This window comes from Alnus glutinosa, chromosome 11 (assembly GCF_958979055.1).
Source record: "Alnus glutinosa chromosome 11, dhAlnGlut1.1, whole genome shotgun sequence".
Taxonomy (NCBI): Eukaryota; Viridiplantae; Streptophyta; class Magnoliopsida; order Fagales; family Betulaceae; genus Alnus; species Alnus glutinosa.
Window position 1 is genome coordinate 25,863,370 of NC_084896.1, and position 70,611 is coordinate 25,933,980.

At 37.0% G+C, this 70,611-nt stretch overlaps 6 protein-coding genes across 9 annotated transcripts; 3 read left to right on the forward strand and 3 right to left on the reverse strand.

Annotated features, from left to right (window-relative positions):
- Positions 1–4,282: 4,282 nt before the first annotated feature.
- LOC133881450 (polyadenylate-binding protein 8-like) lies at positions 4,283–11,950 on the forward strand. 2 transcript variants are annotated; one of them, XM_062320381.1, is made up of 9 exons: positions 4,283–4,906; positions 8,681–8,799; positions 8,912–9,568; positions 9,666–9,743; positions 9,831–9,920; positions 10,274–10,411; positions 10,597–10,770; positions 10,853–11,056; positions 11,479–11,950. In XM_062320381.1, exons 1-9 carry the CDS (start codon positions 4,666–4,668, stop codon positions 11,719–11,721), a joined length of 1,944 nt encoding a protein of 647 aa, XP_062176365.1. In that variant the 5' UTR covers positions 4,283–4,665; the 3' UTR covers positions 11,722–11,950. The 2 variants fall into 2 exon arrangements, with proteins under 2 accessions (XP_062176365.1, XP_062176366.1); XM_062320382.1 differs by lacking the exon at positions 4,283–4,906 and adding an exon at positions 6,175–6,257.
- A 1,070-nt stretch (positions 11,951–13,020) lies between these two features.
- Positions 13,021–19,607, reverse strand: LOC133881449 (probable E3 ubiquitin ligase SUD1). Of its 2 annotated transcripts, none has more exons than XM_062320380.1 (9): positions 19,201–19,607; positions 17,553–18,245; positions 16,023–16,790; positions 15,708–15,919; positions 15,227–15,592; positions 14,680–14,837; positions 14,421–14,584; positions 14,149–14,295; positions 13,021–13,740 (listed from the first exon to the last, which is right to left on the reverse strand). In XM_062320380.1, exons 1-9 carry the CDS (start codon positions 19,492–19,494, stop codon positions 13,222–13,224), a joined length of 3,321 nt encoding a protein of 1,106 aa, XP_062176364.1. In that variant the 5' UTR covers positions 19,495–19,607; the 3' UTR covers positions 13,021–13,221. The 2 variants fall into 2 exon arrangements, with proteins under 2 accessions (XP_062176364.1, XP_062176363.1); XM_062320379.1 differs by having other exon boundaries at positions 14,680–14,840.
- Positions 19,608–24,159: 4,552 nt separating this feature from the next.
- On the forward strand, positions 24,160–30,096 carry LOC133882151 (filament-like plant protein 7). Of its 2 annotated transcripts, XM_062321259.1 has the most exons (6): positions 24,160–24,359; positions 25,611–25,794; positions 26,009–26,156; positions 26,360–28,763; positions 28,861–28,918; positions 29,264–30,096. In XM_062321259.1, the coding sequence occupies exons 2-6, from the start codon at positions 25,696–25,698 to the stop codon at positions 29,750–29,752; spliced, it is 3,198 nt and encodes a 1,065-aa protein (XP_062177243.1). In that variant the 5' UTR covers positions 24,160–24,359; positions 25,611–25,695; the 3' UTR covers positions 29,753–30,096. The 2 variants fall into 2 exon arrangements, with proteins under 2 accessions (XP_062177243.1, XP_062177244.1); XM_062321260.1 differs by lacking the exons at positions 24,160–24,359; positions 25,611–25,794 and having other exon boundaries at positions 26,079–26,218.
- Positions 30,097–32,267: 2,171 nt separating this feature from the next.
- LOC133882411 (wax ester synthase/diacylglycerol acyltransferase 11-like) lies at positions 32,268–38,867 on the reverse strand. Its single transcript, XM_062321575.1, has 6 exons — positions 37,867–38,867; positions 33,481–33,553; positions 33,307–33,374; positions 32,958–33,170; positions 32,732–32,869; positions 32,268–32,611 (listed from the first exon to the last, which is right to left on the reverse strand). The coding sequence occupies exons 1-6, from the start codon at positions 38,623–38,625 to the stop codon at positions 32,456–32,458; spliced, it is 1,407 nt and encodes a 468-aa protein (XP_062177559.1). The 5' UTR covers positions 38,626–38,867; the 3' UTR covers positions 32,268–32,455.
- Positions 38,868–42,916: 4,049 nt separating this feature from the next.
- Positions 42,917–49,216, reverse strand: LOC133881863 (wax ester synthase/diacylglycerol acyltransferase 11-like). Its single transcript, XM_062320909.1, has 7 exons — positions 48,275–49,216; positions 44,253–44,325; positions 44,085–44,152; positions 43,751–43,963; positions 43,527–43,664; positions 43,219–43,406; positions 42,917–43,132 (listed from the first exon to the last, which is right to left on the reverse strand). Exons 1-6 carry the CDS (start codon positions 49,031–49,033, stop codon positions 43,230–43,232), a joined length of 1,428 nt encoding a protein of 475 aa, XP_062176893.1. The 5' UTR covers positions 49,034–49,216; the 3' UTR covers positions 42,917–43,132; positions 43,219–43,229.
- A 20,385-nt stretch (positions 49,217–69,601) lies between these two features.
- Positions 69,602–70,362, forward strand: LOC133882459 (small ribosomal subunit protein uS9-like). The gene has a single exon (XM_062321644.1). The coding sequence runs from the start codon at positions 69,699–69,701 to the stop codon at positions 70,134–70,136; it is 438 nt and encodes a 145-aa protein (XP_062177628.1). The 5' UTR covers positions 69,602–69,698; the 3' UTR covers positions 70,137–70,362.
- Positions 70,363–70,611: the final 249 nt, after the last annotated feature.

Below are 70,611 nucleotides of genomic sequence, written 5' to 3' on the forward strand. Positions count from 1 at the left end.
TATATATATAACCTATGATATTAGTTGCAATCCTTGTATTTGATGTGAAAAAGACACTGTAACATCATTTCGTAAAATCAATCATGTATAAATATTTCAAACATGGTGCACTATTATTTAAATACTAAATCTTCTAGGTGTTTTTTCTTTTCTCCAAAAATGAGTGAGTTTTATATTACATATTCTTAAGCTATGTTTGTTTCGACATAAAATATTTTCTGAAAATTATTTTTGTCATTTTTCGGTGTTTGGTGGGGCAAAAATAATGGTCAACAGAAATCATTTTCAATTTGACTGTAAAATATTTTTTAATTTTTGAAAAACGAGAAAATCGTAAATCATTTTTTGGATTTAAATTCTTCACTATTGCACGCACGTTTGTGGGAGTCCACCACCACCAGGCACCGTAGTTTGTTGGTAATCCAATTCTACCACCGAAGATCCCTAAATTTTAGTATCGGATTGCCGAAATCTGACCAGTTCAGCTGGAATCCTGCCAGTACAGCCAGATTCTGACTTTTTTTTTTAGATTCCAACCAGTTTGCCAGAATTTGAAAATTTTTGCTCAAATCCGACGGATCAGATTCCGACAAAACTGGCCGGAATCTGGCCAGTACAGCCAAATCCCATTTTACACCGTTAGTGATTTTTTCGTACGAGCTAAATGTTGAAAAATATTTTCAAGAAAATCATTTTTTTTCTGAAAAATAATTTTGTCAAAAATATTTTATGACGAAAAACATTTTACGTCGAAACAAACAGAGCATTAGGGTAAAAAATGAATTTAACCCGCGCTTCACTTGTGAGGTAAAATAAGATTAAGCATGAATTTTCAACATGATTTCAAGCCTGTGAGAAATGAAAAATTGCATCACGCTCATCTGCATATTTAAAATGGTGCATTAGCAAACGGCACCTTTTATAGGAATGAGGAGATTTTGCAGCTTGTCATGTAATATCCGAGCCATCGGCTCCGTTTGTTAAAATTTTATTTTTGTTTTATCTTTTCAAAATAAAAATATTAATAAATAATATAAATACAAAATATTTTTAAAAACACAAAAAATAATTTACAATTACCCCTTTTTATATCACATAAAAACATTTTTTTTTTGGGACCAAACAATAATATATAGTTTATGCGGGACAATGGGACATGTGCTGATGTACACGTTACTATTATGTATTTTTTTGGTCCATGGTTTGTTTGAGGGCACCCCACCCCACGGTAGGTTGTCTTGCCAATAATGCACAAACCACATAATTCAACAAAAGGGTTTGCCATTCTAGATGCTAGACTTAAATAAGATATGGCATCAACCTAATTAAAGTTAATTTAAGAATTTATTGTGAGAGAAGCATGCTACAATTGGAAAGTTAGGGAATCATAACTTTATACATAGTAAATGGCAAGAGTGTTATTAAGGGTAATACCCTTTTTATTATAATTTTTTTATAAATTGACATGACATTTATCACCCAGTGAATAATTAGATTTATCTAGTAATTTTTGACACTCGTGTTATGTAGGGGTGAAAAGGCGGTGGTTATCGAAAATCACAAACCGTCTCCACCAACCGACTAGGCAGTTGGCGATTATGAAAAAACCGCCGGTTGGAGGTTAAAAATCGGCAATCGGGAACTGTTTATTTTTTTTTACATTTGGCCGTGCGGAAATCGACCCCTCCACCGCCGACGTCATCCTCTGCCTCTTCGTGGACCCAGCCGCCACCACCACTTCAGACTTCGATGAGTCCTCATCCAACAACAATGACCACTCCAGATCTACCCAACCAACACGATCGCTCCAGATCTACCCAACCACCACCACCACTTCAGATCTACCTTCACTCCCACGTGCTCCACTGCTAATCGTCCCTCCAGTGCCACCTAAATACCTAATCGTCCTCCAACTCCTCTATTGTTCCGATCTCTCCGGTTCCATCAATAGAGCTTCCATCGCCCTCGATCTCCTCCCCATCACCCTGGAGCTTCTCTTCGAAGACTGCGTTAAACAACTGGAGAGGGAGACAAGAGAGAATATATATAATAATAATAATAATAATAATAATAATAATAATAAAGGCGGTTACCGGTTTTTAGGCGGTTTTAACGGTTTTGCGGTTAGCGGTTAATGGGCGGTTATTGCGGGCGGTTATTTTTCACTCCTAATGTTATGTTATGTGAAACCCATGTTGACAATTATTATAAAAATGGCAACAACTAACAAGTGTATAGAAAAGGATAACCCCCTTTTTTTCCTTTTTTTTTTTTTTTTTTTTTATCTCTTTCTCTTCTGTTGGAACAAATGGCTCATATTCTCTTGGACATAAAGAGTATATGAGACTACCAGTATAGTAACTAGTTGGCGGAACATTGTGACAAGGTATTTTGAGGTTTTTCATATATGTCTGTACAGTAGGGTTTTGTTATACATATGTTATAGTATAATCCTAAATTATTATTGAATATAATCGCACTCATGTAGGTATAGACATATTGCCGAACCACGTAAATTTGTATATTATTTTTCTTGCTCTTTTTTTATTATTATTTATATATATATGTTTGAATCAAGTAGTTAGAACTTATAAGGCACCTTCCATGTATTTTCACGAAGCCGTAAGGAATTTTTGTACGTGCCTTCCCCGCCACAGAATTTTAAGCCATCCAAAAAAACGTGTTTTGGAAAAGATGTGATTGGGGATGTCGTATCAGGCCATATATAAACATGTTTCATTGTTGACTCAATGCTTGGCCATATATTGTTGGGTTGAAGATCTAGATTTCAAGGGGAGCAGATATGCTATCAAATTTCAATTCACATTGATCATTGTTGGGCCAGAAAAGTATGATGATAGCTACATTTTATGATGTTGAAACCCTCCAAATCCATATTCAATCAACCCGAAACATCCGGAAAATCCATAGTGCTGATGAATTTATGAAGAATTATAATGTAGCAGTACAAAAAGCACAGACTAATGGAGAAGAAGACCGAAATACAGAAGTTCCATAGTTCAAAGGGTTTCACCTTGTGCGTGATAATAGTAAATTGGAATGATGTGATAGAGATCAGGATGAAACGTGTTGACATTGTATAGCTTTATTCATGATATTGTATGTGCCGAGAAAGTTACGACGTTTACCATATTAGCCCATACCTCTTAGAAACCAATGTCCTAAGGGGCCTAGATGCATGGTAAAAGGGCTGCAGACGCTCCCACAAGTCGGTTCAACAGTTTGATAAGAATTTCAAAATGATTAATATCATCATTGATGAAGGCAATGGTAATTATATTTTAATAATTAATGATAAAGGGCGAAGCTTTTGGTGCCCTCTTTGTAGCATCTGCAGGATCTCAAGCATCTATGAGCAAATAGGAAGAATCACGTTACCATTCAAGCACTCATACTCGAAGGGGGATTCTTTGATTATCAATCAGCCCATGCTGGTGGATGAATGGATCATTGCCCCGACAATCAACAATCAAAGGATATTTATTGTTTTTTTTTTTTCCCTTCAATTATTCTCTTCTTAGACATATCAAAAAGTTACCAAGAAAGAAAAAACTATCTTTTAAGTGCATTTTGTTTCTCCATGGGAAAATTGGCGAGAGTATTTATGGTAGACTCACTAAATTCTACTAGTTAAAATAGATAAAAAAATTATTTTTTTATTTATTCTGGTGATTTACTTTTTTAAAGCACCCAAACAGATTTACTATTTTAACTATTCACTATCACTATTCCATTTAAATAATATTTTTTCATATTTTTTTATTCTTTCTCTATTTAATTTTTTTCGAGTGTTTGTCTTTTTTTAACGGTAGTATTTTTGAATATTTGTCTTTTCCTTAACGGGGTTATGCTGATACTGATTTATATGAGAAAAAAAAAAGAAATGAGAGAAATGATAATTTTTATAATTTTTTAATGATTCTAAATTTTTTTTTGTTAAACTAGTGAGGTTACCGGAAGTAATTTTGGAATGTTTTCACCGTTATGCTCTAAAGTTACTTTATTTTATTTATTTTTTAAATTGCTTAAAAAATTTAAAAAATCCTTCCTTTTCACCCCAAAACTAACCAGGCAGTCCCCAAACCACCTTGTCTCAATGATTTTACCGTTACCAGTTATCAGTCCCCTACCCCACCTTGACCCCGTCATCTGGGCCCAACCACAGCTCCACACATCCAACGGCGCAGATCTTGTCCTTCCGTAATCCTAGGGTTCCCCGAAACCCACCCACCAGGCACCAGGTAACCCCCTCAGCCAAATTTCCCCTCTTTTGTCAGTGCAGTTTCAGCTGCCCTCTCAAAACCATCCCAACCCCTATCTCCACTGTCTCTCTCTCACACACGCTCTCCTTGCCCACGCGCCGCCTCCCCCGGCGGATCTCCGCCCGAACCTTCCCTCTCCTCCACTATCATCCAGAAAAAAACAAAAGCAAAGAGATTTTAGTCTCTCAGAGGTCTTTGTTGAACAGGTGGTGTGTGTTTAAGCGTTGCCTTTTAGGTTTATCTTCATTTCCGGCTTCGTTTGTTTCTATGTCTTCCTAGAGTTTTGGTTTTAATAATTCGAGGAGAGGGAAGAGAAAAAAAAAAAAAAAAATTGAAAACATTTGGAATAGAAGAAAAAAAAAAAAAGGAGCAAATTTTGGGTATGGCACAGGTTCAAGCACAGCCTCAAAATGCGATTCCGGGAGCGAACGGTGCCGGCGGGGCTAACCAGTTCGTGACGACGTCGCTTTACGTCGGAGATCTTGACCCGAGCGTGACCGATTCGCAGCTTTATGACCTGTTCAACCAGCTGGGTCAGGTGGTTTCGGTTAGGGTTTGCAGAGACTTGAGCACCCGGCGATCGCTCGGCTACGGCTACGTCAATTATAGCAACCCTCAAGACGGTTAGTAATTGCTTCAAATTTCCGATTTCTTATCAAAATTTATACTCGATGCTTATTTGTTTGGATTTTATTTGGTTCAGTACTGTTTAACTTGTGATAAAAAAAAAATAAAAATAAAAAATAAAAAAATTGCACGAATTGTTTGGAAACAATGTGATTTAGGAAATGGGTTTGGTTGTTTGCTGAATAGGACTTATATATGGAAGGTGGGTTTGCCATTTATAAGGCTGATTTGAAAGAAAATGGTACACATTGTAACCATTTCTTGTAGGCAGTTTGGCAAAGAGAGCTTTTTGGGTGTGGAAAGTCATTAAATTATATTAAGTAGTGACTAATTAAATGGACGAAGAAGGCAACTAATTGGTAGGTGTGAAGAGAGAAATACCATTTCTTCTCGAAGTAAAGCAACCCCTTTTTTTTTTCCTTCTTATTATAGAAGAAAATTTGTTTGATAAGCACAAGTATTCTGCTAACTTCCCTATTGAATTTGGTTAACTGAAGACCTAAGATGTTTTGCTTCCCTAACAGAAGTAAGACGCTAGGTTTTGAATTTTTTTTTTTTTTCAATAACTTATATTTTGTAATCTAGAACTTGTGGAGCCACGATGGTTTGTTTTGATAATTGATAATGGATTGATGTTGCTGGTTACTATAACTCCTTTGATACTGGAAGTTTGCATTTGTTTATTGCGTTGTAGGGGAAAAGAAAAACTTGTTCAATTTTCTCGTATAAAATTGTTTGGCAATCACTTGGGTTGTTTTTTTCTTTTTCTTCTGCTTTGCTTTGCTTCGTTCTATATAGATAATCAATATATTCTTATACTTGTTTCTGTGAATTAGACATTTAAAGTTGAGACCATCAATTCACGGTGGGATTCTCGAAATGGGAAGAATTACCCGAAAACCCTCGCATCTAATAAAAAATCTTTACTAGATGTACCTTGGAACGAGCAACACATAAATTTATAGTTACCGGTGGTCCTACATGCAGAATATACAACTCATTTAGGTCATTGGTTTTCAGAATGAGTTGGGTAAAAGAGCTTGGTTTTTGGTCAAAGACTCAAAATCCTGGAGAATCGAAACTAGTTGATCCTATCACCGTTGTGTACCTTGCATATGCTGATGGTTTGTTTTAATCAGGTGGAAGGAAAAAGAAAGAGAAGCAGCAATGTTAAAGTTTTATTTTTGTGTTTGAACCTTAATACCAGAGTTAATTATGATTATTCAAAGTCCTTGACGAATCTAAACTCAAGTGTTGTTAAAAGAATTAGGCAGACTTAAGCTCAAACACCTCATGGGAGCCTAGCCACGAAGCGCAAAGTGCAAGTGTGCACCTGGTTGAAGTAAAGTGAGTATTTTTGAAGTGCATATCATTTTTTTCCCTTCTGGTCTTCTAAATAGGCACAGTATCATGCCGGATTTGAATCCTCAATAACTACACTGCCATAATAACTTAATAGTTGAATAATGATAACTACAACATTAACTATAAAACTATTAAATATTCAGTATTACTAAACTGTTAAAGTACTAAACATGGAAAAAAAGAAGAATCAACGGTCTATTTTTGGGTGAAACAACGAGTAAACAGAATCAATAATCCATTGTAAATGGCATGCCCTTTTTGTTTTCATATATATTTATTTTAAGCATCATGTTGGTTTTGGTATGTTTTTCCCCATAAAGAAATTAAAATAATTCTTGCCTGGACAAGGGGAGGGGGAGGGCAGACGATTGATCCTAGAACTTTTGGTATCTTCTTCTAGACTTTATCCTACAGATAAGACATAGAATGGTAAACAAACTTGTATGTGTCTAATATAATGTCGGAATAGAGTTGGTATGACTAATCAACGGTAAATTTTAGTTGACATCATATCCAATGTTTATTTATTGAATACATATTTTTGAATAAAGATCAAAATGCATGTTTTTTAGTGTGTGGTGCGCTGCCAGAAAGTGTGCCTTCTGCACTTTAGGTTCATTCTGTTACATGCATTCCTTTTTAAGGGCAAGAAGCACTTTTCCTCTGGTTTTGTGCTTTGCACTTCAAGCGTGCCTTTCAACAACACTGCTCTACTCCTAATACCCATTATTAAATTTTCCTGATAATTCCCCCAAATTTTGAGTTAACCATGAAGGACCTACGGTATGATTAACAAATTAACTACCCAAGTTAATTCGGTTTTTTTTAATTTTTTGGAACTGATCTGTCCTTACTGTGCTCAAAAAATGATTCTTGATCTTTATCTCATGAATTGTGATTTATTGGCTAATAACATCTAATGCAAACGGCTTTTAAGTGGTGATAAATTTAAATTTCTTGAATTTATTTAATGTGCACCAAATTAACTGCTTTTGTTAAGAGTACTGAATTATATAAAGAATGCTGTATTAGAAGTATCTGACTCGGATCTTTCATAAATCACCAACTCTGGAGTGCAAACCTACTTGAAATTTCAACTTGAAGGAAATTCATTCTCAGTATGGTTTCTCACTCCTGAATTACTATACATATATCTGCTCAATTCAGCTCCAGAGTCTAAGTCATGGTGGAAATTTGGGCAGATAGCTACTCTGCTTCAGGCTGTGAAAATTAATCTATGACTAAATCCTCTTTATATAATGCTGTTGTTAAGAGCTCTAGTTACTAGGTGCTTAGAGAACCATCCATACTGCACAGGTTCCTAAAGTTTCTCCCGTATGTATGTGCTGTAGTATGTCTTAATTTCACTTATCGTATACTTGCATATCCAGTGACCCCCATCTGTTCATTTAATTATTACTTTTTTTTTTTCCAAAGAATCACATGCTTGGAATATGTTTTTTTGTGCTAGAGATTGTTTTTTTAGTGGCTAGACATAGAATATGTGCATAAAGCATGTCTTTGATAGATACCTATCAAAAAACTTGGCTTTGATAGATAAGAGTGAGATTGTGTAACTAGTGCCAATCCAAAATAAGCAGAAAATGCCTTTGTAGTTAGAGTTTTTCCAAAGAATAGCTTGTCTTATGCTACACACACTCCTATTCTCACACTCCTTAACGTGGCATCCAAAATTATCATTGGATTCAAAATCCAATAGTAATCCATCCAAGATTTATGGGATGTTTGGGTGCATTGTTTTTCAAAAACAAATTCTATTGGTATTCGCAATTTTTTTAAAAACAAATAAGATTTTATCCAACATTTTCTAATTTTGTCTCAGGAAGTCAAACCATCTAAACATTTTTTTCAACTTTATTTTGCCTCGGAATTCGCGCAGTAAATTACAGTTGAATATAGATTTCAAAAAATCAAACACTCAATCATGCCATAATGGTGATTTTGGATGTCACGTAAGTGAGTGTGGATTTAGGAGTGTGAGAGTGCAAGTGTGTGCATCATCTTTCTTATTGTCCTATAGTCTATTTCTTTTTCCTTTTTCTATCTTTTGGGTACACAAGAACAATGCAAGGTTGAGGCTTGGAATCATTGCTAATTCCATTCTACCTTGGTTGGTTTGAAATATAGACTTGAGGCCACCGATAAAGTTCTCCTAATACAAGCTGAGCTATGGTTTCTAGTAACGCACGTAATTTATATTATATTGCAATCGAGCTAAAAAAGTTAATGTCAGACAAGTGTGTTCCCTTGAATGTCTGTCCCGTGCGCATATTCTTGTTGACATTTAGAAATTTCTTCTTTTTTTTTTCCCTACCACCACCTGCATCACATTGGAACTGTCAATCTTTCTCTACTCTTACATAGTTAATATAAAATGGTTGCAGCTGCAAGGGCATTGGATGTACTGAACTTCACTCCTCTCAATGGAAGGCCTATTAGGATAATGTATTCTCATCGTGACCCTAGTATTCGCAAAAGTGGGGCTGGAAACATATTTATTAAGGTATCCAGGCCCTTTTTTAAAAAAATAATAATAAATTTTTTTTTGGGTCCCTGGCAATCTCATATAACTATTTCTTGCTGACACTAACCTCCTTTTGCTTTAAACTTGCCAGAATTTGGATAAGGCAATTGACCACAAAGCATTACATGAAACATTTTCAGCGTTTGGGAACATCCTTTCTTGCAAGGTAGCTACAGATCCCTATGGCCAGTCAAAAGGCTATGGATTTGTGCAATATGACCTTGAGGAAGCTGCCCAAACAGCTATAGAGAAGTTGAATGGTATGCTATTGAATGATAAGCAAGTTTTTGTTGGACCCTTCCTTCGCAAGCAGGAAAGAGAAATTGCTCTTGACAAGTCAAAGTTCAACAATGTTTTTGTGAAGAACCTCTCTGAATCTACAACTGAAGAAGATTTGAAGAATTTTTTTGGAGAATTTGGAAGTCTCACCAGTGTTGCGGTGATGAGGGATGTAGATGGGAAATCAAAGTGCTTTGGTTTCGTCAACTTTGAGAGTGCAGATGATGCTGCAAGGTCTGTTGAGGCTCTTAATGGGAAGAAAATTGATGATAGGGAGTGGTTCGTTGGGAAAGCACAGAAGAAGTCTGAAAGGGAAATTGAATTGAAACATCGATTTGAACAGAGTATGAAAGAGGCAGCAGACAAATATCAAGGGGCAAACTTGTATGTTAAAAATTTAGATGATAGCATAGGCGACGAAAAACTTAAGGAGCTTTTCACTCCATTTGGTTCCATTACCTCTTGCAAGGTGTGCACATCTATTTTTGAAAAATAAAGCACCTATTTTTTCCTGTATAACTATTGGTGAGGCTGTGTAAACTTCATTCTTCTTGATGTGTGGACAGGTTATGCGAGACCCTAATGGAGTAAGTAGGGGATCGGGGTTTGTTGCATTCTCTACTCCTGAAGAGGCATCTAGAGCTGTACGTTGATATGTTTGTGTATGTTTCTAATCGTAACGTTTCTGGTCTTTCTAATTCATAAAAATATTGTTTTTCATTGATTGTTAGATCTTGGAGATGAATGGCAAAATGGTTGTGAGCAAACCTCTGTATGTTGCACTTGCACAACGTAAAGAAGATCGAAGAGCTAGGTTGCAGGTATGCTTTGATTTTGTTTTGAACCTTCCACGAATTGTAGTGCAACAGAAGTCTTGTTTGGATGAGCAGTCGAAAATAACGATGTTTTTATGCAATCAATCTGTTGCCATTTCTATAGGATCTCAGGTTGTTTTGTCCCTGAAGGGTTCTGACTTAGATGAGAGAATGAGATGCACTAGATAATTTTTCCCCCTTTTCATGTGTCATTTTCGGTTGAGCTATTTTATGTTTTATTTCTCTCTTTATGCTTTTAGAGCTGCTGTTTGTTCATGAGCTTGTTCCTAGTCTTGATATTTGTTATTTTGGGACTATAATGTGTTTGTGTGGTTAATGGATTACTACTGCTTATACAGGCTCAATTTTCTCAAATGCGACCAGTTGCAATGACATCTTCAGTTGCTCCTCGTATGCCAATGTACCCCCCTGGTGGTCCAGGCCTTGGACAACAAATATTCTATGGCCAAGCTCCACCTGCTATCATTCCTTCCCAGGTAACTCTATTCCTGATTTGTTTCTTACGGTATTTTTGTTTGTGGTGTGGTTTTCCTTGTTGGACATCTGTGTAGTTGCACTGCTCTGATTATTTAGTCTCTGTGCTTATGTCATTTGGCTACAAATTTATAATGATATTCAATACCTGCTTCTTTCTTACCTTTCATTTATACTCTTTTGTCAGCCTGGATTTGGTTATCAGCAGCAACTTGTTCCTGGTATGAGGCCTGGTGGGGCTCCAATGGCGAATTTCTTTGTGCCAATGGTTCAGCAGGGACAGCAAGGGCAGCGTCCTGGTGGCAGGCGTGCAGGGGCTGTGCAGCAACCCCAGCAGCCAGTTCCACTGATGCAGCAGCAGGTTGGTGGTATTCTTTTCTCCTCTATGATCTCTATCTATTAAGATCTGTAACAACTTTTATGATGGACTGTTTTAACAACAGATGCTTCCAAGGGGGCGTGTCTACCGTTACCCTCCTGGGCGTAGCCTTCCCGATGTTCCCATGCCTGGTGTCGCTGGAGGCATGTTTTCTGTTCCATATGACATGGGCGGTATGCCGCCACGTGAAGCATCATTCTCTCAGCCAATTCCGATAGGGGCTTTGGCTACTGCACTTGCAAATTCTCCTCCGGAGCAACAGAGAACGGTAAGAATTGGCCTTGCTTTTTCTTATTGCTTCGGCAGAGAGGATGGCTGATTCTCATCAGATTATTATGTACATCTGTGCCAATTGAGATAAAAAGTAATACTATTACTAACTTGAATTTGCAAAAGTTGGTATAAGTTTCTTTGTTTGAAAGTGCTTTACATTTATTACCCATGAGGCTATCTTGGGGAAGAACAAGATGGCCACCATTTATGGGATAAGAGGTTATTTTCTTGCAAAATAGTTGTGTCTGCATGCTTCCAGGTAGAGATAACTACAATAATTTTTTAAATGCTGTTAGAGTTGGTGGCCATTCCTGGACAACACAGTCCTAATGTCTGATCTTAATAGTCAATAGCTTTTATAGTGCAGCTATGATTATGTTGATTACTGATTTTCATTTCATGGGTGAAAATCTGTAGATGCTGGGTGAGAATCTTTACCCACTAGTGGAACAGCTGGAGCCTGAAAATGCGGCCAAGGTAACAGGCATGCTTCTGGAGATGGATCAGACTGAGGTGCTGCATTTGCTCGAATCACCGGAGGCTCTGAAAGCGAAGGTGGCTGAGGCTATGGAGGTTCTGAGGAATGTTCAGCAGCAGCAGGCTGGCAGTGCAGCAGATCAACTAGCCTCATTGTCACTGAATGACAACCTCGTTCCCTAAGAAGATTGAATGCGTGGTTTATACCTTTTTAAAATGGTTTGAAACTGTTTAGGCGTGTGGCTTTGATTCAGTTAAAAGTGAGTGCCTCGTGTACGATAGGCTGGTTTTGTTTTGTACTGTTTGAGTTATTTTTCATAATTTTGAAGATTGTGACATCCATGCTATACGGTTTTTACTTGGAATGATGGTGAATAATATGTTGGATTGGATATTGTCCAACTTCTCTCTCTCTCTCTCTCTCTCTCTGTGTTGTGGTGACGCGGCTCAAATTACATGTTGATATACATGTTAGCAAAATCATGATCCTGAACTCCTAGCTAGTAATTCGTGTAAGAAAAATATTATATATTACATTTTTATTTCACAATAATTATATCTGTATTATGCGATAGTTTTAACCAATTGTTGGATTTTTATTTTTTATTTTAACAAAGACTAATTCAATAATTAATTAAAACTGTCATGTTAATATTGTGAAGTAAATGTTAAAAAAAAAAAAAAAAATCTAATTTCTAGCATTGCTCTTGTTCTTCATGTAATGTGGACCATGTGGTTAACCCACTTGGGACACACCCTTAGGAGCAGGAGCAGCCGTACTAACTTACCCGAATGCCAACCATATGAACCTTGTTTGTTAAAGATCATAACAGAACACAGTAATGCTCTTTACTGTTCACATTTTTTCTTTTCTACTTTTTCACATTTTCTAATACCAATCAACATCAAAACATTTCCACTTTTTTCACTTTTTATATCACATCAATAATTTTTTATTACTATTCAAATAAAAAAATTCACTACAATATAAGTTTTTTTTTACTTTTCTATATAAATTCTTTTTACTTTATATCACATCATTACTTTTTACTCATTTTAAAATTAACAACTCACTACTCCGTACAATTCTGTTATGTAATGTCACTTGGCAAACAATGTTTGCAGACAACACTGTAGAAAACCAAACCCAACAACATGTCTCAAGAATTGTAAAAAGGAAGAAGTAGAGGGGGCTCTTCAGGGGGAAGAAATCATCGGCCAATATATACCCAGATCTCACAGTAACCGAGTCTTTAAGAAGAATCTGTTCTAGTCCTGCTACTTGAAACTTGAAAGCCATTTGCACTAGGTTAACAAATACGCTTTCAAGTTCCTAACAAGTTAATTGGAATTTTGGAATCTAAAGCCCCCCCCCCCCCCCCCCCAACACCCAATCAATTCTCTCTCTCCCCCTCATGCACACACATGGGAAGAATCATGCATGTGTGTCCAAACAAATACATATACATCTAGAGAGAGCGATTTTATGAACAAACGACATTTTATCTGTTTTCTTCTAGTAACTAATTTAACAAGTACAATATGCACAAACTGAAAAATAACCCTAAACTTGACAGTGCATTCTGAGCACCCCCAACAAAGGTGTATAAGGTCCTGTGTACTTAGTGGTGTACAACATTCAATGCTTCAATAACAGCCTCAACAATGCCAAAACTACTTGCCTCATATGTTAAGCATAGCTTCATGTTGGTTAGTATGCCTCAGCCGCAACCCCACATCGACTTCTCGGTCATGTAGAATTAAACCATTGCCGAGCAGATTAGAATTTTGCACTTCAGAGGACGTCTCCACCTCATTGTGCTTCTCTTCAATGTCTTCCCCAAAGTTATGAAGCCTACGGCCAATCAGATAGCGATCATCGCGTATGGAATTGTGAAGGTTGGTAAACCAGACATGGAATCTATTGGCACAGAAGCACAACAGGCTGAAGCAGAGGCATCCCACCCAGGCAAAACGATAGACTGCTGAGTTTACTTTTAATGGGTACCCAAGGACAGGGAACAACCCTCTGGCTAAAACATAAGGCACACATAAGGCTGTCAACAGCTTCATTATGATCGGGAACACAATCTCACGTAGCACCCAAAGACCTTGCAGCCTAGAGAAACCATCCTCTCTCACCCTCTCAAATTTTACCCGCCAAGTTTCATCCACCAGTGGCATCATATGATCCAACATAACCTGTTCATGAACAATAACAAACACCAAGAGAAAAATACGAAGTCAACTTTTAATTAAGCAACCTTCTCCTAGTCCAGCCATTCAAATTATAACTGCAACCTCCTACTCCATCCTAGAAACAAACTCCTATAAAATATGTAAAGAAAAATTTAAACGTTAATATGTTCCTCATCTACGTATATAGTGGACTGCAATGCCTTCCAATAAGTCTTCACAATTGTAACCCCTAGTATACTTCATTCTAGCAATCCAATAAATAGTTACATTGGGCTGACAACTGCAACAGTCGCAGCATATACATAAAGGGGTGGAAGAAATTGCAATAGAAGCCATGACAATCGAACAATTTACTTGTCTATTTATTTTGATGATAGCAAGTTGAAACACACAAACTGATATAACACTCACCAGTCTAGTCCAGATCTTAAGAAAGATGAGGCCCAATGCCCAGTCCTGATACAGGAGGAAAACTGGGCTTTCATCCACAGGCACCCGCATTGGCACAATCACCAAAAGCTCAAATAGTAACCCAATCAACACTGGGATGACAAAAATCTGGAAAACAAGAATATTCAAAAGTTCAAATCCTTTTGAAAACCTGACATAGATGACAAGCAATAACCAGGTCCAACAAAAACAAAACCTGAATTTTGTGAGAAAATAACCAGGATGGTTCTTACCCATATTGACAGGAGTGCAGAACTCTTAATAACAATGGCACACCACTTCCAGATTTGGTTCAACAAAACCGTAGCTCTCTTTGTTCTAATATGCTCAATGGAATATCTAGCACCAGCTACAGCAGTCCAAATTACATAGCTTCCAACGATAAAAGCATATAGATCTAAGGAGAGAAATAGAATGACAACAAATTAACCTTCTCATCCCATAAGCATGAAGAACAAATATTAGAAAACAAATTCAGTCAGGCCATTATACCATTACACTTGATGCCATGAGTCATTGGGAGAAGCGGAATTGTATTGAATATTGCCCTTCCAAGTGAAATTGGAACAACTATCAAGGTGGAGTTGAAGATAAGTAGAGTCATCCAAGCCACCACCAACAACAGGACAATGCGAAGTACAAAGCCATACCTGCTAAAAGACAATTTGAGCAAATGTTAGATTGTAGCCAGAGAATTCTAGAAGCAAAAACAAAAAATACATAAATAAATAAATAAAACACAATAACAACCAGTTGACATGCGAAGTAGAAGATAAAAAGTCCGGGAGAAAACTCCATCTATGTGTGATATAAAATCATAAATTAAAGACAGATTCACTCAACCCATAAATTTATGGAATCAAGGGAGAATGGGCGAACCATAGCAGTCGGTTCAGGAATTAAGGTATAAACTTGTAAGGAAGAAGTATTACTAAATAAAAACAATTTCATGACTAAGATTATGCAACAGATCGTTCACCCAGTGGCGTAATTAAGACCAACTTACGATATTAAAATAGTGATGCATCCAAAAACTTACTCTGAATCAGATTGCTCATCACCATCGTACTCCTCTGAAACATTTGAGTTCTCTGATGCAAGAATGCCTCTATTTGGGTCATCAGCACCTGCAAGTGCCACCAGGGCCCGATCCTGTCCAACTAGTTGTACTGCCTGTAGTCTATCTTGCCTTCCTGGGTCCCCATTTCCGTTTTCCTGACCACCATTGTCTTCAGGTCTGGGCAATAAGAAATCTGTTAAACCAAGTGCCCAGCCAACTACTGTAAACCAATATCTGAGAAGGGCTTTAATTGTTGTCCGCAATTTAAAATGCTCAATGGCAAATGGAATACAAATTTGAAAGAGAAGCATGTCAGCTGGAATTTCAGTAAATGGGTCAGACACCCTGCAATAAAAACATAAGCATCCACAAGTTAGCACACAGCGGTGACATATCAACATGGAAATGGCATAAATTGATTATTAAAACAGGTGCCACAAAATCTTTAAGACCAACTTACGATATATCAAGTGGAAAAATGGAGGGAGCCATCCGCATAGCAAGTTTAACTGGTAAGAACACCAGCATCACAATCAAACTCCCATAAACAGCAACCGATAACAGAACCCTTCGGGCATGCTTGTGCACAGGGTCATCAATCAAATCGCGGAATGGATTGTAGTTTGGATCAGCAGGATCTCGAAGAAAGTACAATACTCCATTACGCAAAACCTGACAATAGCAAGCATAGAAAAATTATCAGATCAATAACATGAAAGGATAAGTGGTTCGAAACAAATTGTGCCAATACTATATAATGGCAAAGAAGAAATACCCCTCTAAGAAGGCTGACGAAAATACTTATTTGTAGCATGTAGACAATTCCTACAACCCAATGAACCAATGAGCTGGCTAAAGGAGAAGCTGAGAAGAATTGAACTCTTTGAGTCATTGACTTCCCAAACATCCTTATAGTACAGACATCTAGCCACCATCCACACATCAGAGGAAACACCCCGAGTTCAATAACAAGAAGGAAAGCAACCTTTATCATAGTCATCAAATGCCTCATTGCTCCCAAAAACTGCCTGAAGAGAGATGGAATTGCCTCTGCTATAGAAGCAATACCATAGAACCTCCCCATAGTCAAAGGCTCACCCTTAGTGTACCGAATCAAGGCAACAATGCCAAGGTAGAAGAAAACTAGAGAAAAAATAAACATATATCCGATGGCGAGAGTTGTAACATCAGAAAGCCGTGATGTTCCAATAGCTGCTCCTTTCAAGAGATCTGCCGAAAGTGGTGAACTAATGTTGTTTGAGGCTTCATTTAGACCACTAAAGTTACCCTTCAACATTTCCGTGACCTGGCCAAGCAGACCATTTTCTTGGCTTTCAGATGACAAATTTGTAACCGCAGTCAATGCACTCTTCAATGTAATATTTGCTAAGGAGAGTGCCGTGTCTGTAAGTGGCATGACCGTTGACAAAACTGGACCACTAGCAGCGTAGAAAAGCCAAGATGCATAATAGAGTATAATCCGACCCAATGAGAAAGGCACAAAGATCACAACGCCAAGGAATATCATATTGCTTGCCAGAACCTGCAGAAGCATAAGACCACTTGATAAACCAATCAAAACTGGAGCAAAACTTGACAACTTCAGTTTCCACCCCCACAACACCCCCACCCCCACCCCCCAAAACCCCCCTCTTTTTCAATGGAAAGAACACAGTAAGTTAGAACACATAATTTGCAGCATTATTATGTCAGACAGCAGCAAGGATGAGAGAATTTCATCAGAAACTTTTTTTGGGAGGGGATGGTGGGACAGTGTAGAGGATTTGTGAGGGAGATGGAGAACATATACAGGCTTGGTCCAGAAAATGGCTTATACTTCAACTAAATATAAGCCTCTTCAAGTATAATTTCCAGTTGATCATGACACCTTTTGCCTCTGACTAACAATTTTTAGTAGCACCAGGAACAAGAAAAAGTAGAGTACATTTTTTGGCAAAAACATTTGTCGCCGAAATAGAGCCTGAGTTCAAATATCTAAGAACATACTCAGAAATCAATGTAAGATTAAGACAACTCGTAAATAGAGCAGCTTAATTCATGCCTAATTCTTAAAAGAAAAAAAAAATTATACAGCAAAATTAAAGTTGTAAGTCATACGAACCAACAAAAATGTCAGACATCCTTTAACATACTTGCGAGCACATAAAATTCTCTCACAAAATTATGTCAAAAAGTAGGGGAGCTGCAAAAGCATGATTGATTGGTAAACCTAATGGTAGAATAGGTATTACAATAAGAATTGATTAGAACAATAATAAAAACAGAAGAGAAAGAATAAACTTACAGTGAATGCATTTTCAACCAAATGAAAGACAGGGCCCTGCATGCCAACAAGCTCATCAAAAGGCACATCCTCGGCACCATCAGCATCATCCAAACCATCAAATATCTGTTCAACATGAGCTTCAAGGCGAGCTGCCTGCATCTCCCACCGAGCAGCAACATTTTCTGCATTCCTCCTGATCATTTGACCAGCTCCGGCAATTCCCTGTGCTCCACCTACATCTTCACCATTTCCATCACCCACATTATTCCTATTAGCTTGTCCAGGAGGTCTTCTGGCAGCACGGGCACCATTTCTGTCTCCTTCATCTTCTCTCTCGGCATCCTGACCTCCAAGCTCCCTTAAATGCCTGAAGTAATCTCTCAAAGAAGTGGCACCGAGAAAAATAAACACTATGCTAGCAGAAAGTAGAAACCCATGTAGACAATCAGTAAGGATAACTGTAGTGGATAAATGACTTAGGAATAATCTCTGGGCTTCACCAAAACTCCTCACGAAAGCCAACCGCCATATCCAGAATGTAATGAAAGGTATAATGAGGAGCCAGACAGAAAGGACAAACCCCAGGCGCAAAAAGAATTGCAGAACATGGCAAGCTTTCATTCCCATCCCAACCAGAAACTCCTGAAAAGGAAGCCTTGCCGGGGCATTCTCAGCATAAACAGGGGAGAAGGAAAACGCATGTTTGCAGACCTGTAACACATGAATAATCAAAACATTAACAAATCTCCAAACAGAGAGTAGAAAATCATGTTAACCATTTGGGCGGGGGGGTTAAAAACAATACTTCATGGTGATAATGCAAGCCAACATACAAAACCTACGCAAACGCATAATGAGAAACCAAAACACCATTCTACCTCACCTTGTAAGACAGCAAGCAGTTTTTGATATCCACATGCTTAATATTTTCCTTATGGTTACTTATGAAAAGAAAATATTTTCCTTATGACATTGTTAGAGTTATCATCTTCATGATAAAACTAAAACCACATGCCATTATACGTATTAAAGACTAGCAAAACAACTATCTCATAGTTCCTAAAACAGCAAAAAAAAAAATTATGGGTTCAAAGATAATTAAGTCTTTTATTCCCTTTATAACGTTCAACGATCCATGAGTAGGAAAAACAAGATTCCAATCATTTCAAAAATATTGGTAAACTACATTACTCCACAATTGCTTGCTATACGCTTATATCTATCTTAGACTCTGGTCAAAACAAAAAGGTATTACAAAGACACTTCAGCTCTGCTTAATTCCCAAAACGAATAAGAGAACAGAGACAACCGAACTCTCGAAATTGACTCTCTATCTTCATCATTTTCCTTTCCCTTTTTAATTAGCCTCAATTTGTTCCTCTATCAAGACAAAAAGCGGTGATTCATAGCTCTGCAAAGCCTCTCCCAGCTTAATTTTTTCAGCCAAGTCACACCGAATCTTCACACAAACTAAAATCATCATCTACGAAACCTACACCCTATCGCTCCATAAGAAGCCTAAATCACAAAATTAACATATTAATCAAATATTAAAAATAAAAACAAAACAAAACAAACCCTAAAACCACCAATATTAACCAAATTTGAACAAAAATAACCAAAAAATTAACGAATTTCAAATCGATCAGAGAGAGAGAGAGAGAACCTCGCACTGACGAGCGTTACTGTGATTGAGCCACTGCAAAAGGCAATCCTGATGCACGTACTTGATGCTCCCGCTACACGCGCACGGGTACCGGAGCGGGTTCTCCCTGTCTCCCGGGTTCCGACAGATCCGGCACACGTCCTCCTCCTCCTCCTCCTCCTCTTCGTCCTCATACTTCGCCGCCGCTTCTCGCTCCTTCACACGTCGAGGCGACGACGACGCATAGGAAGACGACGAAGCCGACGATGACGACGACACCGCTTTGACGGTATCACCGTCGGGTGCGATCTCCATCTAGACGGGTCCGGGCCGGCGAGTCGAGTTGACTCAGTGAGTTCAGAAAGTGTCCGAGTCGGTTTCGGCTATTCGATTCTTGGTTTGGTGCTTCGATAGCAGTGAAGGAGACTGGGGGATTGGAAAGGTGGGGGTTTTATTTGTATTCCGAGTTTACCCCTGGTGGTTTGGTATTCTTTGACGGTTGTGTCCCGGTGGATTTGGGTTTATTACGGGGATATCGATTACTCGGCCACGAAGTATCTGATGACGTGGCTGAACGTATTGAAACGCACGTTTTTGTGAGGGATCACGATACTTTTTTTTTGTGAGGGATCACGATACTTGGGTGAAGTTATTGTATTTAATAGTAAATGTAATATTATTTTATTTAAAATTTTAAATATCAAAACAATATATACACCGTTAAATCTATAAAATTTAATCTAGATCCTATTATCATTTAAGATGAGAATGACTTTTTATTGGTGAGAGACAACATTATTCTCATAGAGTTAGAATGGACATGATTTGATTATTGATCTTAATTTATGCAATGCTTCAGCTAGTTTGAGCTGAAATTTTCATAATCATACTTGAACAAGCATTTTCCTTATAGTAACGTTGTACCACGTAAATAGTTCATAAAGTTGACTCGTAATAAGGTATAGTAATTATGAAATATATATATATATATATATATTAAAGAAGTGATTGATCTAAGAATTAGGGTATTCACTTTTTTAAAAGTCTAAATAACAGGTCATTCGTTAGGATTTGTCGTTAAATCCTACAAAAATTCTCCAAATATCCCTGTGTTTATTTTTTTAAAAAAAATATATATAAATTTTTCAAAGATTCAGTTATGGGTATTTTTGTAAATTTCGTTAAATTCTGACCAACACCAAATTTTAGCAGGATTTAACAGCAAATTCTAACGAAACACATGTTATTGAGACTTTTTAAAAAATAGATACCTTAATTTGAAACATTTTGAAGTTCAAATACCTTATGTCAAAAAAAGTAAAAATTCAATACTTGAAAGTTATCCCTTAGAGTTTTTTTTTTTTGTTAGATACAACAAAAACCGATTACAACAGAAAATAAAAAGCACAAACACAATAGGGCCTGAGCAACCCAAAATTTAAACTATTAATGTAAGTATGCGGAGACAATACTTCTGAAGATACGAATCCTTTAGTTCGAAGTATGGATGCCATAAAACCAGAGTCACCGATGATAGTAATTTTACAAGTACATTGAGTCGTCGGAAACACCCAAACAAAAGTAAATAAGAGGAGAAAGGTACAACAAATAAGTCAAATTCAACAAACAAATAAAAAAACAGCAACAACAACTCTGACGAGCTGGCAGGGTGGGAGCCATCCAGCATCCATCCAATCCACCGACCCGAACTGACTTTTATATGTTGAATGAAGTCCGATTTTGATTCTCGAAAGGTAATTTTAGGCGTAAGCAATTATTTTGGTTACTTTTCATTCTTTGAACAAGCAGGCCCTTGAATTCCTTCATGGAATGATTATAAAGGTCGGTGTTTACTGTTCAATCTTTTTTTGTTGCCCGTTGTGTCTTTTTTGTAGTCAGTAATTCCAGCTGAAAACAATAAAGCCAGATTCTAATGATTATGGTTAAATGAGGGTAAAAAATAATTACCATCCCCATATTATTTTAATATTTTGTCCACTTTTTCCAAAGTAAAATCGGTGGGAAAGCCAATTACTTTGAAAATTGAAAGGCGGTGAAAGTTGGGCATGCTTTCTTTTTTGTTTCTGGTGAATGGTGATGCCATTAATTGCACAACGACATTAATATTATTGTATTTGCTGTATGTTGACAAACAAATACGACTTGTAGTTTGTAGAATTCAATGCTCTTTATTGCATTGACACCATTGTCTTTACTCTCTCTGTTGTTGAGTTAATTCCCATCCCCTTCAATCTGTGGCTTAGATTTTGCCACGTAAGTTAAGTCAAATCTAGACCTTTAAAAACAGGAGATTTATTTTGTCCACCCACACTTAGGTCGCCCAACCAATCACATACTCCTATTCGTCCTCTAAGCTCAAGTGCCCAACACCAACCACTATAGTCCTACAATATGTAAAAACTTGCATTAATTTATTTTATATTAATTAAATAAAGATAGTTATAATTATTTATTTAAATCGAGTATTTTAATTACTTATAGCATTATGGTGTGGAAGTTATTTAGTAGTAGGTTTCTCAAAGTTAAAGTTGGAGTTATGTCTAATTAATTTATTTGTATTAGGAGTTTATCTTAGGGTAGAGGTAAGAGTTCATCTTTTATTCTATATTTTTATAATTTTTTTTATTTATACGCGTGAGCGATTAATAAAAAGTAAAATCACAAACCTTATGTTTGAAAATGTATAAGAACCTAGCAAATTATCCTATTGTGTCAGAAACCTCCCAAGTTTTGTTGTCGTTTAGGTGAAGCTACCCACTCAACGGCAAGAACTTGTGACCAGCTTCCCAACACGCATGTCAAACGGCTCCTTTTGCATCTTCTTCCAAGTGGAGGGAGTGTTTTGGGTTCTTGAGGGATGCGGAGAGCCGTGATGCAAAGGACTCACGAGAGTGGTGGATTGACAGGTAGTGGTGGTACTGGTGCGGCGAGCCCATGGGGCTTGACCCATTCGACATTTTCTTGATGTTGTGGTTCGACGGGGTTTGCATAAAGTAAACATGTCTACGAGGTGAGCACTAGGGTGATTTGGACGGTAACGGACAATAGTAGTGGTACTAGTGACAACGACGATTATGGCGGTTAGGGTTGGGCATGGAGGAGGAATAAGAGTGTATGATTGGTCGAGGGATTTAGTGTGGTTGGACTAAATTGACTTCAACTATTTTGGACCCTTAGATTTGATTTAACCAATGTGGCAAAATTTAAACCACAAATTGGATTATTGGAGGAAATAAAAGAGAGGTGAGCCACACTCCCTTGCAAATTAAAGAAAATTATTAGTGTCTTGGTTAATTGATGGACATAAAACCAAATTAGCATCAAAAGGCTTTCATTAGTGACCCAGTTTTAATTTTATCGTGATAATTCAGTCCTATCATCAAGCCTACTATTATAAGCAAATCGCTCATTTCTTTCTGATTTAGTGTAACTTACATCTTGAGGAAACTTGTCAAGGATATTATTACCATAAAATCTCATTAACTGAGGCTTGATTTTATCAAGTCAACTCTCTCAATGCAATGTCCCATATTGTTTAGGTATGAGAATGGATATATGCTTATATGTGTATTCGCATCCTTCTTGACACAATTCGTTTTAAAACTGTGATGTCTATGAACCTATTAGAACTCTGCAGTTAAGCGTGCTTCTATCAGAGTAGTACCGAAATGAGTGACCTTCTAAGAAGCCTAATTCGGGAGAGTAAAAAACGAACAGTATTGTGTCGTTGGGGGTAGGTCGTTACAAATTATCCAATTTTGAATTATTTTTTAATTAGAGGTTCTATCAATAAACATTTATTGTTCATAAGAAAACTATATTAAACCCCTCAAATCAACACCCCATTTTTATAAAGACACTCTTAAATTGCCCTTTTGTCACCAAATTACTACAAAATTGTGAACAGCAACATAAAGGTGATTTGGATGTTTTAAGTAAAAAAATGTGTGCAACTTTTCGTCCATTTTAAGATCAAAATCAAAGGAATATTGTAAAATGTAATAGATTGGTAATTTGAAGAGTTGGGTATCACAAATGTAACTTGAAGATATCTTAGGAAAATAGGAATATCAGTTTGAGGTTAAATATAATTCCACTTGTTTTTAATTGTTATTGTATTGTTGTAATAATAGGATTAGGACTATAATTACCTGTTCAAACAAGTGAGCTCTATTATAAGAACAACAGTTGATCGTGGGCCGAAATAATAGTCCGAAATACCTACAAAGAAAGGGAAAGTTTAGTACAAAAGTTTGTCGGAGCGTTGAGGAGAAAAACACAAACAGCTAGGAAACTCTTTTTTTGAGCTCATAATAAAGCATGTTAAGACACCACTTAATTTAAAAGCTTAAGCCTATGAGTTTGGATTTAATTATGCTATATAAACTACTCATTCTTTTTAAATTTTAACAATGTGAGACAAAAACCTTACAAGTGAACTCCCCAACAACAACAAAGAGAACTGTTGCTAAAAGAGAGAATCTTAATGCGATATTTTGCGACTGTACTCGTGCCAACCGGTCAATACAGGGCAAGAGGTCCGACTGAAGCCCTTCACCATTACAGTGGGACAGATTACAATTTGTACATAGAATTGCAGCCGATCCGTAATGATATGCAAGAGTCGTATATATATATTAGTGGCAAAAATTATTCAACGCCATATCTATCTATCATGAGGGTACCCACAGAGCATGAAACTGACAGCCGAAGCTGTGTCCCCATCTCATCAAAACCAAGGCTTAAAATGTGCATCGCCCACTCTCTTTTCACCTCTTTTGTCACCGTTTTGTCTCTTTATATGACTCCTCTGCTTTTGGCCATATCATCTTTGATCCTTTTTTACTTTACCTATTTTCTACGTGACATTATCTTTGTGGGTCCCACTCTCTCTCTCTCACTCTCACTCTCACTCTCACTCTCATTATGCTCAGGTGGGTGTCGGTGGAGAGCAAGCATCCTATGATGTTTTCCTTATTCTCTTTCACTTTCATTTCCAAACGTTGAACTTTCTTTTTTGGTGCATTCATTGGTTCCAACCCATGCCTCTCGCTCTCTGTGTCTATCTCTCTGATCTCACTCTGTTGGTTTCTGATCACAGTGTATAGTGGTGGGTGATCCTTCAACTGATAAGCATCTCTGGGGCTACACTTGACCAGGTGAGAGCCTGCTACAGCTTGAACTCGATCACATGCACTGCCCCTTTCACTCTTATCTTTAATTTTCAAGTTTTTTCGATTTCATTTCTTTTCTTTATGGCAGCTTACATTAGTGTTTGCATGTTGCATTTTAACCATTATTTTCAGTTCTAGTGATTCTGACTTCATCTGTGAGATCATTCATGTTGCCTTCATAATAATTTGATGGGAAAGGCCAGACGGCCAGACCCTTGTTTTTTGGGGGATATTTTTCTGAGAAGATTTTCATCCAGACAGTCACTTAGAAATAATTGTTGATTTTGTAAGACCATTTATGTTTAGCATATGACTCTGTTCATTGTTTGTGAGGCTTAGTTTGAAACTTGAGAGTTATTTTTTGGTAAAGTATTAATTAAATGATAAAATTTACCATTTTCTATCGAGTAGATTGAATTCTGCTTCCATGCACTAGTATACATTACTTTCCTAGAAAGAAGTATTAACATACATTAGTTAAATGTTTTCAATTCCTTGTTGTCTTTTGTTATTCCGCATGTTAGGCCTCACTGATTAAGGGATAGTTTGAACCTATGTGTAAAGGAGAGTTTTACAATATAGCTTAATCTTTTGGGATAAGTAGTGATTTAACATCCTTATTTAGAATCTCCTCCTAGTTATCATCATAGCTAGGACAAAATATTTTCTAAATTCCCTTGTTGTATTTTCCCCTTTCACATGTGCCCCAGAAAAAAGTGCAGTCTGTTGCAACTAGTTATCTCTGAAGTTTGTTGTCTTGGCATAGAGATAAATATTGTACATATACAATTTCAACTCTAATTACCTTATGACCGATGTTTATTGCAAGGGAGATTCTTATAAAGTCACCATAACTTGGGTTTTTTCTTTTCACTTAATATTTAGGCAAAGTTATTGAAAGTTATGAATAATTTACTGAAAGGTTTCACCTTTCAATAACCACTAGTATTTACTTGTCGATAAGGATATTTACTGAAGTGTTTAGTTTTGCTCACCAGTGAAAAAGGATATTTCCTAATCAAGTTATTGTGAGTTAGGTTGAATTCAAGTCACCTTACAAAGTACCCTTATTGCAATTATCAGTAACTGTATGTTTATAATAGTGGAAGGCTAAAGATTGATTAGTAAAGCATTGAAAAAGCTGAATGTTTCAACGACCAAAAGCTGTCACCTCTGTTTCTAAGTTATATGCACTTGCTTTATGTGTCTTTAATTTTTAATTTGATGCTGTCGCAGGAAATATTCTTGTTAATAGATGGTTTTTGCACATCTGTATTGAGCCCCCCCTCCCCCCCCCCTCTCTTGAATAGCAACTGAAATCATGGACCATAAGTCATGGCCATGGAGGAAAAGATCTTCAGAGAAGACAATTGTTGCAGCTGAAAAAGTTGCTGTTCCCTTAGGAAGATCTGAAGAAGAGGTAATGGAGGCTTCTCTTGTTCATCTACCTCAACTCCTTTCACGTCTCCTTTTTGCATCTTGCATATGCCTTTTCCATTTTCTGACTTTTTTTTTTTCCTTCCACATTGTGAGTAACTTACATCTTCGTGTGAGCACCTCATAGTGCATGGCCTTTTACTTTGTCAGAGAGATGTTAAATGTGATTAATATATCATCTATATTTCACTTATTAGATATGTACACTTTCACCACTGAATGAAGAAGGACCAGAGAGATCTGTGAACAATCTCAATGAGAAGTTAGCCTCAGTACTCCTTGATTGTCATGCTAAAGACAAACTTGTTACAAAACGTGCGAAAAGTGCTCAAGAAGCCAATAAAGGTGATTCACTGTTATCCTTACCCCTCCTCTTTTCCCCACCTTCGATGATGCTTCCTTTGGAGGTTAGTTGTATTGGTATATCTGCAAATCATCCTTTACTTTTTTTCTTTTTCTTTTTTTGAGAGGCAAATCATCCTTTACTAATCCTTCTTTGATGCACACTTTGGCCTTCTGCTGACTCAATAAACAAAATCTTCTTTTAGGGTGGGAGAAAGCTGAAGCAGCATGCCAGAAACAAGAACCAAATGAACCTTTGAGACAGGGAACAGTTGCAAATGAACTACTAGCTTGTTCAGATGCTGCACTGAAGGAATGTATGCAGAAGTTATGCTCTGTTCAAGAAGAGCAGGAGCAAAGAATACATGACGCCATCATGAAAACATCAGGAGAATATGAGAAGGCCCAGAGGAAATTGGAGGAGAAGTTGGAGGAGAGAAGTAAACAGCTTGCAAACTTAGCTATTGAGAATACTCAACTGAGTAAGGCCCTTCTAACCAAAGAAAAGGTTATTGAAGAACTACAGAAACAGAAATCTCAGGCAGACGCAGAATTCAATGTGCTAATGTCTAGATTAGATTCTGTGGAAAAGGAAAACACTTATGTAAAGTATGAGTTTCATATACTTGAGAAGGAGCTTGAGATTCGAAATGAAGAGATGGAATATAACCGTCGATCTGCTGATGCAGCACACAAGCAACATCTGGAAAGTGTGAAGAAAGCCACAAAGTTGGAAGCAGAATGTCAAAGACTCCGTCTCCTCATGCAAAAACGGCTTCCAGGTCCTGCTGCTATGGCAAACATGCAGAGTGAAGTTTATATGCTGGGAAGGAATCACACAGATATGAGAAGAAGAAAGCAGAATCCTACAAGAGATCTGATTGTCCGAGAAGCTACAAAAGAGGCCTCTCCTGAAATTCCCAGTAAGAAGATCAGTTTCATGATTGAGCGATTACGTGATGTGGAAGAAGAAAACAAGGCTCTAAAAGAAATTATAACCAAGAAGAACACTGAACTCCATTCTTCAAGAATCATGTATGCTCGAACAGCTTCCAGATTATCACAGACTGAGGCTCATGTTACAGAGCTTTCTAAATGTCAAAAATCCATGGAGTTGACTAGGTATAGTCCTATATCAAGTGAACTTTCTCTATTGGCCGGTTCTGAAATTGGTAGTGATGATGGGATTAGTTCTTCTGGATCTTGGGCTAATGCTCTAATTTCAGAATTGGAGCACTGCCGAAATGCGAAACTCAAAAATCCACTGGCATATAAAGCAGCTTCAGACATGAGTTTTATGGATGATTTTGTTGAGATGGAGAAACTGGCAATAGTTTCTGTGGATACACCTAGGAGTGGGTGTTACCCCAATCGGATTGCTAAGGATCTAGTTCCATTTTCAGGTCATTCTGGTTTGAGCGATAGTAAACAGGAGATGCAATTGAAAACCGAACCAACTGAGAAAACTTTTGACTGGCTTCAGGTTGTTTTACAAGCAATGCTGGAGCAAAAGCGTATTTCAAAACGAAGTCTACATGAACTTTTTGAGGATATCAAAATTGCTTTGGGTTATATAAACCATCCAACTACACATGAAGTTGAGACAACTGCAATCCCAAGGCATCCTGGAGTGTCTGACCCTCTCCATGCTAGTGGTTATACCACTTTGAAATCTCCAAACACATCTCCACTTGTAGATTCCTCGAATGGAGCTTCTGCCATTGACACCTCAGTGGAAGAAAAGGGCAGCCAATGTAACCTATCTAACCTGAGTAAGTCAATCCATAAAATCATCAAGCTGATTGATGGAGTTAATCCAACATCTTCATTCAGTCGTAAAACTCCAGCAGATTGGTCTAAGAGGGATCAAAATTCCAAACCGTTCCCTCCAGCAACATCAGCAGACTACTTTGTCCGTGTTTTCCAGTGGAAAAGTTCAGAGCTAAGTGCTGTTCTACAACAATTTGTTTGTACTTGTACTGATCTATTAAATGGAAAAGCAGGTATTGAAAAATTTGTCATGGAACTGATGTTTTCTTTAGACTGGATTATTAATAATCACGTGAGCCCTAAAGATGCTTCAAGCGCAAGAAATAAGATCAAGAAGCATTTTGGTTGGATGGAATCCCAAACAGAAAATGAACCTGGAATTCATACATCCGAAGAGCAGTCATTGTGTTTGCCATTCATTGCTTCATCGCATGACCAAGATGTTTTGTTCCAAATGGAGGATGTTCATTGTAAACTGCAAGAAGAAAACAGCAGATTAAAAGACGAATTGAAGAATCAGGAAGCCGCAAAGAAAGATATGGAAGCTAGGTTACAGTCAGCAACTGGTAAGATTGAGGTCTTAATGACACAACTTCGAGAATCGGAACAAAGCATTGGAAACTTACGAGCAGAACTGGAAACAAAGGGGATGATTGAAGATCAGATTGAAAATCAAAAGTTGATAAATGAAGATCTCGATACGCAGCTTACTGTTTCCAAAGCTAAATTGAATGAAGTTTTCCAGAAGTTCTCCTCTTTGGAAGTTGAATTGGAGGATAAAAATAACTGCTGTGAAGACTTAGAGGCAACATGTCTTGAGCTTCAACTCCAGCTAGAAAGGTAACCACTGATTTCTTAGTTCTTTATTCTTTGCAGACAAAGCAAAACAATTTCCTTACAAGTAGGAGAATTCTGATTTCTGAAATATAACTCGCAGTGTTGCAAAGGAAACTCCGAAGTACAGTTTGAATCAACAGGGAAAGCAATCCCAAAATGTAAGTTATTGACATCTTGTTGTGTTAAAAACAGATCCATATGTATATAGCTGTACAAAACCCTGTATTTAACTGAAAGCAGGTATTATGTTATATGAATTGAATTATTTAGTACTATAAACTGATCATATACAATAATCTGTGTTTTAAATAACAGAGTATTGTTAAAGTTAGCTAGTAAAGAGTTATTACATAGAAATATATGATACGTGAATCATCTCGTTTACGTAGTGGTTTGATTTTACATGGAGTTCAATCTCTTCCAAATTATCAACATTCAAATGCAATTGTAAGAGAGAAAATTACTATATTGTATCATATTAAACTTGTTTATCGAACTCTCAGGGTTGGGAGATCACAACAGCTTCCATAAAGTTGGCGGAGTGCCAAGAAACCATCCTACATCTGGGAAAACAGCTGAAGGCTCTAGCTTCACCTAGGGAAACGGTACTGTTTGACAAGGTTTTCTGTAACACCAGTGCCGCTGCTCCGACCACTGATAATAAAAAATTGAACAAGCGTTCCTCCCTACGTGACCGAATGATAGCTGAGGATGATACTAAGGCAGAGATTCTCAAGTCTCCCAAAATTAAAGAAACTACAAGCACTGCAGACACACAGAAACAACTTGTTCTTCATTCTGATAGCTATAATGCTTCTTGTGCTCTTAATGCCCTGGTACATACTCCAGAATCATTTCTTGGGTCGAAGCACAAAGGAGGTAACAATGCAGTCGGTGCACTAGCTTTTGTCCCAAGTAAGAAACAGGGAGGATTTGGTTTGCTAAGGAAGCTTTTGCTGAGAAGGAAGAAAGGAAGCAGCAGGAGATCTTGATCCCCTGTTAAGGCATGAGAAAAGAAAGGCAAAGAGCCCAAGCTGGAAAAACTGCCCATAAGCAACAAGTCCCAGTAAAGCAATACAACCAGCAGTTGATATTAATGAAATTTGACTGTTCCATCTTGATTAATAGAGAAAGTGAAAGTTTGGGCTTCTTTTGTCTTTTGTCTTCTTTTTTTTTGTTCTTTTTATCCAAACAAAGAAAAGAGATAGGGATTTGTTTTTTGGCAAGTGTTGCTGTTGATGATGTACATATCTCTTGGTTTGAAGACAATCAAGTTGAGAATGATGGTACTGACAAGAAATGTTTGTTATGCTTAATATCTTTGTTTGATGATGTACATATCTCTGGTTTAAGTCATGTATGAGGTATTCTTGTCATGGTGCCAGGCACAGCAGTCAAAGAAGATACAAGGCAAGCAGTGGTCATAAATGAAGGTAGGTCAACTAGGAAAGAGAAACTTTTGATTTAGATAATGCAATGGTTTTCAACGTGGTTCATGCATTTTGAACCATTTCAGTCATCTTAAAAAGCCGCAAATCATACCAGAGTAATTTACTCTATAGAAAGAAGACTCATGTCTCCATTATATCCCCTCAAAATTGACGTGGCTCGTAAAGATTACCTTTGACATTTTCCCATCTCATAGAATTAAAAAGAAAAATTTATATGATTTTTTTAAGTATTAAACGGACAACTAAAAACAATGGTATAGCTTATAAGATTGTTCAAGAGCTAACTTTCATGATTATAAGGGTCGTTTCAATGATATTCTCTATTTTTTTTCATTGTCAATATTAAGAATAGAACATGTTGCTCTAATAAGACACTTTCACAAGTACTACGTTAGTACGTTAGCTTCTCTTCTAAGTTCTAACATGGGAAATCCCCCAACCTTGCAAACTGTTCAATGTATGTCTTATGTCTTCAACAATCTGTCCAATACTACTCCTGTTTTGCTATTAGATTTCACTGCATTCACTATCTATAATAAGATCGATCAATGTATTTGTTGTATTGCTGCCTACAGAATGGGTGTGGCAATGCTTGTATATACAGCAGTGATAATCTTATCATTTACACAGTAGCTACAATTCAAATTTTAAAACAGATTGCTAAGGTTTATCTTGTTCTCCATGAGTGTCATCTTTATCTGGTTGTTGCTGAATGCTGGTGATCTGCATTATCTGTAGATGGTCCAATACTATCTGCACTATATCTCTTTCAAGCATGAATCTCAGGAGTCCCAGATCACGACTGAATTCTGTTGCAGTGTTGCCAAAGCCTCTAATAAAATTGTTTCTGGTATGGTAACTAATGGCGACCTCCATAACCACATTAAAGAAAATCAAAGCATTTCGGAGGGTTACATTTCTTTTTCAATTCCTACATGCTCACGTGCATGTTTTTGACATAAGACTTACGAATCTGGATTCTCAGCAATTTTTTGTATAGATTGCAAGCAATTTTAGCAATAAATGTGAGAAAGCCTCTATCCCACCTGCCCCTAACAAGTGGACGGATTGCCTAAAACTTGCTTGGGCAAGTGGGCCAAATAAAAGCTCTATCAAATTTACTATCTGAATTGTTAACAATTCGATGAGCAAAATTGCTGAAAATATATTTTCAAGACAATAAATACTCAAATGTCTTGAGCCTTAAATGTAGAGACCTACTCCCGCTAGGGACAATGGATAACAAATACGGCATCTACAGATGCCACATAGTGGCTTATACTCATGAATGACTGTCCTTTATGCTTGTCTAAATCATTAGAACAACGCCAATGATTTAACAGCAGAAACTGTGACAATCATGGAAGTTGTTTGTTATATTAATTTTTATTCGATTAAAAAGAAGGGTAAAAAAAAAAAAAAAAAAAAAAAAGAAGGACTGAGGCATCTTGTTACATGACCACTAAATATATACCCAACTACCCAAGTTCACTCTAATTTGACTTCAAAGCCATTCTGACTCAAGTTTAGGATTTCTTTGTATTGTGAAATATAAATTCCTGGCAGAAAACATTTACAATGTCCCAAAAACATCATGAAATCTATACATGGAAGTTTATAGTTCAACTCCTAAAGTAATTGCTTCTACAATCAAATTAGCCACCTTTTGTTTCTTTACTAATTTCTGTTTGGAAATTTGACTAAAAATTTATTGTATATTCAATCCATGTGGATTTATGACCATATAACAAAAGGAACCGGATCCCCCATTAATTTGTCGGGCAGCAAATGTGAAAGAGTTCTTTTGAAACCCACTTGTTCAAGCAGGTGGGCAAACAACCTAAAACTTACATGGACATGTTAGACCCATATTAGCTCTCTCACATTTACTACCAGAATTGCTAACAATCAAGACAACAAAATTACGAATCTATCCAGTGTTAGAGAATACACTCTCCATATATTTGGGGATTTGGTTTGAGAAATATATTGTAATTATAATCAATCAAATTTGATTGATTTGATTGCTTACCATACTTATCTACACAAACCCTCATATAAACAGAAGTCTATTGTATTTCGAAAACATCAAAAGAAATAAGAGTAAAATGTAGCCATTTGAGCTTTATCCTGTGGACGTTAGTCATTGACCGAACCACGTAAAATTTATTGTCTCTATTTATTTATCCGCTTTATTTTATTTTAGCATTATGTTTTCTTTCATCCAAAAGAAACAGGTTCCTCCTAGATTTTGTTCATGGCTACAGCCGCTTCCTTCATTCCAAGCAAGGCCTCTTCAAAGCACTCAGCAAGAAATTCTGGGTCAGGAATGATATTTTTGGCCACCAAAATTTGCATGTCAGCCCTTCCTGCATAGCTCACCATGTGCATTGTGAGTGCCTGCAGAACCAACCAGCAAGTTAACCAAAGTTATTTACGTACAATTATCATTTACCTTATAATATTCCTATAAATCTTTGGAGTACAATCAGGAAATTAAAGTGGGTTCAGAGGGTGTACATGGGGTAGGCTCGATGAATTCACCCTCATGTAAGTTATGGGGTTGGTTCCAACTGTGAGCTTCTCTTGTGGGCCAACCACGTTAGAGATTGTGAAGCTAGTATTGCAAATAATCCTGTAGTTAAGAAAGCCAGCAGCCTACAGCATAAAAGAGAGAATTGTTCATATTAAATAAGCAATTGCAATTTCTTTTTCCAAACACAATATTGCTTAATTAAGTATCTACCTTTGATCCCAAGTAGGACATTACAAAATACCCAATTTTGTAAGAGAAATGAGCCTCTAAAGATTGTTTCTTCTGATCAATCATCGCCTTAGCTCTCTTCAGATACTGTAGAGGATCAGAACCACTCTTATGGTAATAAACAGGTAGGAGAATCATGCCAAATTTGTTACCCCACCGTGATCCTGACTTGTCTTTCATCAAATCTGATAGATCCTGATCAAACCCAAATGTTTGAATTTCAATTATGTCTTAAAAACTATATATATATATATATATATATATATATATAATTAAAATGATGAAGAATAGACAATAGAACAAGAAAATAAAAAAGAAGGCCATAACTGACCTGCAATCCTGATTGTTCTCTTAAATTAACCATGGCTACCCCGGTCAATCGAAGCCCTTCTCGCAGAGCTAACAGTGACAATCAAACTTAATATTGTTATGATGATTTGTTGTCACTTATGTTTGATTGAAATGTAGAAGTACAACACTAGTTATATAAAAAAAAAAAATTTACCATTTGGTCTTCGGTGATCAAGATATCTTGATAATCCTGATGATATCACCCCAAAGAGAACGTCATTAATGGTCTGCATGATGAGATGAAATCCACAAATCATAGTATAAGCATCAAAGTATGAGTCCTCACAAGTTATGCATCAAACTTTCATTATGGAAACTACACAGTGCCATCCAACAAGGGGAATTTAGGGGATTAGTTAATCCATCTTTCTCAATTTTTTTTTTTTTTTTTTGGGGGGGGGGGGGGGGGGGGTGGGGGGAGGCAAAGAAAAAAGGAAAAAAAAAGTCGGGCTGCAAGGGAAAAAAATGTTAAATGCATTTATTATGCTGTCAAGCAATAACATCATCAGTCATGCTATAGGTAACAGTGCTCTAACCTCATTTGGGGAAACTACCTGAAAGGAGACTAATAATATTTCTTAGCACAAATATCGTGCAAGCCAAGTTGCAGCCTTTTCAACCCCTTAACGTGCCCTCGTGTGACTGCAGTTTTTGGGAAATGATGATGCTAGGAATGCAGCCATTTAAGAGTAAGAGGATGTCACTATTGACATTAATCTCGTTTTCTCCTATTCCTTGCACTACCCCTTTTCTAACTTTCCGTTCTCACATCAACCATATGCAGAGTCGAAGAAGAGGCTGCAATTGCAGACCATGACATCTACATACGAGTATGACAAACCATTTTATTCTAAGCTCAACCTTAACCATTGAAAAAAACTACAACACCTATGCTGTAGTTTTTTTACAGCACCTAAGCCTAATCATTTTATATATATATAAGTAATCGAAATATCATTAAAAGCATAAATTGCAACCAGGTACACATGAAGTATATAAAAGAAAACATCTACTTAGCTAGAGGAAAAAAAAAAAAAAGCAGCAGTCAACCTAATGTACTTTAATGCTGCATGTACACAAATCAGAAACCTAGCATTTTAAATAACTAACTCTGCTAGTGTATGTACTGGAATTACTAAATTTGCTTCCATCCGGCATCTACACAAGTCAATGTGCTATAATTCCAAGTCAAATGTTCGGTCAAGTTTCAAGAGAAGCGAGTATTTTGGAGTTTTAAAAATCAAGAGCCTAATGCACATAATGGACAATTCCCACTAAAAGCAATCAACATAATTAACCAGTTATCCAGTAGACTGAGTTTTAAGATAGAAAACAAAGTTCTATGAGAGAGAGAGAGAGAGAGTAGAACCCTCTCCAATCAAGTTAAAAGCCAGTTGACCATATGGAAAGTGATATAGAAGGCATGCCCTTATGATTAGCTATGAAAGTGAACTGACTACGCCTATTCAACCCATGATAATGAGTGGGTGGGGATTTGAACCAACTATCTAATAAGATCAAGATGCTCCATCTGATGAGTCATGTTGGAAATAACTAAGGTTCAGATTTTAGCTTGAATTTGTAACTTAAAATCATTCTTTGAGCAATCTGCAGTTTACAAAATCACAGAAGACCTGAACAAGTCTTCGGGAGTTTATGAGGGAAAGCCGGGGATCTATTTGTAAGAAGTCCATTAAAGGCTTTTCATTTCTGCCCAAATCCACAATATTTTCATTGGATTTGGACAAGAAACAGTGGAGCAAAATGGAGGTTTTGTCCCTCCAGATACTCTGCTTTTCTTCCTCACTGTCCCAAAGAAGGGATTTTCTCTATTCCTTTGCTCTTTGCTTTCCCTTTAACTAACCCACTCCAACTCCTCCCCCCCAACCCAACCCCAAGTTATAAGTTCTACACAATTTCTAGATTGGAAATGATCCACGTTCCATTTCAGAACAAGCTGAAAAGACACAATGGCATTACTTATTATAATTTTCTTACAAATCCAGGGTATTTTCCCGAGTGACTTGCTCACCATGCTCCAATTTGAAACGTCTATAATTACTCTTTACACAATTCAATAGAATGACCATTATATTCAAGATCACTCTTACAACAAAATATTGAAATTTCAACCCAAGATTACTTGCCCCTTAAGATATACCAATTGATATAACATTACGTGGTAGTCCTGATCCATGTACTGATGCTGAAATAACATGTATTGTACTTGCCGTTCCTATATAGTCTCAAGTACGTGAAGCATCTCAATTCAGAGTCACATTAATAATTCTGGAAACAAGAAAAATCCGTAGACAATATCTACTTCATGTCAAAACATCACTACCTAATAATACTACCATTTAAAAGCACTATAAAGTGGCAGCCATTTGAAATACCATACTCATGAACATAAAATTTCTTTTACCCCCCAAAGCCACGATGAGAGAGAGAGAAAGAAGAGAGAGCTACTGGCCTCCAAAATGCTTAATGAACCTCCACGTTTAGAGTGGCCCCGTTTGTTTCGGCGGAAAACTTTTTCCGGAAAATTTTTTTCCCACTATTGGGTGTTTGGGGCGACTGAAAATTTTGAGCAAACCTGAAGCACCAACCCACCTCTTAGGGCTTGGGTTCACTAGCCCACTGAAGGGGCCAGCAAGCCCAGACCCAAATCGGCCCAGTAACGGTTCCTATGTGGCTGCAAAGGGGTAGGTGCACCTGTGAAGATCCAGATCACCTCCCATACCTGAGTCAAACTCCAATTCCAACTTTGTCGGCGACATTTCAAGAAGAACAATGCTAGAACCGGTGAGAGGGTGCCATACTCCGTTTGGCACAATAACAGGTGGCATTTTAATGCCATTTGAGCTGTGCACGTTATTGGATTATTAGGATCGTTTCTAGTTCAAATGAACCGGAGAGTATCTGATTCCTTTTAGTGTAGAAGTATTTTTATTTTAAAAAATATGAAAAAAACAAAAATACTCCTACATTATAAGGAACTTAATATTCTCCTGTTCATTTGAACTGGAGAGGATCCATTTCCATTATCGGAAGGACTACTAGGAGCATGCCTGTCAAAGCCAGTTGTCAAACATTATAGGCAACCCATGTATGACCTAATCGGAAGATGACACTTGGCGAGGCCATGTAGAGAGAAAGGTCCAAGCCAACTAAAGAAAAAGGGAGCTCCACAAATAAGGTATGGATTCCATCTCTCCATGATAGATCGATCATTCTTTTACTTCTAGGGTTCCTTGCCTATTTTGTGGGTTTAGTCGACTGACTTAGGAATCGGAGGTATCCCCCGCAGGCACACTCGACAAGCCTTCGTGTCGACTCTTCCTTATCGCAGGCATCACAGGTGTTCTTCGTCTTGGAGTTGGCAGGGCTGATTTCAGTATCATCAAAACTAAAAACATTTTCAGTTGACTAAGAAAAACAAGTCTAATGGGCGTAAAGTGGTTTACATTTTTTTCGTTTTGCATAATATTTTTTGCCCCCTCTCCCTCACCCACGCCCCCTAAGAAAGAAAACGAAACTATTCTTTGGCTTTGCTTTAGAACCCGACACTCTCTCTGGCCACTTCGCTCTTCCTTGCCGCTTTCACTCGTCCCACCCAAAACCCCACCGAAGCCCCAAACAACCTTGAAATTCCCCCAAAAAGTTCCACCACCACGTGAACCCTCTGTCTCCGCATCCCATTGCTTCTCTCTCTCGCGGCTTCGAGGCCACCCTCTCGCCTCTCAGCCATGCTCGTGCCACCCTTAGCACTCGAAGAAGGTGAGATTTGCTAGGTATATTTGGCCTACTGTCAGACAACTAGAGTATTCAATGTCTTCCCTTCTTTTGGTTTTAGTTGGTGTGAGTTTTTTGAATTTGGTATTTGTGAGATGATTTTGCTATTGTGTATGCTGATTTTGGGTGGGTGCAGAGACGGCGGTGGTATTTTTGATGGTGCTCTTAGGCCCGTTTGAGTTTGTGATTTCAAAAAGTGCAATTTCAAAATAACGATTTTAAAATGTGCGATTTTAAAAAAAATGATTTTTAAAAACGCAGTTAAGTGTTTGACAAAATCGCAATTTGGCCTTTAAAATCACAGGTTAGCCTTTTAAAATACTGCATTTTCAAAAAAACACTTTTAAAATACTGCGTTTTCAAAAAAACACCACATTGTCTGCAATTTGAATAAACATTTTTCTGCGTTTTCAAATCGCAATTTTTTAAAAACACAGTTTTCAAACGGTTCATTTTTCTGCGATTTGATTTAAAATCGCACTTTTTCTCTACGAAATTGCAATCTCAAACAAACCCTTAAAGCATTTTCAGGTTCGAGCCAAACACTAAGAAAATGTTTTTGAGACGATTCTCAGGTCTGCAACCAAACATAGAAAAATAACCAATTTTCCTTAAAAAAAAATTCAGCTAAAAATATTTTCCGAACCGAAATAAACAGGGCCTAAAGAAGTGAAATAAATAGTCATGTGAAAACAGCTGTCAGCATAAGTTTCTAGCTAATAATAATCATAATTTAAACACCAACCGCACTAGGAACAGCCTTCTTGACCACCTTCATGTCCTCGAGCCGAAAGCTGGCCGTGGCCAGCATCCTCGGCCAGAGCTCCACCCCCGCCCCACCGCTTATAGCCGTTTCCCTGTCACGAAGCCACAAACCCTTCAACCCAAACTCCACCACAAACACCAAAGTGAAGCAAGCCATCATCAGAAACCCCCACAAAACCTTCACCCACTGCCACCAACCCCTCCGGTTCCCTCCCTCACTGTTCCTCCGGCCCCCAAGAGATCCTATCCTGGGCAGCGCGTACGCATCGTCCTCCCTCCTGCAGCACGCCAAGAGCATCGACATCAGCGAGACCCCATCTCCCAACGCGTGGTGAGCGCGGAAGATCGCGCATTTGTGGGCCAGCAAGAGGTGGATCTCCCACAACGGCTTGTCGTAGCTGAGCCCCGAGCTGGTCGACAAGTCGGCCAAGTACTGGCTGACCGCGGACTCGTCGTCGTCCTGGGTAGACACGGGACGGTCCAGGACGATGAAATGGCTGTCCAAGTCGATGTGGGTCCGGCGCCAGCGCTCTCGGCCAGTGGGGTCGCGGACCATGAGGCTGCAGAACCTTGGGTGAGTCAGCATGACCGAGCTGCGCACCTGGGACTTCAAGAACTCCACGTCGATTGGGTACTTAAACCCCATAGCGCAGTATATTACTTGGTTAATTTCGGGCCGGAGAAAGAGCCTGCCGGCCGGTGTTAGTGGCTCGTCGGTTTCGTTTCCCGGCGAACCCATTGGAGAGAGAAGTGTTTGTGTGTGGTCTGAGTGAGCGAGAGTTGGGTCCGTTGTCCGTTAGATTCTACAAGTGAGCAATTGGAGGATCGTTACTTGTTTGTAGGCAGGAGTATTTTCTAGAAATTGCTTGAAACAATTACATTGAAAAAACTAAGTATTCTTTTTCACGGCACCATTGCAAATCAGGCAAAACAAAAAACAAGTTTACGTGTTTCACAGGACCACATGAAATCAAACAGCAAACCAAGAAATCCAGTTCACGGCACAACATTAACGAATTACAAAAAAAAGAGTATCCCTCAAGACAGTTTGCAAGTTGAAAATATTTCTGACTCACTTGTTCAGCATTTATTTGGTAGCCCCACGACCTGGATAGATCTTCCCCTGTCCATTTCAAATGATGTTCATGGCTGGGAGGTTCATGAATATCCTTGTCAGAAAATGGATAAAGCAAAGGAGATTCCATGGCCGTAATACTAGAAAATAATAAGAGTTTTGTTCTTTCTTTTTCTTTTTTCTTTTTTTCTCAAATTAAAAATATTAACAAATAATTTAAAACATACAACAATCATAAAAATACAAAAATAATTTTTATATTTACGTCATATTAAAATATTTTCAAACCAAAAATAAAAAATATTCTCAAAAAAATCTAAGCTTCCGATCCATTCATAGAGCTCTTGGTGATGTCATCAAGAACCATGCTCGACACAAAACTACAAAAATCCTCTCCATTTCATAGTTATAATTTAAAATTGAATACGTGTCTTAGATATCTAATGATTGAATTTTTTTAAAAAAAAAAAATTGTTAGAATTAGACCGGAGTTAAAGAAATAACATTTCTTTTTTAAATTTTCTTAACATTTTACATGGTTTTTACTTTTTACCCATTAAATGACATTATTTTTTTATTTTTTTTTATTCCTCCTAAATTGAATGTTTTTTTTTTTTTTTTTTTTACTTTTTAAAATGTCTCAATTCAATTATTTATTTTCCAAATATAAAAGTATTCAATTATTGATAATCTATTATTTTTATCATTAAAAGATAAATAAGCTTTTCTTTAGATCATGCCAACAGCTAATATAGTGTAAAGAAAAAATAGAGCATAAAGCGCCACATTTTTCGATTGCACACTTGGCCTAGTCCTCTTCCATAAAGTTTAAAACTAGTATATCAATGTGAAGTGATGGCCAACGGCTTATTATAAGTGTTACGTCGATGTAAAATATTTTTTTAATTTTAAAAATATAAATCAATCATTTTTTGATTTATTTAATAAAAACTCTAAAAACTGAGGTTAATTTATTTTTTATTTTTATTTTTTTTTAGTATTTGGCTAATAAGAAACTATAAAGTTTTCTTCTAAATTGAATTATAAATTTGAACAAATATTTTGAACACATGTCAATTTAATAAAATGAACTAAAAAAATTCCTCCGACATAATTTAAAAAATAAAAAATAAAATACCAAAAATTATTTCTATAATTTTTATCCACAAGGCTAGAACCAATTCAAAAGGGATCGAAATTCCCTATTATTGGGGATTTATTATAGGACATAAATTTTCTATAAACTGGTTTGTAGAAAATTTTCTACAATCCACATATAAAAAAGACAAACATGTGAGAAACATATGTTTTTTTTATTAATGCTATTAAAAAAGCATGTAGGAAGCATATGCTATTTAAATAACATGTGTTTCTCACATGACAAGGGACACATGTCAATCTTATATATGAGTTGTAAGAAATTTCTTACAAACCAATTTGTAAAAAATTTCTGTCCTTAATTATATATCTTTAATTGCCCTTCGTTATCGTGTGTTGAGTTTTTTGCCCGAACAAAGAACTCAACCCGCCTAAACAAATTACTTGAATAAGAGAATCTCAGCTACCCTTTTCAAGAACTCTCCTATAATTTTTCAATCCCTCTTTGCCAAGGGATCCAAACCAAATCCACCCAAAAAGCCCCACAGCTGCAACTCATAACGACCATTCATCATGATCACCCTACTTGTGTACTCACTACAATCACGGACGGAGCTATAAGTTCATATGGACAGGGTTAGGAATAAAAAAAAAAAATTGTTGGTAAGGGTCAATAAATTAAATTTTTATTTTTTATCTTGTAATTTTATTTTTACCTAAAAGACTTTTTCTTTTTAGAATTGAGGGGTGGAGGAGGGGGGCATGGCCTATACCGGCCCCCACTAAATCCGTCCCTGAGTACAATGTTGGTCATTTTGTCACGTCGTTAATGAGTAATGATAAGAGACTATTTTCTTATCATCCTTTTATCTTCTCAAATTAATGTGACTCTTAAAATTATTAATAGATTCATGATGAATCGCCATTGAATTTTGATTCAATTGTGATTTTAAAAAGTGCATCAATTTTATGAGAATGAAAAGATAGTCTCTAGCATTAGTACAACGTTATTAATAATTGTCAACCAATATTTATTATATCAATAGATACTCTTGGTCCTCTTTAAAGATCTAATTCTCTCTCACTATATACTCAATTGAGCCTGTTTGGTAACCAATTGAAAAATTTCCAATTCCCATTTCACTTCTCTCAAAAACATCAAATCAAAAACATTCTAACTTTTTTACACTTTTTACATCATATCAATAATTTTTTATTACTATTCAAATAAAAAAATCCACTACAAAACAAAACTTTTTTACTTTTTTATAAAACATCTTCAAATTTTATATCACATCAATCACTTTATATTACTATTCAAATTCACAATCCATTACCAATAAAATTAATTTCACATTGGAACATGATCATCTCTATTTTAAGTGAAATTAAGATAAATTATTTTATAATTTATATTAAATTTTATAGCATCTAACGGTGTATATATTGTTTATGTTACTATGTTATTTAAAATTTAAAATTATGTGACACTATATACACCATTAGATGATGTAAAATTTAATTTAAACCATGGAATAGTTCATCTCTATTTCAAGTGAAATAAAGAAGATCTTATTCCATTAATAAATTGCACCATCTAGTGAAACTATAATTAATATTTATAACTAAAATATCATTCAGACCCTTTTAAACAGCCAATAAAATTGCAAAAGTCGAATTGATGTACATATAACAAACTTGATTAACAACGTTACTTTTATTTAGAATTATTTAATAATGGTTTTCTTTTTTTTTTTCTTTTTTTTCTTTTTTTTGTCATTTTTTAGGATTCAGTGTAAACAACAATGTTTCATCTACCTATCAAAATTTAAAGAGAAACTTGACTAGTTGACTTATCCTTGATATTTCGAAATTTGTGTACCCCTACCCTTAATATTTTAAAAGTTAAAATGCCAAGTTATTATGTTTTAAAATTTTGCAACGTTACCTATTCGTTAGGATTTACTGGCGGTTATTAACGAAGGATGCCAAAATACCTTTGTTTAACAAAATAAAAAAAAATAGAACAACTATAAGTCAGGTGACCCACGACCAAGGCCAGAGGCAAAAGAGGAAGTGCCCTAGCGGCCAAGGGCGATTTGAACTTGGCGTTGACCCTGCACATGGCACTGTTGAGGATGAGGCCATCCCAGGCACGCCCCAACCATTCCTTACGAAGCGTGATGAGGAGCACGATTACGCCACAAAGGGAATCAATAAAAGGATGAGAGAAGGGATGGCACGTGGCAGGCACAAAAGGAGTAGAGGAATTAAGGAGATACAATCGTCGATGACTAGCTAGGATGATGTCGGGGATGTGAGGCCATCCGAGAAGCTGTGTCCCTGGTGATCAATAGCGCAAATGGCAAAGAAAATGGCGATAAGCTGGAGCAACCAACTAGACTCGCGGATGCATGAAGTCGTGGATGACGGCTAGGGTTCCGATGGGATGGGTCAGGGGAAATGGAGTCCACCGCTAGTGACCCACAATTAAGAACCTTTTTTTTTGTTTTACTTTTTTCTTTGTTATACATAATTTTCTAATTAATGGTAATTTTGTATTTTTATTAATTTTGCATAGGTACAATGGAAATTTTACCTATTTACTGGCTGATTTAACCCTAACCGTGAAGGTTGCATTGCAAATTTTTAAAACACGACAACCTAATTTTACAACATTTTAAACTTTAAAAGCACAACTATATAAGTGTCAGAAGATAAAAAAAATTAAGAGAAGTTTTTTCAAAATTAAATTCCTTCTGGTACAACCATTCTATGATATTAATGTTGTTAGAAATAAAGGACTAGTTATCCCTATTTCAGAAGCCTATAAGTCTCTATGACTTATGAGATATCCTTGTGAGTATAATCGACCAAACTGTATTAAATTATTCTTGACCAGTCAAAGTACAATATATATCTTTACTTTAGAGTAGTACTAGAAGCGGTGAAGGCCTCGGAACAGTAGCCAATTTATTTGAACGTGTGAACAGTGATTTTTCTTAGACATTTTCCTTTTTCCGATTCTTCCCTTCAACTTTCTTCATTGGATCCAATCAGGTAGGCAAACAACCTAAAATTTACTTGGACAGATTAGCCCCATATTAACTCTCTCACATTTACTACTAGAATTGCTAACAATCAAGACAACAAAATTACCGGGATCTCTATCAAGAACAAACAGGTTCCTCGTAGATTTTGTTTGTGGCTACAGCCGCTTCCTTCATTTCAAGCAAGGCCTCTTCAAAGCACTTGGCAAGAAATTCTGGGTCAGGAATGATATTTTTGGCCACCAAAATTTGCATGTCAGCCCTTCCTGCATAGCTCACCATGTGCATTGTGAGTGCCTGCAGAACCAACCAGCAAGTTAACCAAAGTTATTTACATACAATTATCATTTACCTTATAATATTCCTATAAATCTTTGGAGTACAATCAGGAAATTAAAGTGGGTTCAGAGGCCGTACATGGGGTAGGCTCGATGAATTCACCCTCATGTAAGTTATAGGGTTGGTTCCAACTGTGAGCTTCTCTTGTGGGCCAACCACGTTAGAGATTGTAAAGCTAGTATTACAAATAATCCTGTAGTTAAGAAAGCCAGCAGCCTACAGCATAAGAGAGAATTGTTCATATTAAATAAGCAATTTCAATTTCTTTTTCCAAAGACAATATTGCTTAATCAAGTATCTACCTTTGATCCCAAGGAGGACATTACAAAATACCCAATTTTGTAAGAGAAATGAGCCTCTACAGATTGTTTCTTCTGATCAATCATCACCTTAGCTCTCTTCAGATACTGTAAAGGATCAGAACCACTCTTATGGTAATAAACAGGCAGGAGAATCATGCCAAATTTGTTACCCCACCGTGATCCTGACTTGTCTTTCATCAAATCTGATAGATCCTGATCAAACCCAAAAGTTTGAATTTCAATTATGTCTTAAAAACTATATATATAATAAAATAAAAAAATGATGAAGAATAGACAATAGAACAAGAAAATAAAAAAGAAGGCCATAACTGACCTGCAATCCTGATTGTTCTCTTAAATTAACCATGGCCACCCCCGTCAATCGAAGCCCTTCTTGCAGAGCTAACAGTGACAATCAAACTTAATAATGTTATGATGATTTGTTGTCACTTATGTTTGATTGAAATGTAGAAGTACAACACTAGTTATATAATTTTTTTACCATTTGATCTTCGGTGATCAAGATATCTTGATAATCCTGATGATATCACCCCAAAGAGAACGTCATTAATGGTCTGCATGATGAGATGAAATCCACAAATCATAGTATAAGCATCAAAGTATGAGTCCTCACAAGTTATGCATCAAACTTTCATTATGGAAACTACACAGTGCCATCCAACAAAGGGAATTTAGGGGATTAGTTAATCCATGTTTCTCAAAATTTTATTTTATTTTTTTTTTTTGGGGGGGGGGGGGGAGGCAAAGAAAAAAGGAAAAATAAAGTCGGGCTGCAAGGGAAAAAAATGTTAAATGCATTTATTATGCTGTCAAGCAATAACATCATCAGTCATGCTATAGGTAACAGTGCTCATAACCTCATTTGGGGAAACTACCTGAAAGGAGACTAATAATATTTCTTAGCACAAATATCGTGCAAGGGTTGCAGCCTTTTCAACCCCTTAACGTGCCCTCGTGTGACTTCAGTTTTAGGGAAATGATGATGCTAGGAATGCAGCCATTTAAGAGTAAGAGGATGTCACTATTGACATTAATCTCGTTTTCTCCTATTCCTTGCACTACCCCTTTTCTAACTTTCCGTTCTCACATCAACCATATGCAGAGTCGAAGAAGAGGCTGAAATTGCAGAACGTGACATCTACATATGAGTATGACAAACCATTTTATTCTAAGCTCAATCTTAACCATTGAAAAAACTACAGCATTTATGCTGTAGTTTTTTTACAGCACCTAAGCCTAATCCTTTTATATATATATAAGTAATCGAAATATCATTAAAAGCATAAACTGCAACCAGGTACACATGAAAAAGAAAAGAAAAGAAAAAGCAGCAGTCAACCTAATGTACTTTAATGCTTCATGTACACAAATCAGAAACCTAGCATTTTAAATAACTAACTCTGCTAGTGTATGTACTGGAATTACTAAATTCGCTTCCATCCGGCATCTACACAAGTCACTGTGCTATAATTCCAAGTCAAATGTTCAGTCAAGTTTCAAGAGAAGTGAGTATTTTGGAGTTTCAAAAATCAAGAGCCTAATGCACATAATGGACAATTCCAACTAAAAGCAATCAACATAATTAACCGGTTATCCACTAGACTGAGTTTTAAGATAGAAAACAAAGTTCTATGAGAGAGAGAGAGAGAGAGAGTAGAACCCTCTCCAATCAAGTTAAAAGCCAGTTGACCATATGGAAAGTGATATAGAAGTCACGCCCTTATGATTAGCTATGAAAGTGAACTGACTAGCCTATTCAACCCATGATAATGAGTGGGTGGGGATTTGAACCAACTATCTAATAAGATCAAGATGCTCCATCTGATGAGTCATGCTGGAAATAACTAAGGCTCAGATTTTAGCTTGAATTTATAACTTAGAAATCATTCATTGAGCAATCTGCAGTTTACAAAATCACAGAAGACCTGAACAAGTCTTCAGGAGTTTATGAGGGAAAGCCGGGGATCTATTCGTAAGAAGTCCATTAAAGGCTTTTCATTTCTGCCCAAATCCACCATATTTTCATTGGATTTGGACAAGAAACAGTGGAGCAAAATGGAGGTTTTGTCCCTCCAGATACTCTGCTTTTCTTTCTCACTGTACCAAAGAAGGGATTTTCTCTATTCCTTTGCTCTTTGCTTTCCCTTTAACTAACCCACTCCAACTCATCCCCCCCAACCTAACCCCAAGTGGTAAGTTCTACACAATTCCTAGATCGGAAATGATCCACATTCCATTTCAGAACAAGCTGAAAAGACACAATGGCATTACTTATTATAATTTTCTTACAAATCCAGGGTATTTTCCCGAGTGACTTGCTCAAAGTGCTCCAATTTGAAACATCAATAATTACTCTTTACACAATTCAATAGAATGACCATTATATTCAAGATCACTCTTACAACAAAATGCTGAAATTTCAACCCAAGATTACTTGCCCCTTAAGGTATACCAATTGATATAACATTACGTGGTAGTCCTGATCCATATATTGATGCTGAAATAACAGTTTTTTTTTTCACTGATGCTGTTATTGTCCACTGTACTTGCCGTTCATATATAGTCTCAATTATGTGAAGCATCTCAATTCAGAGTCACATTAATAATTCTGGAAACAAGAAAAATCCGTAGACAATATCTACTTCATGTCAAAACATCACTACCTAATAATACAACCATTTAAAAGCACTATAAAGTGGTAGCCATTTGAAATACCATATTCATGAACATAAAATTTCTTTTACCCCCAAAACCAAAATGAGAGAGAGAGAAAGAAGAGAGAGCTATTCGCCTCCAAAATGCTTAATGAACCTCCACGTTTAGAGTGGCCTTGTTTGTTTCGGCGTAAAACTTTTTCCGGAAAATGTTTTTCCCACATTTGGGTGTTTGGGGCGACTAAAAATTTTGAGCAAACATGAGGCACCAACCCACCTCTTAGGGCTTGGGCTCACTAGCCCACTGAAGGGGCCAGCAAGCCCAGACCCAAATCGGCCCAATAACGGTACCTATGTGGCTGCAAAGGGGTAGGTGCACCTATGAAGCGACAGATCACCTCCCATACCTAAGTCAAACTCCAATTCCAACTTTGTCGGCGATATTTCAAGAAGAACAATGCTAGAACCGGTGAGAGGGTGCCATACTCCGCTTGGCACAATAACAGGTGGCATTTAATGCCATTTGAGCCGTGCATGTTATCGGTGTATTAGGATCTTCTCTAGTTCAAATGTATTGGAGAGTATCCAGTTCCTTTTAGTATAGGGGTATTTTTGCCCAAAAAAATGTGAAAAGACAAAAATATCCCTACATTATAAGGAACTGGATACTCTTCAGTTCATTTGAACTGGAGAGGATCGGTTTCTGTTATCGAAAGGACTACTAGGGGCATGCCTGTAAGCCGGTGGTCAAACATTATAGGTAACCCATGTATGACCTAATCGGAAGACGACACTTGGCGAGGCCATGTAGAGAGAAAGGTCCAGGCCAACTAAAGAAGAAGGGAGCTCCAAAGATGAGGCATTGATTCAATCTCTCCATGATAGATCGATCATTCTTTTACTTCTAGGGTTCCTTGCCTATTTTGTGGGTTTAGACTGACTTAGGAATCGGAGGCATCCCCCGTAGGCACACTTGACAAGCCTTCGTGCCGACTCTTCCTTATCGCAAGTATCACAGGTGTTCTTCGTCTTGGAGTAGGCAAGGCTGATTTCAGCATCATCAAAACTGAAAACATTTTCGGTTAACCAAGAAAAACAAGTATAATTGGGCGTAAAGTGGTTTGCATTTTTTCATTTTTGCATAACATTTTCCACCCCTCTCCCTCACCCACACCCCCTAAGAAAGAAAATGAAACTATTCTTCGGCTTTGCTTTAGAACCTGACGCTCTCTCCAGCCACTTCGCTCTTCCTTGCCGCTTTCACTCGTCCCACCCAAAGCCCCACCGAAGCCCCAAACAACCTTGAAATTAGCCCAAAAGGTTCCGCTGCCACGTGAACCCTCCGTCTCCGCATCCCACTGCTTCTCTCTCTTGCGGCTTCGTGGCCACCCTCTCGCCTCTCGGCCACACTCGTATCACCCTTAGCGCTTGAAGAAGGTGAGTTTTGCAAGGTATATTTGGCCTACTGTCAGACAACTAGAGTATTCAATGTCTTCCTTCTTTTGGTTTTAGTTGGTGTGAGTTTTTTGAATTTGGTATTTGTGAGATGATTTTGCTATTGTGTATGCTGATTTTGGGTGGGTGGAGAGACGGCGGTGGTGATTTTTGGTGGTGCTCTTAGAGCATTTTCAGGTTCGAGCCAAACACTATGAAAATGTTTTTGAGACGATTCTCAGGTTTGCAACCAAACATAGAAAAAATAACCAATTTTCCTTAAAAAAAAAAATTCAGCTAAAAATATTTTCCAAACCGAAATAAACAGGGCCTAAGAAGTGAAATAAATAGACATGTGAAAACGGCTTTCAGCATAAGTTTCTAGCTAAAAATAATCAAAAATTTAAACACCTACCGCACTAGGAACAGCCTTCTTGACCACCTTCATGTCCTCGAGCCAAAAGCTGGCCGTGGCCAGCATCCTCGGCCAGAGCTCCACCCCCGCCCCACCGCTTATAGCCGTTTCCCTGTCACGAAGCCACAAAACCCTCAACACAAACTCCACCACAAACACCAAAGTGAAGCAAGACATCATCAGAAACCCCCACAAAACCTTCCCCCACTGCCACCAACCCCTCCGGTTCCCTCCCTCACTGTTCCTCCGGCTCCCAAGAGACCCTATCCTGGGCAGCGCGTCCGCATCTTCCTCCCTCCTGCAGCACGCCAAGAGCATCGACATCAGCGAGACCCCATCTCCCAACGCGTGGTGAGCGCGGAAGATCGCGCATTTGTGGGCCAGCAAGAGGTGGATCTCCCACAACGGCTTGTCGTAGCTGAGCCCCGAGCTGGTCGACAAGTCGGCCAAGTACTGGTTCACCGCGGACTCGTCGTCGTCCTGGTCAGACACGGGACGGTCCAGGACGATGAAATGGCTGTCCAAGTCGATGTGGGTCCGGCGCCAGCGCTCTCGGCCAGTGCGGTCGCGGACCATGAGGCTGCAGAACCGTGGGTGAGTCAGCATGACCGAGCTACGCACCTGGGACTTCACGGACTCCACGTCGATTGGGTACTTCAACCCCATAGCGCAGTATATTACTTGGTTCATTTCGGGCCGGAGGAAGAGCCTGCCGGCCGGTGTTAGTGGCTCGTCGTTTTCGTTTCCCAGCGAACCCATCAGAGAGAGAAGTGTTTGTGTGTGGTCTGAGTGAGCGAGAGTTGGGTCCGTTGCCCGTTACCCTCTACAAGTGGGCAATTGGAGGATCATTAATTGTTTCTATGTAGGAGTATTGACCACATATTGTTTGAAACAATTGCATTGAAAAAAACAAAGTATTCTTTTTCACGGCACCATTGCAAATCAGGCAAAACAAAAAACAAGTATACGTGTTCACAGGACCACATGAAATCAAACAACAAACCAAGAAATCCAGTTCACGGCACAACATTAACGAACAAAGAAAAAGAGTAACCCTCACGGCAAAGTTTGCAAGTAGCAAATATTTCTGACTCACTTGTTCGGCAGCCCCACGACCTGGATAGATCTTCCCCTGTCCATTTCTATTGATGTTCATGGCTGAGAGGTTTATGAATATCCTTGTCAGAAAATGGATAAAGCAAAGGAGATTCCATGGCCTTAATACTAGAAAATAGTAAGAGTTTTGTTCTTTTTCTTTTTCTTTTCTTTTTTCTTTTTTCTTTTTTCTCAAATTAAAAATATTAACAAATAATTTAAAACATACAATAATCATAAAAATACAAAAATAATTTTTATATTTATGTCATATTAAAACATTTTCAGCCCAAAAAATAAAAAATATTCTCAAAAAAAATCTTTCATAGAGCTTCTGATGATGTCATCAAGAACTAGGGTCGGCACAAAACTACGAAAATCTTTTCCATTTTAAAGTTATAATTTAAAATTGAATACATGGATCTTAGATATCTAATGGTTTATTTTATTTTTTTAAAAAAAAAAATCATTAGAGTTAGACAGGAGTTAAAGAAATAACAATTCTCTTTTATATTTTCTTAACATTTTACATGATTTTTACCCATTAAATGACATAAAAAAATATAAACCACTAATATAGAGTAAAGAAAAAGTAGAGCATAAAAAGCACCACATTTTTCGATTGCACACTTGGGCTTGCCCTTTTCCATAAAGTTTAAAACAAGTATATCAATGTGAAGTGATGGCCAACGGCTTATTATATGTGTTACGTCGATGTAAAATTTTTTTTTTTTTTAATTTTAAAAATATAAATCAATCATTTTTGGTTTATTTAATAAAAACTCTAAAAACTTAGGTTAATTTACTTTTTTGTTTTTTTTTTTTTTTTGTATTTGGCTAATAAGAAACTATAAAGTTTTCTTTTAAATTGAATTATAAATTTGAACAAATATTTTGAACACCTGTCAATTTAATTAATGAACTCAAAAATTTCCTCCAACATAATTTAAAAAATAAAAAATAAAATACCAAAAATTATTTCTATAATTTTTATCCACAAGGCCAGAACCAATTCAAAAGGGATCGAAATTCCCTATTATTGGGGATTTATTATAGGACATAAATTTTCTATAAATTTGTTTGTAGAAAATTTTCTACAACTCACATATAAAAAGGACATATGTCATTTAAACATGTGAGAATCACATGTTTTTTTTTATTAATCCTATTAAAAAGGCATGTAAGAAGCACATGCTATTTAAATAACATGTGTTTCTCACATGCCAAAAGACACATATCAATCTTATATATAGGTTTTAGAAAATTTCCTACAAATCGATTTGTAAAAAAATTTTGTTCTTAATTATATATCTTTAATTGTACTCCGTTATCGGGTTGAGTTTTTTGCCCGAACAAAGAACTCAACCCGCCTAAACAAATTACTTGAATAAGAGAATCTCTGCCGGCCATTTCAAGAACTCTCCTATAATTTTTCAATCCCTCTTTGCCAAGGGATCCAAACCAAATCCACCTAAAAAGTCCCACAGCTGCAATGCATAACGACCATTCATCATGATCACCCGACTTGTGTACTCATTACAATCACGAACGGAGCTATAAGTTCATATGGACAGGGTTAAGAATAAAAAAAAAAAAAAATTGTTGGTAAGGGCCCATAAGTTAAATTTTTAATTTTTATCTTGTAATTTTCTTTTTCCCTAAAAGACTATTTCCTTTTAGAATTGAGGAGTGGAGGAGGGGGGGCATGGCCTATACCGACCCTCTCTAAATCCGTCCAACTACAATGCTGGTCATTTTGTCACGTCGTTATTGAGTAATGTTAAGAGACTGTTTTGTTATCCTCCTTTTATCTTCTCAAATTAATGTGGCTCTTAAAATTATTAATGGATTTATGATGAATCACCATTGAATTTTGATTCAATTGTAATTTTAAAAGGCACATCAATTTTAAGAGAATGAAAAGATAGTATCTAACATTACTACAACATTATTAATAATTGTCGACCAATATTTATTATATCAATAGATACTCTTGGTCCTCTTTAAAGATCTAATTCTCACTCACTATGTACTCATCCAAACTATTGATATTGACAATAAAATTAATTTCACATTGGAACTTGATCATCTCTATTTTAAGTGAAATTGAGATAAATTATTTTATAATTTATATTAAATTTTATAGCATCTAACTGTGTATATGTTGTTTATGTTATTATGTTTTTTAAATTTTTAAATTATGTGACATTATATACACCGTTAGATAATGTAAAATTTAATTTAAACCATGAAATAATTAATCTCCATTTCAAGTGAAATGGAGAGGATCTTATTCCATTAATATCGTGCACCGTCTAGTGAAACTATAATTAATATTTATAACTAAAATATCATTCAGACCATTTTAAACAGTCAATAAAATTGCAAAAGTCGAATTGATGTACATATAACAAACTTGATTAACAATGCTACCTTTATTTAGAATTATTTAATAATGGTTTTTTTTTTTTTTTTTTTTTTCATTTTTTAGGATTCAGTGTAAACAACAATGTTTCATGTACCTATCAAAATTTAAAGGGGAGCTTGACTTATCCTTGATATTTCGAAATTTGTGTACCCTTACCCTTAATATTTAAAAAGTTAACATGTCGTGTTATCATGTTTTAAAACGTTACAATGTTACTTATTTGATAAGATTTACTGATAGTTCTTAACGAAGGATGCCAAAATACCTTTATTTAACAAAATTAAAAAAATAGAACAACCATAAGTCAGGTGACCCACGGCCAAGGCCAGGGGCAAAAGAGGAAGTGCTCTAGCGGCCAAGGGCGATTTGAACTCGGCGTTGACCCCGCACATGGCACTGTTGAGGATGAGGCCATCCCAGGCACGCCCTAACTGTTCCTTACTAAGCGTGATGAGGAGCACAATTACGCCGCAAAGGGAATCAATACAAGGATGAGGGAAGGGACGACATGTGGCAGGCACAAAAGGATTAGAAGACCTAAGGAGAAACAATCGTCGATGACTAGCTAGGATGATGTCGGGGATGTGAGGCCATCCGAGAAGCCGTGTCCCTGGTGATCAATAGCGCAGATGGCGAAGAAAATGGCGATAAGCTGGAGCAACCAACTAGACTCGCGGATGCATGAAGCCGTGGATGACAGCTAGGGTTCCGATGGGATGGATAAGGGGAAATGGAGTCCACTGCTAGTGACCCACAATTAAGAACATTTTTTCTGTTTTACTTTTTTTTTGTTATATATAATTTTCTAATTAATGGTAATTTTGTATTTTTATTAATTTTGCATAGGTATAATGGACATTTTACTTGTTTACTGGCTGATTTAACCCTAAACCCTAACGGTGAAGGTTGCATTACAAATTTTTAAAACACGACAATCTAATTATGCAACTTTTTAAACTTTAAAGGTACAATTATATAAGTGTCGGAACATAAAAAATTAAGTGAAATTTTTTCAAAATTAAATTCCTTCTAGTACAACCAATTTTATGATACTAATGTTGTTAGAAATAAATGACTAGTTATCCCTATTTCAGAAGCCTATACGTCTGTATGACTTATGAGATATCCTTGTGAGTATCAACGAAACTAGAAAATTAACTTTAATCGGGCCAAACTGTATTAAATTATTCTTGACCAGTCAAAGTACAATATATATATATATATTGAAGAAAAAAAAGTATCATGTCAGCATATAAGAACTTTAGAAGAACTTTAAAAGAATACTAGAATTCTAGCGTTTCTCTTAAGTTTTAACGAGGTTTTCAAAACCCATGAAAAATGTGGTAACTTCCAATTTTAGTTCTAATGGAAACAAACGAGTATACTCGGTAAAGTCATCGACAATGAAAATGTAGAATTCTTGATAGAAGGCATGGGGGTAGCCCCATACATCAAGAAAGAGCAATTGTAAATAAAGGATTGCTTGACACAAATTGAGAACTACTAAAATGTAGGCGATGGCTAGCTTTTGCCTTGTTGACGCAATGGGCAAATTGAAGAAAGGCTTGTGGAAAACGCATGCAGTTTTTGTTAAGGAAATGATCTCCAACCTCATCATTGCAGGAAACCAGTTGAGAAAATCTTCCAGTAGATCATGCAGCAGCAGAAAGACACGCACCCGCTCATGCAGCAAATCATGCTACATGTAAGGCAATAAAAGCACCAGCCAACTAATGCACCATGCAAGCTAAGGAAAGTCCACGTAGCATCAAGTGCACATAAGGAAATCAGACAATGGCAGATTGTCTTACAAGGCAACTCAGCGATCACTCATTGACAGCATTGGAGATTCACTCCAATATAGACAAATGCTGATTTTATGTATTGTCATTAATATGTATTTTCCTTTTCTCCTCGATTATTGACTCTCTATATATTGAGATTTACATCTCATTGTAATATCAAGTTTAATAGTGCAATATAATTACATTATACTTTCAAATTTGGTATGAGAGTCACATTGGCTAACCCCACCTTTTTCTTTTCGATCCTTTGTTTCCATGGTTTCAATGGCTTCTTCAAGTTCCTCAACAGTATCTACTTTTGTTGTCCTCAACATTACATCTTTGGTGACAATCAAACTTAAGGGTCCAAATTACATGAGTTGGACCACTCAATTTGTTCATGCATTAAGCACACATGATTTGCTAGGCATCAATGAAGGCTCAAATGTTTGTCCCTCCAAGTTTACTGTTGATGCAGAGGGCAAACCTACCTCCACCATTAATCTAGACTTTCTGGTATGGTAGAAAAAGGACCAGTTCGTACTGGCCTCGCTCAATGGCACTCTTTCTGAGAAGGTACTGTCCATGGTCTATGGACTCTCAACAGCACATTAAGTTTGGGCACACATTGCCAAAAGGTTCACTCCCACATCTCGGACCCGTATCACCAACTTCAGGTGCCAACTTCAAACCATTCAACAAGGCTTAAAAAATTGCACCAATTATCTCCTTACTGTCAAGAATCTGGCTGATCAACTTGCTGTCATTGGCAAAAGAGTTGAAGATGAAGATTTGATTTCCTCTGTGATTGGTGGTTTGAATCCCTCTTATCACACATTTGTCACCACCTTCAGCTGTGGAAACCGTAATGCTGCTGTCTCCTTTGAGAACTTCCAGACAAAGTTGCTCAATTATGAACAACTCTTTCAAGCACACCAAAAACCCCTTCAACCAGATGAAGGACAGTTTGTCTTTCATCTCCACAAGCAGAGGCCTCAGCAACTCACCTGGAAATATCGACCTCCCCAGTATGGCAGGCAACCCTTTCGATAGTCCCAGCAACAATCATATTCTACAGCTCCACCACACCAGTCTGCACCTCCACAATCCAAACCTCCTGCAACACCCCAGTTTGGTAAACCCCCTCCACATCTCTCTCCCCATTTTCCCTTTAGTAGCATACCCTCTTGTCAAATTTGTGGAAAAATAAGCCATCAAGCGCTAGACTGCTATCATAGAATGGACTTTGCATTCCAAGGCCAACACCCACCTGCCTAATTGGCTACCATGGCTGCCTACACACCAAACACCACAAAAAAATAGCAACCGTGGTACCTTGTGTAAAGACTCGCTTCTTACAAAAATGCACAAGTGAAAATTTCGATTTTCATGTGTCATTACGACGTCATCAGAGTTAAATAATTGGTATCAGAATATATTTTTTTAAAAAAAAAACTATGAAACATAACACGACAGAGCTGGCTGAATTACCTCATTATATTAAAACATGAATCAGGAGTTTTAATACCATAAATACACTCAAAACAATGACATATGTGACACATACGACACATAATAAATAACCATTGTTTTACCCTACATATCAAATATTACATATTAAAAGTCTTAGCCTTAAACATAAATGCTATTAGTTGCATCATTCTTTTCCATCTTACAAAAACTCGTATGTGATTGTGCTTAACACCGCAATCTGATATTGTTGGAACAGTGAGTCAACTATCTCCAATAATATAATAAAATACTGAATCATTTAAAAGTACACCACACAATATTATGATGACAGTTATATGTATGTATGATTTCCTATACTCATTTTTGCCTTAGGACTTAAACTGTCAGTCGTTGCCTTAGGACTTTCACCTGCAAACTATTTATTACTTATTGCCTCAGGAATTAAGCTATCGATCTTAATCTTGATTAGTGTCAAAGGACGCTGACCTTGGTCTTACCATTATTGGTGATTACTGATCAGTGCCTGAGGACTCTAACCGCCTTTGATCTTATTTGAACCTATGGTCTGAATCAACACTGCCTTGGGACTCCAACCGTTAGTCTTTTTCCATAGGACATTAACCTTCGGTCTTCAAATATTGATTGATGCCTTGTGACTCTAGCTCGCAGTCTATGATCCATTAATGCCTTAGGACGTCAACCCTTGATTTTTCTTATTAACAAGTTCATATCTTTTCACAGTAAATATGCAATGACAGTTTATCAACATGTTCATCATTCATGACAATAAAATAGACATGGTTTCAAACAAAAAGCCAAACAAATTGTATACAATTAAATAAACCAGAAATCAAAACAGCATCAAAGACCACTATGTATCATTCCCAGTGAGTAAGAAATACTCATAGTTATTTCTCTGCTTTAGAAAAGTGTTCACACAAATATTAGCTGTAATATAATTTAACACCAATAATAGTGAATTAGTATAATCCACTAATAAACACATATTAACTCTATTATCATTTTTAACTCTTAAACCTTTACATAATCTCTAACATCATTTAAACATAATAACGGCATATAAAATAGTTTAATTATAATGCCACATATTTCATGTGGGCATTATAACAATATTTATTATTAAATGACCAAAATATCATTGTTCATTAAAAACGGTTATTAACATAAAAATCGTTTTAAAAACATCTATAATCATAACGGCTATTTATGTAAGAGTCATATATATAAATCATATAAGTATAATATCCTATTTTTATAAAAATAGATATAACAGTTAATATAACCAATTTGTCACAGTTATAAAATAATTCTAATTTTATATTCTATAAAATTGAGCAGAATAACGATATAAGTATTTAATAATAATATTACTTTTAAAACACTCGAACAGTAACCTTTACTCGGGCATCACAACAACTTGTTTTATAAATCATTTGCACTACTTGAAAAGTCCTGTTTAAAACATCATTTAAAAACATTAAACAACTTAAAAAAATACTTATAAAATATCAATACAAAGCTTATTTTAGTAACTTACTTTACGCAAAAATAGTCGGCTGAGAGAGGGAGACAGTGAGAGCTTCTTCGTTTCTTTTATTTTTCTAGGGAGTTCCCCATTTCTTTTGTTTCTTGCTTATTATATACATATATATTAGAAGAGAACAACTAAAACAAGTTACGAGAGAGAGTCTAAAAGGTGAACTCCTTTTTTCTTTTATGTCCTTAATCCTCTCATGTCCTTATCTTTTCTTTTCTTATCTTGGATTATTGTCTCATTTGTTTGTGGACCCAAGAAAGAGAGTTGAGAGAACCCCTTTTTGTTTTCTCACCACATACATAGCACACACGTTCACTTTTCTTTCTTTCTTATCCGTTTCATTCTTTTTTTCTTCCTCTTTATTATTTTCTCTTCCTCTTCTACTCTTTTCTTTTCATCATAGCACGCACAGAGAGATGGGAAAAAGAGAAACAAAGCTCGAGAGAGGCTTACCCACGTGAGGATCCTCTGCAAAATGTGAAGAACAGCAGGGGGGAGAGAGAGAGTTCTTTGCTGTCACTGTTGCTGCCCAGAAGAAGAAAAACAGAGAAAGAAAAGAGGGAAGAGAAGAGAGTTTCCAGAATTTTTAGAGAAGAAGAGTGAGAGCTCTTGGTTTCTATCTTGCCATTGCACCTATAGAGAGAGATGCAGAGAAAGAGAAATAGAAATGAGAGAGCTTCAGCCCATGAAAGAAAACAGAGAGAGGGAAGAAGAGGAAACCGAGAAGAGAGCTTGAGAGAATTGAGAGAGATGCGTGAGCATTTGTGAAGGGGACGGGTACTGTTATACAGTGGTTTGGACGGTCTGGATTTATCCTAGCAAAACAAATCCATGGCTAGGGTGAACACAAGTGTTCGGTAATGGCTGCAAGATGATAGAAAACCATCGTTTCAAACTCTAATATCTCTGATCTCCTCCTAACCGGTACTTCGATTTCTAACTAACCATTCTTAAACTTAACTTGGTTCTCATAGTGATTAAACTGATTTAAAGGGTATGTGTGGGCTGGGGCTGGGCACCAACGTGCACTGGGTTTGAAATGTTGATGGGCTGGGCTGCACATGGGCTGGGTTTGATCATGTGGGAATAAAATGGGCCCATAATGTTATATATTAATTTTCATCCAAATTAGGGGTGCTATTTTTTACGGATGTTTTTATATCTTAAACGGAGTCAAAAAATTATGACATTCGGAGGGTAACTAGAGGACTTCGAGACGAGCGTTCTGGCTTTTAAATCGATCAAAATAGAGTTCGTTTGACCCTATTTTTATTATTCTAAAGTTTAAGGTCCGTTAAACTTTTTATTAAATTAGAACTATAAACGCGTATTAATTAATAAATGAATATTTATTTTCATAAATATTCATATATATTATTTTGCTTTATTATTAGGTCTTTAAAATATAATTTAAGACATTATATTTTATGTGTTAAAATATGAGGCGCTACACCTTGACAATGATGCCAATTACCATGTCACCTTAAGCTCACTCTGCAGGAACCTTACCAAGGCAATGACAGTGTGAAAGTAGGCAATGGAGGAGGTGTGCAGATTGCCAACACTGGTTCTTCACTCATCTCTACACCCTCTTCTCAATTTTATCTTCATAAAGTTTTACATTGTCTTGAAACCTCTACTAATTTACTGTCCATCCAGCAATTTTGCAAAGATAATAACTGCTATTTTATTGATGAGAATGTAAAATGTGGTATTTTTCTCCTTAATATTTAATCTCTTATACTTATTTAATGCCTGAATGTACTCATTATTCTAATATTTTGATTTAGGATGCAAATTGAGGCATTAAATGCAAAACAAAGCTAATTAGGCGATTTTGGACAGATTTGACATCAGTTCGTAATCTGGGCATAACTCTCTCATAAAAGCTCTGATTGAGATGATTCAAGATGCTGTGAAACGCCAAGAAAAAAATCTACAACTTTTATGTTTTACGTTTTGAGAGATATAGGATGAATCAAAGTCGAAATCGGGCTTGAAGTTGACGTTCTGATGTGGATCTGATGCGATTTATTTTAGGAAGTTTTCCGATACGGAAATTTCTTTACTTTGAGCCTTTTCATAATCATCCAATCAATTCCAGCCAAACCAAGCAATAAATACAAAGTCAAGCAAAAGAAAGAAAAGGAAGGAAAAGATGCGTAGAGGATCAAGAAAATAAAGAAGATATTCGTGGGGACCACGTGGAAGAAGACAACATGAAAGGAGCATCTCTTTCCATGACACATGAAAGGAGCATCTCTTTCCATGACAAAGGAAATTGACTTTCTCTCCATACTTGGCAGATTTGTAGGGACTTATACAAGAAAGAATCGAGAAAGCATATGGCAACAAAAGTCTCCATTGAAATCATCACCTTCCTAATTATCCTAGCATTTATTTTATGTTTAATATTTTCATTAATTAGTCAAGATTTGGGTAGTGTTATTTTAGGATAGTATTTGGAATATCTTTCATTAGGAGATTTCCTAGGGTTCTAGCATATGGGATGAAACGTGTATAAAAGGGGGGAACCATGACACACCTTAGACCTTCTATCTTACAACACACATCTCCAATCTTCTATCTTCCATCTTCTCCCCTCTTCTCTAAGTTTTAGTCAGTTTGCAATAAAAGGTTTTGCAAGTGCGAAGTCGATCCCACAGGGAATTGTGTTCTTGAAAACAAATTTATGACTAAATTACTTAAACCTTAACCTAGTTCCAAAAAAACGTTTGATTTTTTATAAAAAGAAAAACAACATAAAGTAAATAAAGTAAAATAAAACAAAAGAAAAGGTACTAAGGTTTTTGAATCCACACCCACCAAATCATAGCAACATATTCTCATGTTCATCAATACACATCCGAAGTTCTCACCATACAACTCTTATGTATGTTCTACTATGCTTAAAAAAATCATTAAATCATTTAATGAATCCGTTCTTTGCACAAATCACAAAAGATATCTGGTTTAAACCAAATCATCAAATGTATCCGTAGAACGAAACATAATGAATATCCAACGTTTTGATATATAAAAACTGAAGCAATCAATTATGTAAAATTATCTCAAATCATCAAATGTATTCTTGAATCACAAAAGATATCCAAAAATCATCCCACAAATTGAAAAGAAGTAAAACATTGAAAAAATTAAACCAAATAAAATCGGATAATATAAACTTACATGAAAATATTGTTGCTCTTCAATGGTGAGGCTTCATCCTCAACCTTAGTTGAAAAATTAGCTACACATGGCTATGAAAAATAAATTCTAAACTAAAGAAAAACTAAACTAAAAAGAAAAGAATATATTTGGTCTCTAGCTTCTCCCCTTTTTCTTGAGCCTTAGAGGTCTATTTATAGGGAGAAAAAAAATCCTAGAAGCCCTATAATTCCTAAAAAAATCGGAGGTTAGTCTCCTAGTTTGAGTAGGAAACTCAAAACACAATCCAATAAGGAAAAGGACTCCAAATCAGTCCAGATTTGCGGTCTTTTATTGCGGGACACTTTTGGCATAGAAGACGTCCGAATTAGGAAAATCCTATTTCACAATGATTTGTAGAAAATTGAGATAGCTTTCTAACACCACTTGATTCACCTTAATCAGATACTTGAGCTGAAAGTTATGGCCAAAATACTGTGACATGTGCAGAATCTGAATTCTAATCCGATTTTGACTCCAATTAGAGAAATTCCGATTCAGTCCTCTCCTTGATTTGGTTGAACATACCCACATCCTCTAGGTCTTCTCAAAGTGTGCTTTCTTTCACCATAAAGCTATTGTTTTCTCTCAATGACCTGCAAAATACTAAAATACCAAAACTAACCAAAAACATTAGAAAATAACAAAACTAAAGGTTTAGTAAATACAAATTAAGGGGTCCACATATGCAATATTTGACACTCATCAAATACCCCCAAACTTACACTTTGCTAGTCCTTTAGCAAAACAAAACACAACATAAAATGAAAGCTTGAAACATAAATCCTCTTTCGTTGGAGAAATTATTGCATTTAGCGTATGCAACAAGCCTTTTAAACCCCTAGGACTCCCTAGTGGACGAGTGAAGTCTCGTGAGGGTTTGCTAGGAATGATACCCACAAACATTTTAAAGCACTATGTTGTTGAAAAACAAGAATCCACACAAACACATGGTTCAGACATCATGAGTAAGTTTAACAAACTGAACAACATACTCACATCATCAGGACATCAAAAATCATTTAACTCATAGTTGGAAAATTGAGACCACTCATGCTCAAATAAGTGTAAAGTGAGATTAACATAGATTCATGAGGTTTCAATTTTTTCAAAGTTTGTATACCCCAAAATTCATAGGAATCTTATCAGATGAAACAACCAAGGCTTAAATCAATTTTTTTTTTTTTTTTTTTTTTTTTTTTTTTTGTAGGCTGTGCAATGTCTGACTCCCTTAAGCTTTCTATTTGACCCATGTAACGAGTGTTGGACCAATGACTCCCAAACCAGATGGTCTTAGGGCACTAGATGTAGAAACATCCCTAAGGGCTTAATTACTTAAGTCAAAAAGGCTACGAAGTCAAACTAGCCATACGATCAATCAAATTGAATTTCTCATCTTTTGACGCGAACACTCAATGCTTAGTGAGGCAAGAGGCCCGGTTACTCAATGAGAACTCAAATTGATGATTATTTATTTATTTATTTTTTTGTTGAATTCAAGCCAAGGTTTCATCAACAAATCATCCTACAAATCTCAAGATACACATACCTCAATTCAAATATCATACCTCACAGAACCATTGCTAATGTGCTTGTGAGAAATAATTCAAACAAGTAAAGTCTCTCTAATCCAACATATGAGTCAAAAGATTCAGATTTCTAATGACATGCAGTGTTCAACATGTTAAACAAACCAATGACATAAAAACCACAGTTACGATATAATCATGCTTAAACAACAACCTAGCACTTTTTTTTTTTTTAAAAAAAAAATTTTAAAACGAAAAAGACAAATAAACAAACAATTTTATTTTTTTTTTTGAACAAAAACACAAATAAACAAACAAACAAACAAATAGACAAAGTGTTTTTCCATACCCCCAAACTTGAATTACATATTGTCCTCAATGTGTAGTATAGAAATATATTACCAGAAATAAGGAAACATCAAGGTGTGAAAAAGGCCAGGGCATTCCCCAAACTTAAACACCAAAACACCTGCCTCGATCATGTGGATGTCCAACCAATCCCTTCCACCCTTTCTTCTTTAAAATTTGATAGCACTCTAGAAGGATGTTTCGCCATCGTAGGTAGCCAACTTGCTTGTTTTGAAATATTTTCTTCTGACGATGATTCCAAGATTTGTACGCTTGTCTGCATAAATTCTTGAGAATCTTGGCATACGATAGCTCTTTAAGACATTGAAGAATTGAAGCTTTGGATTCATGATGTGTCTCAAGAGGAATAATGATGAAGGGATGAGCGTCAGTACTCACTTCCTTGTCATTGGACAGACTTGTATCTGCTGGGGGCTCAATTTTTTCTTTATGTTCAACTTGCTCCTCTTGTTCAATTTGGTCTTTGTGTTCAATTTGCTCCTCTTTCTCTTCTTGCTCCTCTATGTCATCCACTATTTGCTCCTCTTTTCCTTCTTCCCCTATGTGCTCAATTTACTCATCTTTTCTTTCCTCCTCATTATTATCCACAATTTCCTTACTCTCGAGTATGGTAGTGTCAGGGACATGCTCATGACAAGAATGGCTAGCATCATCCTCATCAATCATGTAGTGCCCTTCAGCCATCAACTGACTTTGAAGCTCTTCTTCCTCCATTCTGTTGAATTCAGCAACCAGATAATCAATATGTCCTTCTATCTTGGCAAGATTCTGTGTATTTTCGTTATCGCTTATAGAGGCAGTCTTAAACTCTTGCATAGCCTGGTTATTGCTCATAATGGCATTCTTCAGCTCTTCTCTACTCTGTTTAAGCTCTTGCATAATCTGGTCGTTGCTCATGATGACACGCTTAAGCTCTTGCATCATCTGGTTGCTGCTCATGGTTACCTTCTTAAGCTATTGTATATTTCGGTTGCTTGTCTGAATGAATGCTTGGAGTGTTTCTTCCAATGATAATCTTTGTGCCGGATAATTGTAGGATGAAGGAGGAGAAGATTGGTGATTGATCTGCGGATACTCGGGATGGTGCAGATCATGGTATTGGGGAGTATAATTTCCCATGGCTTGAGCTTGCCACAAGAAATTAGGATGGTTCCTCCAATCGAAATTGTAAACATTGGAATTTGACTCAAATTCCGAACTGGATAAATTTGTGTTCATTTGATCATATGAAAAATTGGAGCTTCGTCCCCAGGATGGACAATTACTATAACTGTGATAAGGATTGGAGCAATATGAACATGGTTTATGTGGGTAACAATTGTGAGTGTAGTTGACAGGAACAGGTGTCCTACCACTAGGCGAAGCATGTTGTGTAGAAAAATTGTTATAATTATTATAAGAAAAATCCATGCTTTGTTCTCACTTTTTAACATGCAAATATCCCACATAAAACATCAACCAATTTTTTTTATTTTTTATTTTTTATTTTTTAAGAAATAGGAATAACAAAAACAAATTGCAAATAAATAAATAAATCCTAATTATAACTAGTAGAAAGATAAAATCAATTTAGAAATAAACAGTTTTAAAAAATTCAAATAATTCTCCGGCAACGGCGCCAAAAACTTGATGTGAATTTTAATTGTACTCGCAAGTGCACGAATCATTTGCAATAAAGGGTTTTGCAAGTGCGAGGTCGATCCCACAGGGAATTGTGTTCTTGAAAACAAATTTATGACTAAATTAATTAAATCTTAACCTAGTTCCAAAAAAACGTTTGATTTTTTATAAAAAGAAAAACAACATAAAGTAAATAAAGTAAAATAAAACAAAAGAAAATGTACTAAGGTTTTGGAATCCACACCCACCAAATCATAGCAATATGTTCTCATGTTCATCAATACACATCCAAAGTTTTCACCATACAACTCTTATGTATGTTCTACTATGCTTAAAAAAATCATTAAATCATTCAATGAATCCGTTCTTTGCACAAATCACAAAAGATATCCGGTTTAAACCAAATCATCAAATGTATCCGTAGAACGAAACACAATGAATATCCGACGTTTTGATAAATAAAAACCGAAGCAATCAATTATGTGAAATTATCTCAAATCATCAAATGTATCCTTGAATCACAAAAGATATCCAAGAATCATCCCACAAATTGAAAAGAAGTAAAACATTGAAAAAATTAAACCAAATAAAATCGGATAGTATAAACTTACATGAAAATATTGTTGCTCTTCAATGGTGAGGCTTCATCCTCAACCTTAGTTGAAAAATTAGCTACACATGGCTATGAAATATAAATTCTAAACTAAAGAAAAACTAAACTAAAAAGAAAAGAATATATTTGGTCTCTAGCTTCTCCCCTTTTTCTTGAGCCTTAGAGGTCTATTTATAGGGAGAAAACAAATCCTAGAAGCCCTATAATTCCTAGAAAAATCGGAGGTTAGTCTCCTAGTTTGAGTAGGAAACTCAAAACACAATCCAATAAGGAAAAGGACTCCAAATCCGTCCAGATTTGCGGTCTTTTATTGCGGGACACTTTTGGCATAGAAGACGTCCGAATTAGGAAAATCCTATTTCACAATGATTTGTAGAAAATTGAGATATCTTTCCAACCCCACTTGATTCACCTTAATCAGATACTGAAGATAAAAGTTATGGCCAAAATACTGTGACATGTACAGAATCTGAATTCTAATCCGATTTTGACTCCAATTAGAGAAATTCCGATTCAGTCCTCTCCTTGATTTGGTTGAACATACCCACATCCTCTAAGTCTTTTCAAAGTGTGTTTTCTTTCACCATAAAGCTATTGTTTTCTCTCAATGACCTGCAAAATACTAAAATACCAAAACTAACCAAAAACATTAGAAAATAACAAAACTAAAGGTTTAGTAAATGCAAATTAAGGGGTCCACATATGCAATATTTGGCACTCATCACTTACATTGTCAACCAATTATGCCAATTTCTTCACTCCCCCACCACAATGCACATGGTCACTGCTAAACGGGTCCTCCGCTACTTGAAAGGAATAATCGACTTTGGCCTACACTACTCCCGTGGCTCCTTACAGCTCAATGGTTACCGTGACTTGAATTGGGCAGGGAGCCCGGATGACAGGAAATCCACTACATGCTATGGCATCTATCTTGGTCCTTGCCTTATCTCTTGGGCAGCCAAGAAGCAATTTGTAGTGGCCAAATCTAGTACTGAAGTTGAATATCGCTCCATGGCACTTGCTGTTGCTGAATTGTATTGGCTTCGGATGCTTTTTCAAGAACTTTGTGTGCCTATACTAAAACCTCCCTGCCTATGGGTTGACAACCTTGGAGCCCTCTCCCTCTCCTATAATCCTGTGTTTCATGGATGCACAAAACACACAGAGGTTGATTATCACTTCATTCGGAAAAAGATCTTTAACAAAGACCTCCTTGCCTGCTACATTTCTACTCACTCTCAACCCTTGGATATCTTTACCAAAGGACTATCCAAAGCCCGGTTTCTCCTTCTTCGTGGCAAGTTGTTGGTTGCTTCTCTCCCCATCAACTTGAAAGGGGATGTTAAGGAAATGATCTCCACCTCATCACTCCAGGAAACCAGCCGAGAAAATCCTACAGCAGCAGAAAGACACGCACCTACTCATGCAGCAAATCATGCTACATGTAAGGCAATAAAAGCATCAGCCAACTAATGCACCATGCAAGCTAAGGAAAGTCCACGTAGCATCAAGTGCACATAAGGAAAGCAGACAATGGAAGACTATCTTACAAGGCAACTCAGCGATCACTCATTGACAGCATTGGAGATTCACTCCAATATAGACAAATGCTGATTTTACGTATTGTCATTAATATGTATTTTCCTTTTCTCCTCGATTACTGACTCTGTATATACTGAGATTTACATCTCATTGTAATATCAAGTTTAATAGTGCAATACAATTACATTATACTTTCAAATTGTTTTTTGGAGTGAAAAATTATTCGAACCACATGGAAGGTAGGATGGCCTAACGGTAGGTGCCGTTGATCCAAGAAAACTTTATCACCAACATGTGTAGTGGAAGAAGGATGGGATGAAGGCCATGGATACAACCCTAATCTACTCGGGCCATACGTGGAGCACTAGCTTGCGAGTACGTTGGTATGTTCTTGACACATAAAAGGTTAGGATGAAACTCAACAAATACATTATTATCACAAGTAAATTGATTTACAAAGAGAAGATTTTTATGAATTTGAGGCACATGTAACAAGAGAGAAAGTCGAAAATTATGGTTAGAAGACGGTAAATTTGCAATTTCAATGTGTAAGATTTTCAAACCTTGATCATTGGCTACTCTAATTTGATCTGTGCCGGCTAGTTTATTCATCCGCTTGCACATTGAGGTTGGAAAAACTTGTTTGTCAGATGGTTGGTGGATTCGGTATCATGGTATATATGTATACCACTGAAAGTGTGGAGCAGTGCTGGGTGTGGCCATATAAGCAGCCATTTGGTTGGAATCTGCTTGATAGGATTGATCAAATCAGTGCTAGCAGGATGCGGTAGATCGAGTGCCCACCTTTGAGGTAGCCCTAGCATGTAGGTCTAGTAGTAGGAATGGTTTTGAAGGAGGAAGACGGAGATGGAATCCCGGGCCGCATCCTTTTCCACGCCCAAAATTCTGATTGCGAGAGCTAGCCAGGTCCATGAGGAAAGCCACGATTGTTCTTGGGTTGAGGAGAATGTTGACGCTGTGTAACATTGGCAGTTGAGATAGCTAGATAGATCAACCAGAGTTTGGTTTTGCTCAAGCCACAACTCATGAGAGAATAGGTGACTATATATAGAGGTCATCAAGGCTAATAGGTTCTGTGAGGTTACCAGTGGATCATAATTTGCACCGAGTCCAACAAGGATGTAGGAAACAGTTTCTGATTCTTGGAGAGGTTGGCCAATGGCTGCCACTTCACATGCGGGCTAAGTTTTGTTATTTCTGAAAAAAAATCTGCAATAGGTTGAGAGATTTTCTTTAAGGTTGAGAGCATTATACGGGATTGTGATTGAGAGGAGAAAAGTCGAGCGCTATACGATCATGGCAAGAGGAGATGCCAACAACATGCATGGGGTAATACCCCTTCAGATCGATAAGGTTGAGATGATTGCATTGAGGATCATCTTGTCTTGTGACACCATGTCTGATATGCTGGTTTGCTACCATGGATCTAGGGTTGGCAATTTTTGACACGACCCGCGAACCCGGCACGAACACGACACGATAATATAGGGTTAGGGTTTTACATAATCGGGTTCGGGTCATAATCGGGTCAACCCGATTATGACCCGATTATAATCGTGTTTGGCGGGTCAACCCGCGGGTTGACCCGCGAACACGATTATGACCCGATTTCTTAAAAAAAAAAAAAAAAAAAAAAAAAAAAAAAAATTGAAAGTGAACACTGAAGAGACTAGAGAGACCAAACCCGTTTAAACCATGAACACGACTATGACCCGCTGACCCGCACGCCTTTTGAGTTTTGCCCTTTTCATCACTTTCAGAGTTTCAATTTGCCCCAAACGTTCAACTGCATCGACGGCCACAATCTTCCATGGAACTGATGGAAGCTTAAGCACAGAACAACTGAACAAGCACCGAAATCAGGAAGCCATCATCCCCACAGAAATCTGGTGATTTTGTGATTTTGTCCTTAATCGTTTGGGCGTATTATAGCAATCATCGATACTCTCCCTTTCTCTATTTTCCTTTGACAAAAAACTCCCCTCTTTGCTCAGTTGCTGACATTGCTGTGTTCACTGTTCAATACATCACCGTCGTTCTATAATTTCTATTCAAAAAGCTTCCTCTGTTCAAAAATTACCCTACCTTTTTAAAGATTTTAACGCGTTTTGGTTTTGGGGATATACCTAATAATCTAATATCCCCAAAATCAGGAAGCGGATCTATGTTTGCCCGGACCTTCCGTCGAATCCACTGATGATCGGCTCTTGTTTGGTCTCCTTGCCTCTCGGCTCTACTCGGCTCTTCAGGTCATACGGGTTTGGTCTTTCTTCACCGGCGATCTCTGGCTCTGAAGGCGTCGTTCCATCAGAATTCGGGTCCTCAACCACGGCGTCGTTTTTGGCTCCATCGGCCAACAACCTAGCCCTCCGATCGGACTCACTCTCTCACACGATCTCAGTGTTTCTCACTTTCTTTCTCTCCTGAATTTTGATCTCCCCCCTCTCTCAGCTACACTCGGAAACAGGAAACTTCTTCAACTCTTTAGAGTTCAAAGAATCAGAGAATCGAAGGAAGGAGACGGGTTACCCGGGTCGTGTTCGTGTTACCCTGTTGGAAATCGGGTCGTGTTCGGGTTTAAGGGTTCAACCCGATTAATAATCGGGTCGGGTTCGTGTCGAACCCGATTATGTAATCGGGTCAGTCGGGTCGACACGAACCCGACCCGCTGACCCGAATTGCCAACCCTACATGGATCTGGATGTAGGATCGCGGGATTGAACTGAGGTGGTCATGGACATGTGCTAGCTATAGACTAAACCAAACAAGCTTTGGCCGTCAAGAAATGGAACAATCACAACTTTAACTCCATAAAAGGTAATTATTACGTTGGGAATGAGCAGCAGCTTCCTTTAGATTTTTTTTTTCTTATTTTTTTTTAAAAAAAAGTTAGAAAATCAAACTATTTTTTATTTTCCTATTTAAATAAGCTCCACAATAACTTCCCTTATCATTTTTTTACATTGTTTAAATTAAATACTAGGAAAAAGAGAGAAGAAACACAAAATTATTTAATTATTATTTCAAATAAATATTAGACGAAAGATAAGTATTTTTTATATTAAAATAATGTTAAGTGAAGTAAAAGTGCTACTCTCGATTTAGGGTAGAACCTTTGGTTATTTTGGTGTTTCCTTGTTTAGGGAAACAAAAGTTCTACCCTAGCTATGTTTAGGGAACACTAATGAAATCTGTTGCATTGTGGTTTTTTTTTTTACGATTTTTCTTTACATTTAGGGAAGAGAATAGAATGAGGTTTATTGACGTTGCTGCTAGTACTCTTATGATACGCTTATCAGGACTCACTTGCCATTTAAGCTCACTCCTTAAAATTTTTAAAATACATTTTCTTTCACTCATAAAAGAATAAGAAATACTTTATTGTATTCTTCTACAGCTCTTCTATTCTTTTATGAGAAATGGTAGATATGGGACGTTCAACAGTCCCTGTCAGTCACTTTTTAATAAAATAGTGTTTTTTAATAAAAAAAATTATACTATTTTATCGTTCTTTCATTTTTTTTTTTAAATTAAAAAACACTTTTTTAATAAAAAGTGACGAACATGAAAAGTTCTCCTGTCTATCATTTCTTTTCTTTTATTTTAAAATTAACTATTAAATAAATAAGACTCACATATAAATTATACTTATCCAATAATTAATTCTCGAAATCAGAGAATGGGAGAACGACCCAAACTAAATAAATGAGATTTGATTCATGCACTACACCATCACAACAAGTGTACAACAACCCCTTACATGAAGGTGGGTCTCAGTGTGTGAGGCCTACTCTCATGTAAGAGATTGTTGTGCACTTGTTGTGTTGACGTTGTAAATCTAACATTTTCCTAAATAAATAGCATGTCTCATAAAGAATTACCCACCTCTAACAAATATGAACGGCTGAGATCGACTTGGTATTTATGAACGTGTAAAGATAATTTAACACGGTCCACGGCCAAGACTCAAAACGGAGAGTTTCTTCCTGAGCACAAGCTCGTAATAAAACACTCAAACCAAGGGTATTTACATCACCTTCCCAAAACCCTAACACCCACAAACACCCCCCATATAAATACGTCACTTTTCGCCTCCATTTCCCACGGGTAGCAAATTAGGGTTTCACTAGCACAGAACTCTCTCTCTCTCTCTCTCTCTCTCTCTCGCTCGCAAAAGCGAATATGGCTACAGCTGCGGTTGAGTCGGTGCAGTGCTTCGGGCGCAAGAAGACGGCGGTGGCGGTGACCCACTGCAAGCGCGGGCACGGGCTGATCAAGATCAATGGCTGCCCCATCGAGCTGGTGGAGCCGGAGATCCTTCGCTTCAAGGCCTACGAGCCAATCCTTCTTCTCGGACGCCACCGTTTCGCCGGCGTCGATATGCGGATCCGTGTCAAGGGTGGTGGCCACACGTCTCAGATCTACGCCATCCGTCAGAGCATCGCCAAGGCTCTCGTAGCGTTCTACCAGAAGTTCGTGGACGAACAGAGCAAGAAGGAGATCAAGGATATTCTCGTCAGGTACGACCGGACCTTGCTCGTCGCCGATCCCCGGCGCTGCGAGCCCAAGAAGTTTGGTGGTCGTGGCGCCAGGGCTAGGTTCCAGAAGTCATACCGTTGAGAGAGTGAAATCGAATACCCAGAATCAGAAGGCAAAGAAGTTGGATTTTTCCGATGTTTTGAGGCTATGGTTTTGGTATTTAAGACTTGGATGTTAAAGGACTTTTCTATTTTTCTTTGTTTCATTCAAGAAGTTGGGAGCTTTGAGTTTTGGGTAATAGTATGCTTTTGGTTAAATGGAACTGGGAGGTTTTAGATTGATAAATATATGTCATGCTTTGCTTAAATACTGCGTTTTTGGTGTTTCTCAGCTTAAGCCTATCCTCGTAATTGTTTTGGTTTTTATTTAGTAAGAGTTTACTTACAGCTGCCTGAATTTTGTGTTATAAAACATGTTTGATTCGGCTTATGCTTTATGGGTTTAAGTGATCAGTGTAGTTTTAGTTTTGTGTTCCATACCTTTGGTTGCTGGTGAAGGCCAGGACGTTTGTGGTTTTATTTTCATAGTTAGTTTGAGTCTTTTCAAGGAGAATTTA

Excerpts from the sequence above, each read along its gene's own strand:
- LOC133881450 (XM_062320381.1), top strand. The coding sequence starts at position 4,666 with ATGGCACAGGTTCAAGCACAGCCTCAAAATGCGATTCCGGGAGCGAAC. Across the intron at positions 4,907-8,680 it reads TTATAGCAACCCTCAAGACG|CTGCAAGGGCATTGGATGTA; the intron begins GTTAGTAATTGC and ends AAATGGTTGCAG. Across the intron at positions 8,800-8,911 it reads CTGGAAACATATTTATTAAG|AATTTGGATAAGGCAATTGA; the intron begins GTATCCAGGCCC and ends TAAACTTGCCAG.
- LOC133881863 (XM_062320909.1), bottom strand. The coding sequence starts at position 49,033 with ATGGGTTCGCTGGGAAACGAAAACGACGAGCCACTAACACCGGCCGGC. Across the intron at positions 44,153-44,252 it reads TGATCACCGAAGATCAAATG|CTCTGCAAGAAGGGCTTCGA; the intron begins GTAAAAAAATTA and ends TGTCACTGTTAG. Across the intron at positions 43,964-44,084 it reads GAGAACAATCAGGATTGCAG|GATCTATCAGATTTGATGAA; the intron begins GTCAGTTATGGC and ends GGGTTTGATCAG.
- LOC133882411 (XM_062321575.1), bottom strand. The coding sequence starts at position 38,625 with ATGGGTTCGCCGGGAAACGAAACCGACGAGCCACTAACACCGGCCGGC. Across the intron at positions 33,171-33,306 it reads GAGAACAATCAGGATTGCAG|GATCTATCAGATTTGATGAA; the intron begins GTCAGTTATGGC and ends GGGTTTGATCAG. Across the intron at positions 32,612-32,731 it reads ATTCATCGAGCCTACCCCAT|GCACTCACAATGCACATGGT; the intron begins GTACACCCTCTG and ends TTGGTTCTGCAG.
- LOC133882151 (XM_062321259.1), top strand. The coding sequence starts at position 25,696 with ATGGACCATAAGTCATGGCCATGGAGGAAAAGATCTTCAGAGAAGACA. Across the intron at positions 26,157-26,359 it reads TGCTCAAGAAGCCAATAAAG|GGTGGGAGAAAGCTGAAGCA; the intron begins GTGATTCACTGT and ends ATCTTCTTTTAG. Across the intron at positions 28,919-29,263 it reads AGGGAAAGCAATCCCAAAAT|GGTTGGGAGATCACAACAGC; the intron begins GTAAGTTATTGA and ends TCGAACTCTCAG.
- LOC133881449 (XM_062320379.1), bottom strand. The coding sequence starts at position 19,494 with ATGGAGATCGCACCCGACGGTGATACCGTCAAAGCGGTGTCGTCGTCA. Across the intron at positions 15,593-15,707 it reads ATTTTTCCACTTGATATATC|GGTGTCTGACCCATTTACTG; the intron begins GTAAGTTGGTCT and ends TTTTTATTGCAG. Across the intron at positions 14,841-15,226 it reads GATGAGCAATCTGATTCAGA|CAGGTATGGCTTTGTACTTC; the intron begins GTAAGTTTTTGG and ends ATTGTCTTTTAG.
- LOC133882459 (XM_062321644.1), top strand. The coding sequence starts at position 69,699 with ATGGCTACAGCTGCGGTTGAGTCGGTGCAGTGCTTCGGGCGCAAGAAG.